Source organism: Heterocephalus glaber, unplaced genomic scaffold (genome assembly GCF_053883595.1).
Source record: "Heterocephalus glaber isolate CG9 unplaced genomic scaffold, H.glaber_assembly_v1.0 deba00001531, whole genome shotgun sequence".
NCBI classification, from domain to species: domain Eukaryota; kingdom Metazoa; phylum Chordata; class Mammalia; order Rodentia; family Bathyergidae; genus Heterocephalus; species Heterocephalus glaber.
This window is the reverse complement of record NW_028258329.1, coordinates 22,674,239-22,735,186: the sequence shown is the minus strand read 5'-3', so window position 1 is coordinate 22,735,186 and position 60,948 is coordinate 22,674,239. Positions and strand designations below refer to the sequence as shown.

General features: G+C 47.1%; 2 protein-coding genes, 1 long non-coding RNA gene and 1 pseudogene across 6 annotated transcripts; 1 reads left to right on the top strand and 3 right to left on the bottom strand.

Annotated features, from left to right (window-relative positions):
- Positions 1 to 1,033: 1,033 nt before the first annotated feature.
- Mesd (mesoderm development LRP chaperone) lies at positions 1,034 to 9,166 on the bottom strand. 2 transcript variants are annotated; one of them, XM_087188461.1, is made up of 3 exons: positions 8,998 to 9,166; positions 4,231 to 4,463; positions 1,034 to 3,152 (listed from the first exon to the last, which is right to left on the bottom strand). In XM_087188461.1, the coding sequence occupies exons 1-3, from the start codon at positions 9,130 to 9,132 to the stop codon at positions 2,894 to 2,896; spliced, it is 627 nt and encodes a 208-aa protein (XP_087044587.1). In that variant the 5' UTR covers positions 9,133 to 9,166; the 3' UTR covers positions 1,034 to 2,893. The 2 variants fall into 2 exon arrangements, with proteins under 2 accessions (XP_087044587.1, XP_004852943.1); XM_004852886.4 differs by having other exon boundaries at positions 8,811 to 9,088.
- Positions 9,167 to 9,595: 429 nt separating this feature from the next.
- LOC101699005 (uncharacterized) lies at positions 9,596 to 17,084 on the bottom strand. 3 transcript variants are annotated; one of them, XR_015441784.1, is made up of 3 exons: positions 16,883 to 17,022; positions 16,196 to 16,332; positions 9,596 to 9,777 (listed from the first exon to the last, which is right to left on the bottom strand). It is a non-coding gene; the product is annotated as an uncharacterized LOC101699005 (long non-coding RNA). The 3 variants fall into 3 exon arrangements; XR_015441785.1 differs by lacking the exon at positions 9,596 to 9,777 and adding an exon at positions 10,174 to 10,879 and having other exon boundaries at positions 16,883 to 17,084; XR_015441786.1 differs by lacking the exon at positions 9,596 to 9,777 and adding an exon at positions 14,814 to 14,987.
- Positions 17,085 to 17,190: 106 nt separating this feature from the next.
- LOC147824906 (uncharacterized) lies at positions 17,191 to 18,053 on the bottom strand (annotated as a pseudogene).
- Positions 18,054 to 18,073: 20 nt separating this feature from the next.
- Positions 18,074 to 19,718, top strand: Tlnrd1 (talin rod domain containing 1). Its single transcript, XM_004852885.3, has one exon. It carries the CDS (start codon positions 18,074 to 18,076, stop codon positions 19,139 to 19,141), a length of 1,068 nt encoding a protein of 355 aa, XP_004852942.1. The 3' UTR covers positions 19,142 to 19,718.
- The last annotated feature ends 41,230 nt before the right edge of the window (positions 19,719 to 60,948 follow it).

Genomic DNA, 60,948 nt, shown 5'->3' with positions numbered 1-60,948 from the left:
AGAAATCAAAAGTGTAAATAAGGACTAAAATGTACAAGAGATACTGGGAAATGGGAAGAAAATGTTCAAATGAGAAGGGGAACAAGGAAGGGGAGAGAGGGAAAGGAAGCGATGAAAAAAGAAAATGGAAACAAAGCTTTTGTAAGTAAGGAGGGGAAGGGTTGAACGGAGGGGAGGGAAGTGGGGAACAACAAAACCAAGATATATCCTGTACAACTACAAATTCTCTAAGATGAATGTTATTATATGTATCTAAAATGTACCAATAAAAAATAAGTTAGAAACAAAAATAGAAAGTGCATTTTTTCAAAACAATGGAAAAAAACAGAAAAAGCTGAATCTGCAATAAGGCATATTGCAGTAAGGCATATCATGTTTTATGATTAAAAAAAAAAGACTTTTCCTAGCAAAATTACTGTTAAGAGAGAATTCCTACAATGTGATAGAAAATGCAGTCTTTTCTCAGAGGAAAGACAAGCATGGCCTCAGATCTCTCCAATTGAGCGAGGTTTGAAGTTCTAGGGAAAAAGCAAACCCAGATGACACCCCCAACACTGTCACTGGAGCACAAAGGCTGACACCATGGCTACAGAATACTATGTGCCACATCAGTGTGGAATAAACACTACTAAACAACTGGGTGACAGGAGTTCACAAACTCCTTCATCTTGACTAGTCCTGAACACATGCTACATAGGTTAATTAAAAAAGAAAAAGGCTTAACGTCATTAAAGAAACCACCAGAAATACTAAAAATAAAAGCAGAACTCAAAAGCCACAGGATTATCCAAGGGTGGTGGCCCATGCCTGTAATCCCAGTTTGCAAGGTTGAGGCAGGAGGATCCCAAATTCAAGGATAGCCTGGGCAACTTACTGAGAGCCTATCTCAAAATAAAAATGTCATAAAGGGGCTTGGGGTGTAGCTCAGTGCTCTCTGGATTCACTCCCTTCAACACACAAAAAAACACAGTAGAGGGCCTTAGGAGGAATGTGGAAAGATGTACATATCTAATGAAGTTGTCATGTTTCAAAATTGATTACATCATCCAAATTTATTCGATCACTAAACATTAAAAGCATGAGGACCAATTCATCAGAAACCTGATTTTCCTTCTCCTCTTGAGTCTGCAGAGCGTTTCAGGCTTGGAAGACAGGGTATCTCTTCCCCCGGGGTGTCAGCAGAAGGGTGAGACAGGAAACACTGATTCTGGATTCTGCCCCAATACTTCTTGCCCACTCCCGCCATGGCCATCTGACCAAAGCTCCACCACAGCATGGCTGTACCTGACTGCCCCAGCAGTGCATGGCACCCAGCAGATGCTCAGACCCTGGGGACAGGAAGCAGGGTCAGAGATGTGTGCTGAAGTGGGCACCATTGCAGGGGAGTGGGGAGGCCCCATCCTTCCTGCATAATTAGAACTAACCAGCAGTTAACTCCCTCCTGGACTGTTATGGGCATAGAACCCAGCAAATTACTCTAAAAACTGAAGAACAGGGCTTGTTTCAGACCCTGGTGGATACCAGGGTGCGGCACTGCACCCGCTTCTGCTGCTGTCTGTGATAGCTCCACCCTCAAACAGCAAGGTGGCTGCAGCTGCTCCAGCCTCTCATCCTCCCAGGCTCAAAATGCACCAGAAATAAGAAACACTTGCTCCCGAGGGGACTCACGCACAACTCCCAGGCTGGGCTGACTGGGCCTGATGCCCAGGCCTGGGTCACACAGACCTCAGCCTGTAGCCCACTGTGCTCCCAGCTGAGATGGAGAGAGGAGCGAAGGTGTGGCTCCGAGTCTAGGAAGGCAGAAGAGCAAGGCCAAAGCACACCACTGTGAGCTGGCAAATATGTTTCTTTTTTTTGAAACAAATTATGAACAGTGGCTCCACTGGGACAAGGGACAAGGTACTGGTGGCAGGGACAGTTTCCACTTTGTACCACCCTTTAACAGTGACATTTTCTAACCACGTACATGTACATTTGTTATTTTTAATGCCTTAAAACCATAATTAAAGTTTTTTTTTCAAAGAATTTAAACTCCTAAAAAGGATGGGTATCTGCATATAAATGTCCTCTTTTTCGGAGTCAGCTCCCATGTACGAATGGCAAAACTTCAGACATGAATGGCAACACATCAAGTTAGTATCATACAAAAACATCACAAGTTTAGGCACTTTATCAAAGGAAATGTCTAGAACACTGTAAATGAGGTTGTCCTGTCTTCTGCCACACCTGCTTGGGGCTCTGCTGGTCCCCACTCACATACTTTACAGCAGTCTCACTCCATCCTCCATAAAGAAGCCACATGACCTGACAGACAGCAAGAGTTCCCTCCAGCTGAGGACAGGAACTTCAGTTAGTGACATCCCGAGTAAACACTGAGTGGCACTGCTTCCACTCCCACACTTCCTGCAGGGATGGGTTCATACACCCAGCTTCCTGGTGACTGACACATCAAATACCAGGGCCCATTTTACTTTCACTGTGATACAAATGATGGTTGTGGCTCAACAGTCTGACTTGACGAAGCCAAGACTTTTAAAAGCTTGTTGGAACAAAACCTGCTATCTTTTTGGTCGACAGGAAATTAGAAGCAGACATAGCACGGCACCAGAGCAGAGCAGCGAGGCGAGGCAGCAGTCCTGGCAGTCAATAACCCACCAGGTCTAATGGGAAAGTGACACAGTCAGGTTCCTTGGTCGGTGATTCTGGAGTGAACATGAATCTGTCAGTGTCTGCTATTAATCTGGAAACCTCTGCCTCCATCCCTGAAGGCTTCACAACGGTATGTGGTTGACCATTTGGAGAACAAGAATGTCACCAGGTGTGCAGCACCCACCCTACCTGGGAGTCCAGCAAGGGGCTCCCTTGTCCCTCTGCTCCCTGGGGAGCAGCACTGTCACAGGTCTTCTCGCTGACTCCCAGCTCGGTTGTCTTCCTTTGAGGCTGGTGATTTTGAATTCCCTTCTCTCTTCTTTTTGCCCTTCTCTTGCTTTGTTTTATTTTTCTCTTTGCTTCCTCCTCCTTTGCCAGGGTACACCTGTCCCTCCAGAGTGACATCAGCACACCTGTCCTGGCTGACCAAAAAGTCCTTGATTTCCCAAGCGTAGCTCCCATCCCGAAGCATGAAGATGGCCCGGTCTGATCCCACAATGAACCTGGACAGAGATGCAACCAGACAGTTAGCACAAACTAATAAGGTGCTAATGGGTCAGGGTGTCTTGGTGCTACTTAATCTGAAAAAGTTCACTGCAAATTCCACATGAATACAGAAGAAAAACATGCATTTTTCAGGGCCTAATTGCCATGGAGATTTAAAGTTTAAAAATATTGGCTTGCTGAACTATTAGACACCTGCTGGAATCAAAGCAGACAGACACTGCTCTGTGGTGCAAGTGGAGACTTCTGCTCAGGGAACATTGAGACAAGCTCCATGAGTGCTGCAGGGCAGCTGGGGGTGGCGTGGGAGGGGCTGCCTGCTTGTTTTATATTCTGAAGCATCCAGTTATTTATTAGACAAAAAGATTCTACTGCTAAAAGCTAAAAACATTGGCTCAGGAAAGCTCGTGGTAAGAAGCCCTCAAGGCCCAAGAGGACACTGGGCAACTTGACAGAAGTCCCAACTGTAGAAGTTCCTGGCAGGCACCCCGGCCTGGTGACACTCAGCAGGTCCAGGAGTGGGAGAACAGAAAGAGGCCTGGGTGGCCCACTGGCACAGCCAACAAGCATGATCTTGCCACTTCCGGGGAATACCACCCTGCTTCTACCTTTCACACTGACCAGTCATTACCAAGACAGGTTCGTTCCAAGTGTCTGTGTAAAGTAACAAAAGCTTTCTGATTATCTCAGTTCCTCAGTTACGATATGTGAGATCCTAAATTTCATAACTGGTTGAGGGGGAAAGCAGATGCTTTCCAATGGAACTTCAGGACCAGCTAAGCTGTGTAAAAGGTCCCTGCATGTTAAATTAGTCATCTGTTAGTGACGACCTGCAAGTTCCATGTGTAAACACAGTCACACTCAGAGGCAGTCCCCACCGAGCAGAAATGTCCATGGCAACAAAGTGTCAACCTGCCTCGCATCTGTCCCCCACTCAAGTTAAGCTACACAGCTTTTCAGTCAGATGAATTAAAATGAAAGCTATAAGGATAAGTAAAACTTGAAGGTCAAATGATAAATTAGATAAGGACACCACAGTGCAGACTCGGAAAGCCCTCAGAGGCCACAGGCCTTTACCTCTGCACATCATAGTTGGCATTGAACAGGCTGCCCTGCCACAGGCTTGTGATTTCCTCTGTCTCCTTCTCCGTGGGGCTCCCAGATACAGTGACAAACATCATGAGTGTCTTCCCTTTCTTTGTCATCTTCAGGATGCTCTCAGGTTTGCCCGGATCTATCTTGGAGAAGTCAACAGGTGCTGAAGGTCTCTTGTGCTCTGGAAGATCTCCTTCTTCTATGTCATCATCTTTCTGGCAAGATGGGGAAAAGCATCAAACCGTTCATCAGAACCTTGCTTTTCAACCAGCACAGGCAAACACACCGGCACACACAGAGGTGTTCAGCCTACAGCCCCAGAGCTTTCCTCCTGACTTGTGAGCAAAGCCTGTTTCAGGCAGTACCTACTGCCCATCATCAGCCCAGATACCACTCCTGAGAGCCCATGTGAGGGTTTCCACAACTTTTTACTCTCAAAGAATCTACCCAATGTGATTATAAAAATGGCTACACTCCAGTACGGTTATACAAGAATGACCCAGCACCGAGAAACAAATTCTGATACATACAATAAATCCCAACAATACTGAGTGACTGAAGCTGGCCACTACATAAGATGCACCATACAATCCATGCAAAGTTCAAGGAGAGCCACAGTACAGGGAGGACAGGAAGGAGAACAATGGGTGCTGCTGGCAGGGGACCACGAGGAGGAAACACAGGAGCTTCCCAGGCTGATGGGATGCTCTGCATTCCATCAGTGTGTAGATCACACACATGTATACACTCACCATATACCTAAAATCTGCATTTCACTGTGCACAAATTATTAACTGTAGTTAGCATGTTTGTTTTTTGCAGTGCCATGTGCTAGCAATTCTCACACCACCTTCTGTCAATTGTAGGCTGGACCAGAGGTGTAGACACACTGGGGACAATGAAAGCCAGGTTCCTCAGTTTTGGAAAAGAAGCCACAAATATGGAAGGAGAAAGAATGTACGTGGTTTAGGATGAACTAGAGGCACCAAAAAAATTCAGTGTTCTTAACAGACTGACAGGTAGACAGATGAGTGCAAGGATAAAAATATTTCAAAGTGGGGTTCCTTGGAGGAATGGTTAATTACAGCAAAGAAAATAGAAGAGGAGCCTAGAATATCTTCCTGTATCAGACAGCAAAGAAGGGCTCAATGAATCATGGAATATGTCAAAATGGCAGACACCAACCTGAGGCAGTGCTCATGAGCAAATCAGAAATAAGATGAACATCATAATAAGTAACAGTAATGACTTCTAACTCCCCCAATAAAGGAAGATCCAGCGAATTTATGCTGATGCAAACAAATGAACTGCTCACAGTGGAATGTAAACTAATAACCAGAACAAAAATCAGCAGACAGATTAAAAAAATATTTAAAAGAATGAGGCTCCAGCCAGGTACAACACTGCATGCCTGTAATCCCAGCACTCTAGGAGGCCAGGGCAAGTTTGAGCCCCATCTGGGCAACTTAGCAAGACTGTCTCAAAATTTTAAAAAGGGACTGGAGATACAGCTTAGTGCAAAGGCCTTGGTTTCAAGTTCAATCTCCAGTACAACAAGGAAAAAGAACCAGGTTCCTTGAAAAGGGAAACTGCAATAACAAGAAGATAAGAGGTCCTGACTGACCCATGCTACATGGATGAACCCTGATAACATTACGCTGAGAGGTAGAGCCACACACAGAAGTCCACACATTCCATGATTCTATTTGTTGGAAACGTCCAAATGGGACAAAAGCTTTGGGACAGAAATGAGATTAGTGGTCGCCTAGGGATGGCTGGGGGCTAGGAGAAAATGCGAGAGGAGTAGCTGAGGGTTTCTTTTTCAAAAGATGCAATGTTCAAAAGTGACCGTAGTGATGGTTGCTTAACTGAATAATCTAAAAACCACTGAGATGGCTGGGTTGTGAAGTGTGTATGTCATGGGAGTTATTTCTCAAGAAAGCTGTTACCAAAAAGCCAACCTAAAAGAAACATGAAGCCTCTTTTTGCTCTCCATTCTTGATTGTGATCATGGTATCTCCCCTGCCAGGTAAGTATGCTCTCCATTCTTTTGACATCTCTCTGGGGAGGTCAGTCTGTTGACACCAACCATAACACAGTGGGTTGCTGTTATTTTAATAAAATGTGAGAAGGAAAGAAGTCTAATGCCAAGCTTGAAGGCAATCCACACTGACATCAGACCTGGGATCCTGTCTCAGCTCTTCAAGCTAGCTGTGTGACCACAGGTGACATTCCTTACTCCTCCTGACCTGCTTCTGGATCTACAAAAGGAAAAGCAGAACCAGCAGACCTGAGCCCAAGCAATCACACAAAGCCTGCCAACTTTGTCCTCAACTCTACATCCTCTCAAGCTGATCTGCTTATTTGCCCTGAAACACAGGTCATGCTGTCAGAGGGGCCTGGATTTAGCTCCCTGCTCCAGCTCTTAAACTGTATGGCCTTGGGCAAGTGAAAGTAACTCTCCACACCTACATGAGGAAGGTGAGGAGTGACAACAGTGTCACCTCTCCAGGGCATATTCTGAAGCTGCTTAAGGGCACAACTATGAAGACAAAGACAATGCAGTAATTTGGGGGAATCAGTAGGAAAACTGAATCAAAGGAAAAACTGAACAGCAAAAAAAATCCATCTATTTTATTTCAGCTTTAAAAATTATGCCTGCATGTAGAAAGTCACTCAAAAAATTGTATGTTATGTTTTGAGATAAGGTTACAGATGATTAAATATAAACACTCCTGTATTTTAATATGTGGGTAAGATGACTTCATACTGATCAATGAGATGCGCTCTTCTAATTTCTTGTCCTTTTCTTAATTTTTGCAGCTGAGGTGGGCACTAGTAACATTTCCATTTTGTAGAAGAGGAAACTAAAGATCAGAGAGGTTCTTTACCAGTGTAGATCCACAAATTTAAGTGGAATGAGCACAGTCCAACTCCAGAGCCCAGGCTTAATCCTTGAACTATTTTGCCTGGTTCCCACATTTCATCATCAGCTCATGCTGCTGTTAGAAGTCCCATTCTGGCCAGGGATTTAGTTCAGTGGTTCTGCCGCCTGCCTCGCAAGCATAAGGACCCAAGTTTGATCCCCAGTACCAAAAAAAAAAAAAGAAGTCCCATTCTCCCACACTTACCTTAACCAGTCTTAAATGGCACTGCCCCACATTTTCCCTGGCCTACCTAAAATGCCACTTCCTCCCTGCAATCCTCAGAGTTTCCCACAAAGCTGCATTTTCATGGAGTTCAGCTATTTTTAGTGTGTATTAACGTTATTTTTGTTATCTACTGCCCCTGATGGTTCCTTTCTTCATCTCTACAACACCCTCTTCATCTAGCTCAGTCCAAGTACTTCCAGGGCAGGATTTCTCACTTTGGCAGAGTCCAAAAAAGGCAGGGAGTCTGAAAGGGAGACAAGAATGGGAAAGAGCCCTCTTCAACAGTGGTATGCTGGGCCGGGGATTTAGCTCAGTGGTTCCACTGCCTGCCTGGAGTTCGATCCCCGGTACCAAAAAAACCAATTGTATGCTTGCACTCAAAGGTACTCCAATCATTCCAGTAGCTATAGATAAACAGGAAAACACACATGTGCTTTCTTCGTCAAATGCATCAGGAGGTATTCAACTCGTGCCTAAAGTCTTTGCCTCCTTCCTATAACCAACACTCTCAGAGATAATCTCGCCATAACAAAAATCAGCTTTAGAAGGATCCTCAGAAGTCATTCAGATAAGGAAACCAAGGCTGAGAAGGGAGCCATGACCTGCCAAGGCTACACTAAGGAGAATCCAAGTTTCTGGGTCCACTCGGCCAGCTGTGCATATCAGCTAGGACATACTACTAGGAAGGAAAAGAGGCAGCGATGCAGTTTCTGTCAGCGAACTTTACCTTAAATAAGTCTATTCACACCCCGCAATTGTACACTCCGGTGTATCTAAGTAACAAACCAGAAAACTTACTCTCACCACAAGTCATTGCCCCTCTCAACAAAACTTTTGAGTTTCATGACAAAGAGCCACCAGAGTTTGCTACCCCCAACAAGATAAATCTACACTAAACGACAAAATTCTCAGCAGAATTCTCACAGCAAAATGAGAAGTCAGAAATCCTGATTTCTAGGACAGGGTAACTATCAAAGCTAAAGTAAATCTCTTGAAAGATAATCACTCCCACAACCCACTCATCCACCACCCGGCCCCCTCCGGAACACAGAGGGTTGGAGGAGGAAAGGGCTCTTCGGCAGTGCAGTGGAAAAGGGCTCTTTCCCCATGTAGGCCTCACCGACCACAGGCAAATATACAGAGGCGACCAGAAAGCCGAAGGGAAAGCAGGACTGAAGAGCGTGGGCGATCTATGACTGAGGGCCAGAAGAACGAAAGGAAAGAGGACAGGAGAATGAGAGGGCCGGGCGGGGATTGCAGGGCTCGGGGAGTCGGGGGAAGCCCCGAAGGCTGGTGGTGCTCGAGTGTGTGTGGGTTAACAGCGCTCGGCAAAGGGGGTCAAGGGTCAGGGGTCCCAAGGCAGAGGGTAAGGAGGTCAAAGAGCTGGAAGAGCGCGCGCAAGCAGCGGACCTCCCACTGTTCCAGGAGACGGGCCATGTCCGCATCGTTGTAGTCGCGAATGTCCTTCTTCTTCTTCCGTGGAGGTGGAGTAGCCTCGCTGGTCGTTCCGGCCGGGCCCTCTGCGCAACCTCCAGGTGGCGGCAGCAGCAGCAGAAGGTCAAAGGCCCAAAGCAGGAGCAAGGAGAAACGCACCCACCTGGAGGCCGCCATCTTCGCTTCGCTGAGCCGCGCCGCGCAGGATGAGCGCAGGATGACGGACTTGTGCTGGCTTCCGGCCTCGTCCCCGGCTTCCGGCCCGTGACGGGCTTCCCGGGCCCGTCCCGGGCCTCATGACCCCGCCCACCCAACTCTCAGGTCCGCCCCTCGCTCTGAGCCGCCCCCGCTTCCGGCCCCGCCCCCGCCCTGCCCGCTTCAGCTTCCGGCCCCGCCTCCGACAGGCTCTGCTTGGGCCCCGCCCCCTTGCTCTCCTATCGGTCCCCCCCCCCGTTCTCCTTCCTCCATCCCCCTCCGGAAGCCCCGCCCCACCCCGCCCTCCGGCACTGGTTGTCCAATCGGTACCAGCCCCGTCCCCGTTCCTCCACCCCCACCCTCCCGAATCCTACCCAGCCTGGGCCCCGCCCAGCTGGGGCCCGGCTCGCGGGCTCCTCCCTGGGCCTGCCCGGGCGCTCTACCCGCGCTGGGTCGCCCCAGAGTGAGCTCTCCGTTTTCCATTGGAGGCTAGCTTTTTCTCTAACTCACCAGCTGTGTCCACAAGTCCCCGCTGGGCCTCAGGAGCTGTCAAGCAAGCCTCGGTTTTTCGCCGGTGAAGTGAACTGGCGCTGGACGTCATTCTGGCAGCCGCCTCGGCTGTGACAAAGCCCTTTTGGGGTGCTGCTTCCCCTGGGCCTCCTGCAGCTTCTTCTGAGAACAGCCATTTAGAAGTCAGCGGCGGGACAGCAACTTGTCCCAGAACGTCACAAACAGGTCCCTCGGTGTCCTGCGCGTAACAGATGGAGCAGTGCACCTAGCTGTCAGTGCTGCTGTCACCCCCGAACTCCGACAGGCTCTCGTTTTTAAAAAACAATTTCCATTGTTTGAAATAGCTTCAGTCGGTCTCCTGATTTCAGCCTAATACTGGGGCTCTAACTAGTCGTTTTCAAGGCTGAATCGTGCTACTTTTTATCTCTTTAAAAAATGTTGCCAGAGATGCTTTAAAATTCCACGAGTTTTAAATGGTGGATACGTAAGAAGAAATGAACACTCAGTGATACTGTCAAACACTCAGTTAAAGTACAGAACCCAGGACTCTGCGGCACACTGACCACAGCTACGTTTGTCACACATTGCACACATTTTTTCCCATACCCTTGCAAGTAACATTGTATCTCAAAAAGCGGTTTTGTTGCATTTATTGCATTTTAAGTGTATATCGCAGCTGCTCTATGAATCGTTAAGCGTACTGGGCACCTCGGGGTTTTCCAAAATTCTTCAACTTTGATTCTTTGTATGTTTACATAATATTCTTCAATATTGTTACACCAGCGGCTTACTGGCTTATCTCCCTATTGCCGTGCACTCACTACCTATTTCTACTGTTACAGCTAGAGAAGAGCAACAGTAAACCTTTCTTCATGCTTTGTATGGAGGTGATTAACAGGCTTCATATAATAGAACACTAACTTTTTAAAGTTCAAAAAGATAGTGTCTTTGTTGTGACCAATATTTCTTTCCCAGAAGCAGGTAGAAAACAGTATCTAGGGTTGATGGTCACAAGTTCCAGGATGGCTACTGGAGCTCCAGCCATCTACATGACATTCAACCAGAGGAAGAAGGAAATCAAGCCAAGCAGAACATACTCTTCAGTGGGGTCAACTTTTTTTTTTTTCTGGTACCAGGGACCTAACTCAGGATTTTGATTTTGCGAGGCAAATGCGGCACCATTGAGCTAAATCCCCGGCAGGGGTCAACTTCTTTTAAGCATTCTTCTTCAAAGCTGCACATGACATTCTGATCTCATTGGCTGGAACCTGGCTTTCCAAGAGAAACTGGGAAATAAGTCGGATAGCTGTATGCACTGTTAGCCCAGTACAATCGGGATTCTGTTACCAAGGGAAAAGGATAAAAGTTTCAGTTGCATAAAGGTTGATGCAGTTTGTCTCCTACTGCAATGGTGATATTCTACATATTCCTGCCTGCGTATATGTAAACATTATGCTGTTTCCTATTGACACTGAGCAGAAACAACTTCTAAGGAAAAGAAGATTTTTCTTTTTCTTTCTGAAATCATAGGGGAAATGTCATGAGCTCCCTCCCAAGGGCACATTGCTCCACCCAGTGGCTTGGAGCTCTGTCCTGGTGCAGTCATGCTAAAAAACATGTGCAGCTGTGTGGATCATGTGCTGTTGGGAGGGGTCACCCTGGTAACTTATTCTGCCAGCTGCCAAGCTAAGGTGCAAAAGCACTGGAATTCTTGGCCCATGGGCTCTAGTTATAGAAAAAAAAGTCATTTTGTGTCTTACAGAAGCTGTTGGGATTGGGTAAAATGTTCCAGGATTACTGACTTTCATCTAAGGAGGAAACTCTTTTGGCTTAGAATCCACTGATGTGAAAACATCTGGATACACTGCCTTCTCAACACTTTGAGATTTTAAATACATTTCAGTGTTTTGGAACGTGATTTGGTTCAACTCTTGAGGAATTTATTTATTAACAACCTACTTTAAACCAAGAACCAAGGGAGGCACTGATGCAAACATGAATATAACAATTGTGCTCCTTGCTCTTGGACGTTTGAGAGTAGCAGGGGAAGTAAACAATATGCAGTAAATGTAATGCAGTTCACAGGAGGTCAGGGCCTGGAGGGATGATGTGATAATGATGATATCTGTATTTTAAGAGGAAATCCTGGTTTGGGAATTGCATAATTCACCCAAGGCCACATAGCCAGTACAGTAGTCGCAGGACAAATATCCGCACCCTGGTGTAGGGGACAGTGAGTTCTTCTTTGGTGGCTCCCCCTCACCAAGGCTCATCTGGGCTAACTAGTGAAGTACTCTACACAGTGTCACAGGGAGCCCCATGGAAATGGACTGAAAAGTCTGGAGCCAGGGGTATGCAGATGGGCCAGAGAGAGAACCAGGTCCAAGACCATGCCATCCAGTGCTGGACAGGAGGAAGAGGCTTGAAGGAAACTATGTGGCCACAGCCAAAGAATGCATGGGGTTAATTCTGTCCCCACCTCCATGGAGAAGAAAACTGTTTCTCAGATCTAATTAATATCCTAATCTGGGCCATCCTAGCTTGTGTCCTCAAGAGGGTGAAGGAAGAGTTTCTAGCACTTTGAAATCAGGCAGGAGTGACATTCAACATGCAGAAAACCTAGGATGGCATAATTACCAATACTTAGGGTGGTAAGGCTCTTGTGCCTTTGATGGCTGAACAGTGGGAAGGCACAAGGGAGGGCTTGGGGGTGGACTGAGGATGGGGGAGGTGATGTAATTGTGACCATGACCACCCACAGGCTGGGCCTACACTATTTCATGACTGTCCATACCCTTCTGACTATGGCTGAGTAAAAATTGTGGACATCTAGATTCTGGTTCAATAAAGAGACTTGTTTTTATCTGCAGAGAGGTTTAATGAATGAATTCTATAACCACTTATTGATGACCATGCAATACCTTAGATGTGAGCACCAGTAGATCAAGTTCCTGTCCTTTCTTATTTTTTGAGACAAGGTCTCGCTATGTAGTTCAGCGTGGCCTCAAACTCATGATCCTCCTGCTGCAGTTTCCTGAGTACTGGGTTTAGAGGCATGAACCACCACACCTGGCTCAAGTCCCTCCCCTCAAGAGATAACAAGTTGAGGGGACAGAGTTACACCATCCATTACAAACTCAAGAGGCCAGTAGTGACACTGAAGCTGTGTGTGCTGCACCAATTGACACAAGGGGTCAGAAATGCCCAAGGGGACCAGAGGCTCCAAGGGAAGTGACAATAAATCCTTCTACTCTGGTTATTGCCCAGGTGGTACACTGGGAGAGATCCAAAAGTGGTCAGGCATGATTTGTGTTCAGAGTCTAGGGTGCCTGAATCCTAGTACTCATTTCTCTTCTCCAAGGCTCTGAAAAATGGAAACTATCCAGAGATCACTGGCCACTAGAGAAAGAGGACACAGAATTTATTAATCTATGCATGCAACCTTCACTTCCACATAAGGTGTGCTGGCAAGTGACAGAAGAACACTCCAGATCTCCCAGGTCTTGGGACCTGAGTTCTCAGGTGTTTCTGATGAGGAAACACATAAGCCTCCCTCTCATCCCATCTCCAGCTGGCCAAGGAGGCAGCAGCTGGCTGTGGGAGTGGGGAGGTGAAGTAGTGGGTGAGGTCCTGCCTCATGCATGCTCTTAATGGATGGGAACAAAATATGCCAGGAAACAGGACACACCAGCTAAGGACAGTGACTGGTCCCATGTGAACCAAGGACTTTCAGTCATACTTGTGTGGCTAAAATAGGAGGGGTAGAATTATATTCTACAGATACTGAAAGGACAGCAATAAAGGGTGATGTTTGCATATTTGCAAGAAATTCTGGAGATGGAAATGGCCCATGGAGAGCACAAACACAACAGAGGGCCACTGGCCTTAAGAAGAGGTGTGGTGAGGAACAAACTGACCACCAGGTGGCAGTGTGTGCCCAGCACAGCCTGGTTGTTGGTGCACAAAGTCTGAGTGCAGGGTGAAAGCTGAGTATCAGAACACAGAGGACATATAATGGAGTATTATTCAGAAAGGAAATCCTGACACATACTAGGATATGGGTGAATCTTGAAGACATTATGCTAAGTGAAATGAGCTAGTCACAAAAAGACAAATATGATTGCACTTGAATGAGGTTTTTAGAATCAGATTCATGGAGACAGAAAGTAGAATGATGGGTGCTAGGGGAAAAGAGGGTAATTGTTCTCATATACCTGCTTGAAGTTCATTTGGTGGATATCCCTCTGGAACAGGTGAGAGGGTTAGGGGGCTTCCAATCCTGCCACTCCCAAACTCTGGCAGCAATGCCCTTCTTGGCTAAACCCTCAGCCAGTTCCCTCTTTGCATCTGGCTCTTTTGCTTCTTTATCAGATGTCTACTTAATGTGGGCCTCCATCCAGCACTGAGGATGAGTCAGGAGCCAGGTCACTCCCTGTGCAGCCCCAGCCACTTCTGTCTGTTCTGCTTACCTCCCCCAGTTAGCACTCAGTCCCCTGTTCCAGGTTTGTTCTCATGATGTCCATGGAAGTGAAGAATATTGAGTCCATTCATGATAACTAACTGAAACTTCCATCATCTTCACAACTATTTTCCTCTTTAGGATACATGGTTTTTATCCGGAGATACTCAAGACTTTGGAAACAGCCTCTTCACATCCAACCCTGATGAACTAGCCTCAGTATTCATTGAATAATTTTCAACCAACTCTATTATGTTGGCAGCTGCAACAAATATGTCACAGGCTGAGTAATTTGTAAGCAACAGAAAATTATTTCTTGAAGTTCTAGAGCAGTGATGGTGATCCTTTTAGAGCTTTCAATGATACAAACAGCCCAGTATAGCACGCATGCCATTGGTTTGCCACCACCATTCTAGAGGGTAGGAAGTCCCAGATCAAGGTGCTTACTGGGTCAGGATCTGGCAAGGGCCCATTCTTCATACAAAGTGCTTTGTTGCTGCATCCTCATGCGGCAGAAGGGCGAAAGGAAAAGGGTGCACAACTCCCTCACACCTCTTTCATGGGTGCATAATCCCATTTACGCAGGCTCCACACTTAAATCTTCAGCACTGCGCCCCCCCCCCGCCCATGCGAAGGCCCCACCACTTAACACCATCACATGGGTGATTCTGAAAATATGAACGGGGAGGTTAATACCATAGCACATACTTTGCATGGTATTTTTGTTTCTTTTAATTTTAAAGAGAGAGGGGGTGATAAGGTGGCGTTTTCTATAGAAAGCTGTTAACCCAGTGACTCTAGGAAAAGACATGATAAATAAGGCCTCTCCTATTCTCAAATTATACTAAATTATGCTGCAACAACACAATGCTCAAAGCTCAGTGGCTTCACACAACAAAAATTCACTTTGTGTTCACAACACATCCAGTACAGCTCTGAGGGGTCCGCTCCAGGCAGCTGCTCGGCTTGTGGCAACTCATCCTAGTCTCCTTGCAGATACAGCAAGGCCAGAAAAAGAGTGGAGAACATCAAGTCGGCTTCCATTGCCTCAGCCTGGAGGGGCAGGCATACCCTCCACTGACCTTTCAGTGGTCAGGATGAATCACAAGACTAATGGCCACAGGAGTATTTGCAATCCACACTATCCCTGCTGTAGTTTTTTTGCCCTCACTGTGCAAAGGGTAGAATTTGGACTACTTGTTTGTGAATCTCTTGCTCTTCTTGGATGCAAATCTCATGGGGAGAGGCCTCCTATTACCTATTATGTAACTCTGGGGCTCAGTGCAGTTGGCAGATGCCCAGTGTTTGTGGAGTGAATGGACAATGGCAGGAAGAGAAGGAGAACCTCGAGGCAGGTGGAGGTAGCACTTGGAAGGATCAGTTCTGTTGGAGCTACCCTGTCTAAAAATTAAGCAAGGAGGGTTTGGAAAACACTGCCTACAATTGCAAAAGCTGAAGGAAACCCTGTAGACTAGAGGAGGGCAGTCTGCGTGCAACACAGCTCCTGGCTAATGCTGGACACTCCCAGCAACAGTCACAAAACAACCTGTAGAGTAGGATGAAAGGGAGACAGAACTTCAGGGGCACCAAATGGCTTTGGGGGAAAAGATCTGATCGTAGAGCAGTTCCACACATGAACTAGGGGGCCGGGGATTTAGCTCAGTGGTTCCGGCACCTGCCTCGCAAGCGCAAGGTCCCGAGTTCGATCCCAGGTACCAAAAAAACCCGAAAATCAAAACGCACATGAACTAAGCAGAGGGAGAAAGGGCTGACCTCTTCCTTGCAGGAATTTAGAGCTAAGGTCTGAGGTGCTGTTCTTGGGTTACCATGGAGAGAGTCTGACTTGCCCAACTGTTTTTCTGTTGTAGAACAACAAAAGGGATTAACTCTACAGAATTGCAACTTGTCTAGAATGTCATCCATTTTATCCACTTCACTTTGCAAAGTAAACTAGTTCAGGTAGATTCTGGGGGATCTCTAGGGAGAGTAGAGTGAGAATCCATCCAGGTTGGAGTTTACTCCCCTCAGGTAACCAGGTCTCAATCCTGGTTAGCTTGTTATCAGCATGTCTCAAACTGGGCTTAGATGATAAAACTGAAGGTCACCCTAGCCATAAGTAACACGTTTGGCTGAGAAAAGTGGGCCTGGGGTCTCAGAAGTGTGACTGGGCCTATTTCAGGAGACCTGGGGCAGGCACCTGTGCAGAGGAAGCTCCTAGCCAGCCACTTCATGCAGTTCTTGGTCTGAGGGAGCCAGAGGCTGAGGCGGGATGGGCTTCTGCTGTCTCCTGACCTTCCGAAGTCCCTCAAGGAATCTGACCGTCTGTCTTGATAGCTGTAAAAAGGAGGCAATAATGTTTACCTCCAAAGGGAATCTTCTTTTCCAAAAATGGCCACTATTATTCCACTATACAGATAAAGTTATGAGGAGGCAACCTGCCGGTTAAGGCTGCTGCTCAAGGGACAAGGGCACACTATGGGACTCTGCTGTCAATGGACACCTGGAGAGAACTAGCACAAGGTCACAGGACTCATAAAGGCTGCAGAAAGACTGGCCCCAGGAAGTGTGGTTCAAAGCCCGCGCTGACGGCCTAAGGCTCCTTCAGTTAAAGGGAGGAAGCTAAGCATCTGCTCCTAAACTCCCCACCACTTCCCACAGCCGATCCCGTGCTGTTTCACTCATTCCTCACCCCTCAGAGCTCATCAGGACCCAGGAAGGCAGAGATCCAGTGCCACAAAGGGCGTGGGAGCTCGGAAGGCCAACCAAGTCCCACAGAGCCAGGCCAGGCTCCAGCGGGCCGCCAGGACCCGGTGTGGAGTGGCCACCGCCCTCCACCCTGGGACGCGGGTCACCTCAGAGCAGCTCGGGGCGGAGGAGAGCTTACGTAAGGCCAGCGGGCGGCTGCGCCAGGGTCCCCGAGGGCGCGCGGAGCCCCAGCTCCTCCACCGGGCACCACGGGAGGCCCGGAACCGGGCTGCGCAGCGTGTGTGGGGGGGGCAGCGGCGTCCTCCGGGCCACTCGCTTCCCGGGGGAGGAGCAGAGCCTCGCGCAAGCATCCGGGAGCGGCGAGGGGGCGGAGGAAGGGCGAGAAGAGGAAGCGGGATTTAAACGAAAGGCGGTGACGCCACACAAAAGATTTCTATAGGCTCCGGGGTGCGGCGCGCGGAGCGGAGGAGCGGCGGCGCCTGGCCGCGCTCGGGGACAGCGGGCGGAGGCGGGCGCGCTCCCCGGCCTCGTCCCGCCCTTCCTTCCAGCTCTCTCGCGCGCTCGGAAGTTGGTGGCGGGCGACGAACATGGCAGGAGCCGGGACCCGGGCCGACGTCCTCATCGCTGCGGGGACCTGCTGAGCGGGGACGCCGGGGACGCGCGCGGGGCGCCGATGCGCGGGGCGCGGGGCCGCGGGGGAGCTCAGCCGGTCTTCGGGATGGACGCGCGCGCGTGGGGAGGGCGTGCCGCGGCGCCGGGCCGCGCTCTGTGAGCCCAGAGCCCGCCGAGGGCTCCGCGGACCACACCCTCCGCCCGCAGCAGCCGCCGCGCCGTTCCCCACCCCGGCCGGGCGGCTGGACATGTGCCCGGAGCGGCCGCCGACGCAGGACGGTGCCGCCCGCCAGAGTCGCGGCGTCTGAAGCCCACGTGCGCCGCAGAGCCCGGGGCGGCCCGGAGCGCGCAGCCCGCGCGTCTTCCCGAGGAAAGGATTTCGGTTTCAAAGAGAGGAAGGAAGGAAGGACAACTCCCAGCGTCCCCGTCCCGCTTTCCCCACCCCGCGCCGGGCCGGGCCGGGCCATGCCCAGGAAGGCAGCGGTGGCCGGGCCGAAGGGACTTTCCGGGCGGAGCAGCGGCGAGGCGCGAGGACTGTGAGTGCACCCCGCCCGGTTCATGCTCTCTGCGAGCCCCTCGGGAGGCCGGACGCCGCAGCCCCTCGCCGCACCCCCGAGAGCCGCCCCGCGCCCGCGGCCCGCCGCGGTGGATGGCATGATGCCGCGCGCACAGCGCCGAGGCGCGGGCCAGCCGAGACGCGGGCGCGGCGGCGGCGGAAGCGGGGTCCCCAGCGGCATGCCAGTGCCCCCCGGGCGCGATGGCTAGCGGCAGCGCCGGGAGGCCCACCGGCGAAGCCGCGTCTCCGGCTCCCGCGGGCGCCGTCGGCGGGCGGAAGAGGCTGGTGTCCGTCTGTGACCACTGCAAAAGCAAGATGCAGCTGGTAGCGGACCTGCTGCTGCTGTCCAGTGAGGCGCGGCCAGTGCTCTTCGAGGGTCCCGCCTGCGCAGGCGCCGAGTCCTTCGAACAGTGCCGGGACACCATCATCGCACGCACCAAGGGGCTCTCCATCCTCACCCACGACGTCCAGAGCCAGCTCAACATGGGCCGCTTTGGAGAGGCGGGGGACAGCCTGGCGGAGCTGGGCGACCTCGTGGTGTCGCTAACCGAGTGTTCTGCGCACGCAGCCTACTTGGCGGCGGTGGCTACGCCGGGAGCGCAACCTGCGCAGCTGGGCCTGGTGGACCGCTACCGTGTGACCCGCTGCCGGCACGAGGTGGAGCAGGGCTGCGCCGTGCTGCGGGCCACCCCGCTGGCCGACATGACCCCGCAGCTGCTGCTGGAGGTGTCTCAGGGCCTGTCGCGCAACCTCAAGTTCCTGACGGATGCGTGTGCCCTGGCCAGTGACAAGTCGCGGGACCGCTTCTCGCGCGAGCAGTTCAAGCTGGGTGTCAAGTGCATGAGCACGTGCGCCTCGGCGCTGCTGGCCTGCGTGAGAGAGGTGAAGGCTGCGCCCAGCGAGCTGGCGCGAAGCCGCTGCGCCCTCTTCAGTGGGCCGCTGGTGCAGGCTGTGGGCGCGCTGGTGGGCTTCGCCACCGAGCCACAGTTCCTGGGCCGAGCAGCCGCCGTTAGCGCCGAGGGCAAGGCGGTGCAGACCGCCATCCTGGGTGGCGCCATGAGCGTGGTGTCGGCCTGCGTGCTGCTGACCCAGTGCCTCAGGGATCTGGCGCAGCACCCCGACGGGGGCGCCAAGACGTCGGACCACAGGGAGAGGCTGAGGAGCTCGGCCTGCGCCGTGTCTGAAGGCTGCACCCTGCTATCTCAGGCTTTAAGGGAGAGGTCTTCGCCCAGGACTTTACCGCCAGTGAATTCCAATTCTGTGAATTAGCACCCCCACCAACCCCTTATTCCCCGCCCCCGCCCCCCCCTCCCCCGGCCAAGGGAAGACACTTATTCTCTGCCCTTCTCCATTTATACCAAAGAAATTACAGGTGAACCCTGCCCTGCGCCCGGATGTTCAGTGCTCAAGAGGAATCCTCGGAAAGGCGGGCCAGAGGCTGCCTGGCCCTTGCCACACCGAGTGGGAGCAGAGGAGAGTGGGCAATGGTTTCGGTATTACCCCTCGCCCCAGCCCAGCCCATCAACTATATTGATTATTAATTGGGCAGGAAGGAGCTCATGGGTTCATTTTTTTTTTTTTAATTAAAAGAAAGGTTACCTCAGTTTTCACTCCTTAGACATGGATGTAGCTACCTTTTTGTATGTCTTTTTTTTTTAATTAGTATACTTGGTGTGGAAAGAGTATGACTTGACCATGTGATTTGCAAATCGGGGGAAAGCTACTGTGAGCGTGTGTTTTATTTTTAATTTACACTATAGAGTGATTTTTCCCCCCCAATGTCAAGTTTTTACCTTGCATGTACTGGAGTATTTATTTCATCTATTAAAATGTTCTGTTTCTCAGATGACTCTTTGCAGTTATTGTAAGCCTTCCCAGTAACTGTTGTTTTGCATACTGCCTGTCACTCTGGAGAGGGACAGAGGAAAAGGCCACTCCAGAGTGGGAGCTGCGACCCCAGTTCCCAACCCTCACCACTTTTCTAAGAATTATCCCTTTGCGGAGCCTAGGAATCCAGAAGAGATGAATGTGTGTACCATTCTGTTTTTTTAAAGGCAGGTGACCCAGATCGGTTGGATGGACATTTAGTGTAGGTTTTGTCTTGGTGTGAGTTTCACTGGGAAGAAATTTAGCTGCCTTTGTCTCACTCATCTTCCTACCATAATGAACCCTGCATCAGGCCACTAAAGTCTGATTTGTATTCTGCCTGTCGTTTGCAGATTAAAGCACTTCCTAATCCTGAGTGGGACGCGGGCCTTCCCCCAGCTCAGGCTCTGCCTGCAGGCCTTGAAGGGCTGTGCATCAGTGAGATATGGAGCAGCCTGTATGAAGACAGGTTATTCATAGGAGATCCCCAGGACTCCAGGAAAAAAGTAGAGAGGGTCCTAAACTGCTCAGTAGAGGAAGGCATGTTCTGGAAAGTGTTAACTTTCTGAGTCTCTCAGTTGCAGGCAGAATGCTTACTATTGTGACCTTGATCTAAGATATGCTGTGGTTAATTTTATGTTGAAAGAATGCTTTGTTGATTGAAATTTGGAGTTAGGTTAAGATAGTTTGCCACTCTGCAGACTTTTAAAGGATTTGAGGGGGTAGTAATAGTGGAGTATATAGTTTTGCTGCACCTAGTTAAATGTTGAACATTTAACTTACTAAAAGAATAACAAATTTATTTGGAGTTCTTGAAGCCTGGGAGGGCCACATGGATAAAAACTCATTCATGCTTGAAATTTGTCAAGTTTACATTTTTCTTGGGATTTATTGTGCTTAAACCTTTGCCACTCCCACAGATCTGAAAAGAATTTTTCACTCTAATACATTAGAGAGAGGAAAGCTATATTGACTGTTCTACTCACTTGAATGGCTGTGTTTATTGCAAGGATATGAAAGTCAATGTGTAAAATGTCTTTTACCTATTTTAGGTAAGACTAGGACTATTTCAGTGCTCTGAATTTAAAGTTTGAAAAGGCTTAAAATTGTAGGGTACATAATTCTTTTAAAATGGTCAAGGGAGCAGTTTTTCTCTTGGGTCCTGGTAGATTAAGCTTTTTGTTTTGTTTTGTATTTTGAGACAGGGTCTTGCTATGTAGCCCAGGCTGGCCTTGAATTCACAGCAGTCTTCCTGCCTCAGCCTCCTGAGTGGAGGGAGGTTTAAGTGCAAGGACAACAGGTTAGATTGAACTTTTAAAGTAAAAGATGAAAAATGACTTTGAGAATGTTTGCCTTGCCTCCTTCACTAATGTAGTTTGGATCAGGTTCAGGAAGATTTTGATGGTGAGGAAGTGGGATTTATGTGCCAATGACAATCCTACATGCATCTAGAAATTCTTAATTGGGTTTATATAAATAGGGATAGAATCTATAATCATACGGTTCATTGAGCCTGTGCAGATCACAGAGAGTAACTCAGAGGAGCAGACCCAAAAGAAGGGCCAGAAGTTTGTAAATTTGGTATATGATTAGGAACAAAAGAATTGCCAGTTTTTTTCCTGGACTCGTTCCTTGCAGCAGTAGTTTTGGGGGCAGTTCAAGCCAAAAAGAAATTACTTGCCCTATCAACTTGGATGAAGTTAACCAGCTAGTCAGCAGATTAATCTTGAATCTTCTCTTTCCCTTAGCCAAATGATAACTGCTCTCATTGTTTCAGTACAGGAAAGATCTGGGTATGTAATATTAAAAACAACCTCTATCTTCTCAAATTAATAAAATTTCAAACTTTCACAACAGTAATATTTAACCCTAACTCCCATCCCATCCTCCCATCTATGAGATAAAGTTCAAGATTCTTTTCCTCAGCAGGTGTCTGTAATGAATTCTGCTTCTATTTTTTCCTAGCTGGTTTCAAGAAGCCAGAAGGAACATGCACACATTACTTCCGTGTCTGCATTGCCTGGCTAGGCAAGGGACTTGGACATAGGTCTTTGGCACTTAAACTTTCTTCCAGTATACCAGGTTGCTAAACTTGTTTTTTAAATACTGCCTGATTTTTTAAAAGGAGTATCTCTGACCTAATTCATAATAGGGTCTAATAAGGTCAGCAGAGATTCTGGTTCCAGGAAAATCAGGCTGGCCTTATTTCTCTCAGAATTAAACGACAGGAGAGATAATTTAAGATATCACTCTGGGTTCTTCTGACTTAATGTTTCATACACAGGCTACACGCATACCATTCTGACCAGGGGTGTTAAGTACCATGTTCCTCAGAGCAGCCAGGAAAAAATCACTTTGTTTCAGTACTTAACAAAACCTATTATTTATGACAGTCTACTTGAGAAAATGGGACAGTCCAGGCTTTCAAACATAAGATTTAACTCCCCAAAAAGCACAACCCTGTCTTTCTTAGGCTTTTGTAAGTTTGGCCTTAATTATTCACTTTGGGTTGATATGGGAAATGCAGTAATTGTGCATGTGTTTTTTCTGCCCCAACCTCTATCGTCTTTATAATTCTGGAGGCATCATCTCATTGGTTATTTTATACTTTCTTTTTGAGCTGGCACAGGGATCTAAAATATTTGGCAGTTTGAAACAGCTAATTTTAACAGAAACACCTGTTTTTCCGAATGAGTGTGACTATGGCAACATGCAGATCGGGCAAAAAAGGTTTGAAAAAAATGACTGCCTGAGCCTGTTCTGAACAACTAAGAGGGAAGGGAGAAGAATGTAAGAGGACTCGGGGAAGAACCCATAGACTGTAGCATGTACGTCAGGGTCTGCTCCCTGTGCTGACCTCTGCCGTCCAGCCACTGGGAGGGACCTTGAAGAGCCATCGCTGGGCTTCAGTAGGGACACAGATACTCATGTTCCCTCCAGGAAAATTCTAATTTTCTTTCTTTGTTGACATATGTGTGAAAGGAATTGGTTCATTTTTCCCAAGTAAAGTTGCACTTTAGGATTGTTCGGATGGGTAAGTTGTCTGCTCCCCCCACAGTGGTACAAAGCTCAAAATTAACTGTGCAGATACTTTGAGAAAAAAGTGTGATACTAGCATCTATGATTGGGGTCGGTTTAATCGTTAAACCCCTGAATGTTACAGAGGTTATACAGCCTGATACCTGTGTGGTTTTTTTTTTTTTAAATGCATGTGTGTACAAGATGCCTGCAGCAAGTATACATAAGCAAATAGTTAAAATTGTTCCCAGAAATGGAAGTTATAATGCTCATTCATTTGGCAAATATTTATTGGGAGTCAACTCTATGTGGTAGGCACTGGGGTACATCTGTGAGTGAGACGCAGTCCCACTCCTTGGGAAGGTTGCAGTCTGGATTCAGTACTGCTTGAAGTTGGGTCCATGGACCCACAACATCGGTCTGCGTTTATTCAGTCAGAAACACTGGGGCCTGAGCCACCTGTGTTTTCCCCAACCCTCCCAGGAGAACCATGTTGGAGAACCACTGGCCTGTGGACTCCGGTGGCTTCTTTTCATCCCTCCCAACTTTGTATCTGGAGCACAGTATTTCTCTATCAGGAGGTAATGGCATTTCTTCATGTTCCTTGTTTGCTCAGCTTGTGAGAACTTTTCTTTATATAGAAGACACAGTTGGTCTTCTGTTAACCTAGAGTCTTTGAGAATCCAGATTTTCCTTGTAGGGAGTGTGTGTGCATATGTGTACCTCAAGTACAGACTTCCCCCCATCCTTTGGAGGTAAACTGAAATCATACAGTTGTAAACTATTGACATAGCTTTGTGTTGTCTATTGAGGACTCTTGTCCTGGAAAGCTGGAAATCACCGACAAGGTAATTCAAAACCAAACCATTAGTTTTTTGTGCAAGAAAGAGCATTTTGCTCTTGAATTTGTAAAGTCTTATGTTCACAGCCAAATGGTGTGCAGATTTATTTCAAAGCTCACTTTTAGGGCTTTATGATATACCCAGGAAAGTGCCCTTTAATGTTGACCATGCACCAGGAGTTAGAATGGCTGTTTAGAACCACAGCTGGCACTAACATCCTCCATCAATTGGTAGATACACAAATCTCGGCCCTAGCTCCAGACCTACCCAGATAGTTTCTGTGCTTTGGCAAGATTTCCAGGTGATTTCTGTCACATCAACACTCAAGCAGCATTGTCTTAGGAAATGAATGTGGTGGCTATCACCTAATCATGGTTTTATGGCTTACTGTGGGAACTTGAGCATTTTTTGTGTTTACTTAGCTCTTTGTATATTATGTAATTTGATCCTCAGAACAATCTCCTGAGGCAGGCAGGTATTACTCACTGGGGCTGTCATCTAAATGTTTGTGCCTGTTTTCCGGTTGTAAAAATTAAGCCAAATATTTATAAGGAATTCTCATGAAGTAGAAGGACTTGCAATGAGAATAGTTCTATCTGGTTCATAAAGTCATGTCATTGAACATGACGCTAAAATCAGTTCCCTTTAGTAATATTGCCTTTACAGCAAGGAAGTAGTTTGATGTGTAAGTCTATTCAAATGCTTAATAAATATAACCAGATTCTGTTGTAGCAGACACAGAGAGAGGACTTTGTTAATCCTGCATCAGAAAGGGTCATACATATGTGATGCATGCAACTTTCCTAAGCATGTTCCCCTGGAAGGCTGCTGCTAGAACAATAGTGCATCAGCTGAGTGTTGACAGCTTCAGATTTTGCTCACACTTGCCTAGATTTAGATGTTATTTAAGATCCTACCAATCAAGCAAAAAACTCATTAATCACTTACCTTGGTTATATTGTCAGTCAATGTTTTAGGAGAGCTGGCTTGGTAATAAATCTCCAGAACCTGAAGATGTTATGGTAGGGACCCAGGTCAGTTTAGTGCTTATTGATACCCTTACAGTGTGTAGTTTTTCCTCTCTGATGACCACCAGCTTCCTGTTCTAAAAGTAACAAGTCATACCAGCACCTTCCTTCAGGTAGAATTTTTCATATACAGATTTTCCTAAAAAGTTTCCATGGCAGTTACATTTTACTTAAACCTTCCTTCTCTTATAAGTTCCATGCAAAACTTACTTGTGATCCTAATTTAAGTTTCACTTGGAATTGAATTTTAAAGGCATGGGCTTAGAAATGCTATGGAGAGGCCAGGGATTTAGCTCAGCAGCCCTGTGCCTGCCTGGCAAATGGAAGGTCCTGAGTTCAATCCCCAGTACCGGGGGGGGGGGGGATGCAAAATGCTATAGAAAGTTATCTCTAGGACTAACGAAAACAGAACATCTGATATTTCAGGCATTGTGATCATGAGTTCATACTACTTAATAGTGGTTTCCATGATTCCATTTCTTTTAATGGAATCTGCTGTGGACATTACATAGGTGCAGCTTGTGACTAAAGAGAGTCTCATGAAGAGAGCTTTATACCTGATTTGGCTGAGCCATAATGACTGATAGTTTAGGAGAAAATAGTTTTTCTATTTGGAAGAATAGTTGCCAACATAACTAAAGCAAAAATATCAACTAAATAGATTTTAAAGATGTATCCTTATGGTGGCTCAAGGATTCTAATTCCCTTTGTCTCTTTCTGGAGCTGAACCAAAGCTTTGTGCCTCCTGAAATTTCTGGAAGCCCTGGAAGTTCTTGACTTCATCATGAGCTATCTGATAGATTTACACAAATAACAGATGAGTGGGTAACCTCATTGTCACATAAGGTCAAGTTGTTGCTAAGAGCACTATATCACTCATGAGTTAGGTCTAGAATAATGCCAGGTTTAGCCAGTTTAATGGTAAAAGTTTCTGATTTAGCAAACATTTTAGTAGATGTCTGTGACAGTTTTAAATATGCTCTTTGTATTCTCTTATACATTAGCTAGCTATGTGTTGCTACATCAAAATACCAGAGGAGGCTAATTTTGTAAAGAGAAAAGGTTTAGTTTGCTTACAATTCTGAGGGGTCAAAGCATCGTGCCTGCATTGAATAACTTCTGGCAAAGGCTGTCCCAGCTGTGGTTACAAAATGACCATTGCCAAATAGAAGTCAAAGAAAGACAGAGTTGGACAGACAGACATAGACAGAGACAGAGAGAAACAGAAAGGGAGAGGGAGAGGGAGGGGGCGAGAGAGAGAGAGAGAAAGAGAGAGAGACAGAGAGAGAGAGACAGAGACAGAGACAGAGAGAGAGAGAGAGAGAGGTCCATCCCATAAGTCTGTCTGATAGCCTGGCATTCTTAGCCACATAGCTACAGTGAATGAAAGAAGTTCTAGGATGGAGTCCCTCTGATCTTTTTGGTCAGATGCATTCAACTTGGTTATTGTTTTTTGGGGTTTTTTAGATTTTTTCCATTAAGTTTATTGGTACATTTTAGGTATAAAATACAGTTACATTCATCATTGGGCTCTTGTACCATCTTGGTTATTGTTTAACCTGACCGATGATAGCTCCTGTGGGTTTTCTCCTGAACTTCACTTAAATTAAGCTTTTGGTCTTAACCCCTTCTGGGCCATTTGCAGAGAGGTCTAGGTACCCATGGCTCCCTTGTAAAGGACTCAGGCAAAGCTGATTCTGTGGACAGCGGGATTTTCATCTTCTGCAATGTCCTGTGTCCTAAAGGATGCTTGAGGAAGGCTGGCCTCTGGCTGATCTAGTAACCTCCCCTTGGAGTTCTAAAATGCAAATGTCTTTGTTACTCGCCCACTTACAACACTTCCCTGGCCCTGTCTTGACCTTTGGATAAAAGCCTTGCTCCTCAGTGAGGCATCTCTAACTAATTTGTTCTCTCCTAGCTTCCATCCAGGCCACACCCATCACACTGAGCCCCACCCAGCTGGCACTCAGAGTTCCTCTCATTGTCCTGCCTTCCTTCTGCCTCTGAGATGTGGTACAAGGTGCCTTTTCTTGGGCCACCCACCCTGCCCCCTGCTTCTCCTCCTCAGCTCTCTCCCCATCCTCAGGCCCAGAGGCCACCTCTCCTGCCAGTCTCTGTAGTACCCTCTGCTTGTTATGTTAGTACTGACCAAGTTACTGTAATTCTTCTTACTTACCTATGTTCCCAGTACAGATCATCACATGGTAGCATCATTTTATTCGCCAGAAACAACACAGAAGGCCCTTGAAAAGAACTTCTGCATAGACAAGTGTAGTGTTTACGTGTCATATCAGTCTTTCAGAGATGAGAGCCTGGAGAGTGAACTGTTTCATAAACCTTTCTCTTTGCCTGGGTACCTGGTAGTCAGTGACCAAGTTCTTTCCATTCTCATAGTAGCACCCTCAGCAGCTGCACTGCCAGCCTCATAATCTCAGCCCTTATGGATTCTGTTCTGGACGATGAGAGCTCCCGCAACCCTGGATCTACTGCCCAGCTGGGGTCACTTTTGTCATCTTCTGTCTTCCCTCCAGCCCTGTCTCTCATACAGCAAATCCAGACACTAAACTGCAACTTCTAGCTGGCAGAATCTTAGCACTGCCATTGAGTACTGATGACATGCCTCTGGATTGGCCCTTGTTAGGGGGCTCTGACTGGTGGAACTCTCCTTCCTATCTCTGTGCTTTGCTTTTGTTGGTATCTTGCACAAAATGCCTTTCCCACCGCCTGAGCAACTGGTGACCTCTGTAGCCAGATCATGTCTAGAGACCAAAAACTAGGACTGTCCATCTGTGCTGCCTGACAGGGCTGCCTTGGAATGCCTGGTTGCTGATGCTCCAGGGATTTGGGTGAATTCCATGGTTACAGGGAGAGGCCCTGGGTGAACTGAGTGCTGCCTTTAGCAGTTCATCTAGGTTCCTTGGAGCCCCAGCTATGTCTGGGCTCTGGGCTTAGGACAGGTTCTAGCCTGCTGATGACTCTTGTTCCTCTCTCGGGGTGATACTGGGTCCAGCAGCATTGGGAAATGGGGTGGAACCCTGGGAAGGGAGCCTTTCCCACACATGGATGGAGAACCCTACTACTCCCCAGGGAGCCCTTGAAGCTATCATAAGAATTGACTGAGAGAGTGAGTCCTGGCTTCCAGCCCTATAATTGTTATAATAAAAGATTGCTCCTGGCTTTCCATAATCAGGTTTTGGTTATAATAATGTACTTAAGGCGGGCTCTGGGTGAGCGGTGCCTACTTCTTCTGACACAGGCCAGGCCTCCGTGAATGGATGAGATGGCTGAAGCCTCAGGAAAGAAAAGAGGGTGTTGTGTTAAAGCCCAGAGATGCAGAGACACTAAAAGCCTTGGGGGCCTCAAAGTCATCAGCAGTGACATTTGGGGCTTTTGGCTGAATTTCCAATTTGCACCCACTATTTAAATAGTTTCATTAATTTTTTAACGTTCAATTGTTGACACCATCTGAAATATAAGATTATAGCTATGCCACCAAATTAAAGAAATGCTTGAAACAAAGCTATTATATATATGTAACTTTTTCTGCCATACTTTTCCCTCTCCAGGCAGCCCTCTCCAGCCACTAGTGCTGTAGTTCTGGTTTCAGATGCAGATGGAGATGGGCCAGATGGAGAGAGTGGCCACAGTCAGAGGCTGCTGAAGTGAGCTGCTTGAGTCCCTCTCTGATGTACTGACAATGACATACTGGCTGTGGTTGGGGAGAGGTGCTAGACACTGCTGGAAACCTCAGTATTATCTCAGTGGTGTGGGGCCCTCATGTGATGAGTACCAAATGACCTAGCTTCCCTCAGATGGGTTTCCAGCTTTGAAAGGGATTTGGGGTGGATTAAGGAAGAAGAATAATGACTTCGGTGGCCCTGCTTGGAGAACATGCCAAAACAGGGACCAGAGACACAATCTGGGGTCCTGTTCACCCAGCAGAAAAGATCCTAGCTCAGGGTGTGAAAGGATGACAGTGAGAGGGAGAAGTCTGTGCTTCCTCTCTTTGGATTTCCCTGCCTCCTCACCAAACAAAGCCCATGCATTTCTGATCCTGGGATGCCAGCATCTCAATCCCTGCAGATCAGCTTCTAGCAGCTGAAGGCAGGCTCACCAGCCCTCACAGAGGCAAGCCCACTTTCTGCCACCAGGTCCATTTATACATTCAAGGTCCTCATTCTTGCCAGCATGGGCATACTGGAGCCACTTCAACTGCCAGCTCCTGGAACCCACTCTGGGCTGTGCATTAGGGATACATAAGTATGACCCATCCCCTATGTTCAAGAACAATTGATGCCCATTGAAGAGAACTTGCTAGTCAGTAGTGATGAGCCAACCCCCAAATCCTGCAAGGCTCAGAGGAATGAATCTGAGCTGGTGTTTTTTGGGGTAAAACTTCTTGGGACAGAAACCTCGACTCAGTGCTCTTTGAGTCACTCAGCTGTTATTTCTCTGTCCTTCATCTGCACCATCTTGTCTGTGAACATCAGGTTCAAGCCTGGCCTCCTCCTTTCCCAGAGGGAGGATATCATACTTGGCTCCCAGATCATCCATCTAACTCATTAGTAAAGCTGTCAAAAAAGTCATTGAGATTGTCCTTGATGACTTGCTCCCTAGGAGAGAAGTTCTCTGCCCAGATTGTGCTGGGCAGGGGAGGGGGTGTCACCTGGGCACGACTTCTATCTCTATAAGGGGCCTTACTCAGGAACATTGTCAACCACAGGCTCTGGCCTGGCATTTTTCTTGACACCAAATATTGGGGAATGTGTGAATTCTGATGCCATGAAATAGCAAAGTCTTGAAGCCTACATGGAACTAGGACTTCGGAAGAAGTAGAATATGTTAACTTGCAACAATTTGGAGCTAAAGATTACAGCAGTGCTTAGAAGTTTCAACATGTGGCACAACTTGGAAGCCTTTAGACATTGCATAACATCCTGGAGAATAGGGAGCTGGCCTACATTGTCACCTAGGCCAATGGTTCCAAGATGCTGGCTGAGGACCCAAGCTGATCTGTGATGAAGATTCCACATCTGAGCAAAGTGGAAAAAAGGACTGTGAAATATAAAGTTACTTGCATTACCAATATTCTTCCTCCATATTAGTTGTTAAAAAGTCATCTCAGGGGCCAGGGATTTATCTCAGTTGTTCTGCTCCTGCCTCGCAAGTACAAGGTCCCAAGTTCGATCCCTGGTACAGAAAAAAAATAGTCATCTCCTGAAAATAATGGTGGTAGTTGCAATTTTTACAATTATTCTTGCATTACAAAATTAAGTATTTTTATTGTTTATATCTAGATGTCCTCCCAAAACCTTGTGTCCTCTTAGGTGGGGCTTTGGAGATAACTGAATTATGGATACATGATCCTTGATTTGTCCACTAATGGGTTTATAGCTGGGCATGATAATGGGAGGTAAAGCCTGGTGAAAAGAGGTGGGTCACAGTGGGCTTGGCCTGGAAGGATACATATTCTTCCTTCTCCCTTGATTCCATCCTGCTTCCTGCCTACCCTGCCATGGACTGTTCCTCCTCTGCCATGCTCCTCTGCCATGCCTTGCTGTGAAGCCAGCTGACTATGAACTGAAACCTCACAAACTGTGAGATAAAATAAACCTTCCCTCCTTTAACTTGTGTATGTCAGGTATTTTGTCTCAGCAATGAGAAAGTAACTAAGATGATTATCAACCTGTTTTTAGTACTTCCAACCTTGAAAAAGATATGTTACTGAACTCAGAAGCCTTAAAATCTGAGAACCACTGACTTTGACTGTCTGTGAACATATTTTGAGACCTAGGGGTTTGTCCCTGAATGCATATTTGAGTTTATGCATTCTTTTGAAGTATGTGTAAAAATAGTTTCAATGGTGAATTCAAGCAAAGAAGCATTTCTGAATGCTGAGACTTCCCTTGTTACAAAAAAACCACTGCTTAATTTTGGTTTAGTAAATTTATCTTCAATTTAACCAGCATGAGGAAATATTATTATATATTTAGGTTAGAGCAAGTCAGTCATTCTCAAAGTTATCTCTGTGTCAAGATGATCAGGAATACTTGTTAAAGACAAGTTGCTGGACCTCATTCCCAGAGTTTGTGAGTCAGTAGCTTTGGGATAGAGATTGAAAGTTTCAACTTTTCACAAGTTCCAAGGTGATCTTGCTGGTTTGGACCATACATTGAGAACCACGGGAGATGGCCACTGACTATCAGCCCTGGCTGCTCACTGGGTTCCCTTGGGGAGTTAAAAATGCTGATGCCACTAGGTATGATGGTACATGACTATATTTCCTGTTTGGGAGGCTGAAGCAGGAGGATTGCAAGTTTGGGGTCAGCCTAGACAATTTAGTGAGACCCTGTCTCAAAAAATGCAAAGGGCTGGGTTGTAGCTCAGTGGTAACATGTTGGCCTAACATGTGTGAGGGCCTGGGTTCAATCCCCAGTATCATAATTTTTTTCCAATTAGAACCATTAAATTAATTAAAATATAACTCTAATACTATGCATGGGTGTACTTCAGCAGGATTGGTCATTTCCTCACCATTTGTCATTTTGGTCTGTTACTTTGCCCAAAGCTTATTATTACAAGTAGTTCTTTTTCTTTAATTTAAAAAAATGTTATTAGTACATGTTTGCAGTACATAATGATTACATTCACCATGGGGAATTAGTATGTGTACAAAACACATCTTGATTCTTTTCAACTTCCTTTTTCCTTTTCCTTCTTCCCCCTTCCCTCTGTCTGTTGGTTCCCTTCCCGTTTGCAGAAGATCTATCTCCCTGTTTCTTATTACAAGTGCTGTAATTCTTGTATGGGCTCTTTATGAAGTCTAGAACTTTGATCAGGTTATATAAATAAATGAACAACTTTTTTAGAGCTACTTGGTACTCTACAGAATCTGTCTTTACACTGTGTAACATGTTTGCTGTGTTCTCAAGGCATTGATGGGGAAATGATTGATTTTTGTTATTGCCTTAAAGTAGCTTAGAGTCTAGGTGGGGAATAAGAGAAACACAAACAGCTCTTATCTCTAGTGGTATAGGGGGAATAGATATTAACTCCCAAACCTACTAGATATCCGAAGTACAAGTTCCTGTTCTCTAAAAGCAAAGAATGAATTCTAGGAACAGTGCAGGTTAAGAGTTGGAAAAATTTATTGAAAGACAGCATCTGTCTAAGGGAGACAGAATGGCGACCATAAAATGGGTTGCCCACCGACCTTGCTTCTTAAAAGATTTTATGGGACACAGCCACGAGTGAGGCAGGTTCAAGGTGAGACAAAACTAGAGTCAATTAGTAAGATTACAAGTACAGTTGCTTAGGTGATATTGGTCCAATGAGAAATCACAAGGTGGACACGTGGTGGGACAAAACTATGATCAACCAATAAAATTACAAGTACAGTCATTTAGGTAATATTGATTAAAAGAGAATCCAATGGGGAGGCAAGTCACATAGCAAGTGTACATGGAAGGAACAAGGATTTTTGGTAAGAGATAGGTCAGGGATCTTTCCTGGAAGGGATGGATTAAGATATCTTGGTGGGCCCCCCCCCAGATGATTGATACCTATTTAGAATATCAATCACTGCTATTCATCCCTAAGGAAAGTAGATGGGTGTAGTAGTTTCTCTTCTTTTTATAGTACTGGCGTCAGTGAATGTGTCTTGATTGTCCTCCAGGTTGGCTCCTCCATTGTCCTTCATGTTGGTTCCTCCAGGGCCAGCCCTGTATAATTGCCTACAAGATAGCTAATTAGCTTACCTGTCTACAATACTTGCAATCCTCTTGCCTTAGTATACCATAATGGTGGGATTATGGGTGAGAGCCAGCTTGTCTAGCTGTTTCTCATCATCAAACAAGGTCACTGGACTAGGTCATTTTTAGCAGTGCCATTCACGCCCCTAAATAGCTGCAGGGTATGAGTGAGCTTGAATATGTGTTTTCCTTTCTTAGGTATCTAATCATGTCTAGCAATCTGAAACAGTTTCTTTGGGGACTTGCTGGGAGGCACTGGGGTGACCCAGGGTCCATTTCGTCCCTGGGGTTCTAGGACCACACTTTTGTCCCAACCAAGTTAATGATGAAGAAGCCAGCCCAGGCTTACAGGCAGGAGTTGCTGAAAATGAGCTCTCAGCAGGAGGAGCTTGTTAATGAGGAGCAAGTTATTTGGCACTGGGAGTAAATATCCATGCTGACAGTGTAACTGTCACCAGCTCTGTGTGAGGCTCCTCCAGACCCATTACATCTGTTGTCATTTCAAACTTCCAGAACTCGGGAGAGATGTGTTTGTATTCCCATTTTACAGATGGGGAACTGGAGCACAAAAGAGGAAACAGGAGGTACTTATGGGTGTGGCCCTGGGGAAAAGTGAGTCATGGCTAAAAAACACAAAGGAAAACAAGATAAGCTAATTCTTGCTTTTTTGAGTCTGTAGGCCAATGTTAAACTCTAAGAAGGGCATTTCTGGAAAAGGAGAATTATGATAGGAAGAACTTTAATTTTGGGAGCTGTGTTTTTAAATTTTCTCCAGCTCCTCCCCACCTCACAACTCCAGTGCAGTTTTTCTTCTGCCAAAAGAACACCCACACTTGTATCTTCTCCCTCTTGCAGGTTTGCATCTTCCCAGGGATGAGCCAGATAAAGGCTCCAACTCACAAAGCAGTTGAGAAAAGCTGCAGCTGGAGCCTCAAGAACATCTTCCCCATGGAATGTGTACTAGAACTGCTGCTGCTGATCCTCAGGCAGCCCCGAATCTTTGTCCCCACATGTGGCTGGGCTGTAATGTAGGGCCTCCTTCCCATGTTGGCGGCAGCAAAGGACAATGGGTGAGCAGGCGGCTGGGTCGCAGAGAGGATTCCTATCACTTGAGCATTCTCTGTCCTGGTTTCTTCTAAGAAAAATTAATACTTATATGACCCCGTGTCTCAGGCCTGTGTCCAGATGCTGTTGTTAGCTCACTGAATTCTCCTAGAACTCTAGACTCACCAGCCCCATGTTCCCAGTGAGATACCAGAGGTTGAGGGAGATTGGCTTTCCCAAGGTCATAGCTGGAAAGTGATGGGAATGCGGCTTAAACCTGGGCAGTATAGTTCCAGAATACAGGCTCTGAGGAAGCTCAGTGGAAGCCCCATCTGGCTAAGGCTGACGCTTTAAGTGGTTTGTGCTCCTGAGTAAACTGCAGCCTCCAAATCCCAACCCAAATCCCCGAGTCCCTTACAGCACAGCTCAGAGTCTTCATCTTCCCAGACAGGCTTCTATTTTAGAAGAGGATGCTGGGTACCCAATAGGTTGGTAGAATTTCAGGTAGTGAGATAGTGTGAAGGAAGAGAGGTTAGGATTAGAACCACCCTACGTGGGATTCTGCCTCCTTGGGCCAACTCTCCTACCCTGGTCTTGCTTTTCATGGTGTCTTCACCTTTGCCTTTTTACACTTCTATATAGTTATTGTTTGCAAGGGTGCAGGGAAGTACAAACCCTGAGGCTGGTTTTGCCAGGTGCATGAGTTCCCAGAACAGATAGAATAACAGCAATTTATTACGCTCTTGCTAAGTGCTATGCACTTCACCTTCGTTCTGTTCTCATTTTATGCAACAACCTTATGAAATATGCAGCCTTATTACCATTTTACAGATTAAAGTCTAAGAAGCTTTAGGCTCCTTGTCCAAGATCCTGTAGTGAATGTAAGACCGCTGTCCTTACCAAACGCTCCGAGGGGCTGACTATAGTGAAGCACACCCAGGGATCCCAGTGGTGCCTCCAGAATGTAAGGCCAAGGGCCTTACCAGATGCTCCAAGGAGCTGACTGTAGTGGAGCACACCCAGGGATCCCAGTGGTGCCTCCAGAATGTAAGACCAAGGGCCTTACCAAATGCTCCAAGGAGCTGACTGCAGCGAAGAACACCCGGGAAGGAACACACCGGACAAGTTGGAAAGTGAAACAGACCTTAGTCTGGCCAGGAGGCAGTCCCAAAGCAAAGTAGCTTAGAGAGGCATCAGTCCAGAGTCCGAGGCTCCTTTTATAGGGGCTTGCAGGGAAGTTAACAGGCGAAATTTACAGAAGAGGGAACAAAGGTTAGTGGTCTTACATTTGTATGTTAATTAGCCTGACATGTACTGATAGTCAGCAGATGCTTTGTGGATTGTTCTATAGATAGTGGTGTCAGGAACAAAGAGTTGGATAATTATGGCTGATACGGATCTTATCTGATCTTATCTAGTGTCCTGGAACTAAGAAGCATCTTTATCTATTTACTCACATTCAATCACAGTTGGGGCTAGGGGAGTTTTATGATTACAGAGTTATGCAGTCCTACAGTGAATAAAAGGAGCCAGAATTTGGACCCAGCACTGTTTTTATTCCAGTGTTTGCGTTCCTAAACCCTGTCTCATTGGCCCTTTTCTGGCTTGTCCATGACTACTACAGTTGCTTTCTGAGAAGATCCACCATGTAGGGTCAGAAGTGCAGCTTAGACTGCATTGTTTGCATGCAAATTACTGCCTGCTTCTGTTAATTTGCTTCCCTTTGGGCTGAGGTTGCAGTCCAGGCAGAAACTGGCTCCAGAGGCAGCCACCCTGCCAGCATTGCCTCATTCCTTCTGGACTCCTCCTGCAGCCTGACTGGAGGGAGGGCCCCATTGCGCCCAGCCCAGGCTAGCAGGCCAAGACCTGCCTGGGCAGTGACTCTAGCATTGGTTTTCTAAGAAGTGGGGTTTGCTTAGAGTGGCTTTACCCAAGACTAAGGAAAACTCTGGCAATCATGTTTCAGCTGACCTTAAAGCCCCTGTGATCTTAGGCCCTGTCATTTAGTGAAGTGCACAGATTACTCAGCTTCTCCATTGTGCAGCTGCAGGAAATACTCACACCATGTCATCTCTGGTCATCCCGGGCAGTTTCTTCCTGCTGAGTATGTTTTTTGTGTATCTTGAAGTTCAAGATCTCATGGGGGCATCCAGAGGAGGTTAAGTGGTGCCTTGCAGGTGTGTGAGCCAGGCCTGGGTGGAAGCATTCACAACACCATCTCGCTCTAGCTCCTTTCAAGGAGCGCAGAGCCTAGTCAACCCTGAACGACCTGGGCAGGTACAGGTGGCCAGAGGCCAGGGGAGAATGGGGCTGGATGAGGCTAACCAAGAGGCTGGACAGGAAGGTTACCCAGTTGGAGCTGTCCCTTCCCGGGGCAGGTAAATGGGAGGAAGGGCCCCAGATTTCTCTTCTGTTCAGAATGCAGGCAGCAAACCCAGGAAGGACGGTGGCAACAAGGAAAGGGGCTCAGTAGGGAGCACAGAATAGACAGAGCTGACCTGAGTTTTTAAAGGGAGACCCAAGTGCCAGGCAGGGGAGTTATTTCTTTTTATTATTGTTGTTGTTATTATTATTATTGATGAAGTGGAGTTTGAAGCCAGAACCTCATGCTTGTTAGGCAACTGGTCTATCAGTGATCGACATCCCCAGCCCTTTTGTTTTATTTCGAGACAGGAAGCTCACTATGTTGCCCAGGCTGCCTTGGAACTTTTGATCCTCCTACCTCAGTCTCCCAAGTGGCTTGGATTACAGGTGTGCACTACTACGCCCAGTCAGGAGTTGGGTACTGTCATGGACTTGATGGCGATGGGGGAGATGGGTTTGAAACTTGGGAAGGTGGATCACAACGGAATGAGAGATCTGGCGAAAGTGCTTTGGAAGGGGCTGTGTGGTAGAGGCAGGAGAAAGGAGCACTGAGGGGCAGGGATTTCATCGTAACAGGTCTGAAGTGATGCCTGGGGCTGGGGAAGAGAAACAGGATGGAAGGAGACACTCAGGAGACACCTAGTGCCCAGCAGAGCTGCTGGAGGAGCAGGCAGGAGGAAGAGTGGGTGCCTCCGAGGTGCCACTTTGAAAATGGGGAGGTTGTCTTTCCTTTGTTAACATGGTTATATGTGGAAAGGGCACAGGGTGGAGCACACAAGCTCGTGTAACCAGAGCTCAGGTCCTGAACGAAGTACAGCCAAATGATGGACCCCTCCCAGTCAGCCTCCTCCTTTCTCATTCCTTCAAAGGTTCCATCACTTTGACTTCCAATCTGCCGCTTGCATTCGTCTTCCATCCAGCACATTGTGCTATCTGTCCACGCTGTTGCATGTCCCACAGTCCACCCACCCTCGACGTCACACAGTCCTCTGCCCTGGCACATGTGCATGGTGGCTAATTTCATGTCTCCCTCCTATAGTGGTTGTCTGAGTTGTTCCTAGCTTGCACTATTAGGAACAGAGCTGCTAGAGCATCTTTATCCACTGTGAGCATTTGTCTTTTAAGTGTCTGATGTCTACTCAGAGCAGATGTTAGGTCACAGAGCACCTTCAGTTGATGTAGAAGCTGCCAAACATGTGATCCTGTGGGTGAATAAGTCCGCAGATGGGGTTAGAGCTGTGGCTCTTGATAGGTTAGAGATGCATTGAAATTCAGTGTCAGGGAGGAACCTTGTAGAAATATCTTACTTGCACTTGAGACCGAGCTCAAAGTCACTTTCCTCCTGGAGCTGTCTGTGTACTGGGGCTGTCAGAGTGGGGACCACACCCCGTCCCAGCACAGAACTGCCAACAGTCATTTTAGGTTTCTTTGACTCAGCTAGGAATATCCCTAGGCCAAGTTTCTTTATCCTCCTCCCACCCACCCCCCTTTCGGGAATATGTGCAAAATTTAAAAGAAATTTTTTTTTCTAAAAAGTTGCACTTCCCCTTGGGCTTGTGACATGTGATCTGTTGTATGAATCTATTTCTCATGGTTCCATCTCTCGCAGAAATTCACATAATCGCTGTGATATTAACATTTTGGAAAGCCTGCTGTGGGGGAGGGTGTGGGGCGATCAGGCGGTTCCTGCTGCAGGAGGTGTCACCCGAGGGTGCCCCACAGACGCTGGGCTGGGGCAAGGATCGACACAGAACCAGTTCTGAGGAGCAGGGACCGGTGCACAAGGTCTTCTTCCTCCAGAGAAGCATCTGCCTGCAGACCATAAAAGGAGCTTTCAGCTTCCTTTGAATCTTTTAAAAAAAAAGAAAGAAAAAGAAAAGAAAAAAGTTGTGTCTGTACAACTAAATACTTATGTAGCCCAGATGTTACTCTGAGGCCTCTTTACCCCACAAGAGCTATGTAAAATCAGCTCAAACCTCTACTAACGCCAAGGTCTATGGAAATCAAAACTCTCCTCAGGATTCCTCCTAATGCTCAGGGAATCTATGCTCCAGGCTGTGTTGTTCTCTGAAGTTTCCTTACTCAGGTGGGTCTCAGGGCCCGAAGCGTATGCATCACCCAGGGGCTTGCTGAAGCATGGACTCAGTTTCTACTCTAGAGCCCATAGATGCATGCAAAATCTGCTTTTTTTTTTTTTTTTTTTTTTTTTTTTTTAAGGATCCTCAGGTGATCTGAGAAGCACTGTTATAGGGGAAGAGGAGGATTTGATTGGAGAAGCTGGGCTATAGGGGAAGAGAAGGGTCCCTAGAGTCTAACAGACCTGGGTTCAAATCCCAGCTCTGCGATTTATCAGCAGTGACCTTCAGCACATCACTTCCCCTCACTGAGCCTCCATTCCCTCCCGTGCAAAATGATAATTACACTCCTGATGTAACCGCATATGGGAGCCGACAGATTGCCAGGTGAGGTCATGCACTGAGCCAGCATACGCAGCTTTCTAAAAATGTTCTCTCCCCTTCCTGGGCTCATCTAGCCTCAGAAGCAATGGGATGCATGCCTCCTCCCACGCCACAAGTCTTCCTGTGGAGATATCTGGAAACAGTGCCCTCAGGGTCTCCCTCCTGTGAGATCTCAGCAGGACATGCACTGAATTGTTCTGGAGATGGTGACGATGGACATGTGGAACTGCTCGCACACTCTATTTCCCCAGTGAAGCTCAGCACTCACTGTTGAGTTGCTTGCCTGGGTGTATAACTTTGGAAGAAAAAGCTTTTCCTCCCTCCTCTGTGAATGCATCCATTCCAGTACTGGCATCTTAAAATTGCGGCACATAGATATGCCTCTATTTCCATTGTTATATTAAAATAATATAAGACTGGTGCTGTAGGTCGGAGGCAGACCCCTTGCCTAGCATGCATGAGGCCCTGAGTTCATGCACCATGAGTAAATATATAAATGAACAAAATACAATATGACACTATGACATCATAGTGTAATTAGTACAGCATGGTGGTATACTGGCATATTAGTATAACAGTGGTGGTGTCCAAGCAGGGAGAGACATGGCATTGAAGGGTGACTTAGGTCACTTGCTTCCAGATAACAGGGACCTGGCTTGAGCCAGTCTGTACCGAATGGAGCTGTCTCACTATTTCTTGCAAGGGGCTCTGTCTAAACTCAAAGGTGAAGCTGGGCCTCAGGAGCTGTCAAGTCTTGGAACCTGGAACGCTTAGGGGTTTGGTCACCATTTTCCCTGCTGCTTCCTTTTGTTCTGTTGACTTTGTCTACACACCTGAAGAAAGTAGCCAGTCCCCAGTGAAGAGGTGTACAGAAGTCTGTAAATGTTGGGGTTTCTGCCTCTTAAAAGGAAGAGGGACCATGGTACAGAGACAAGACCACCAGTGCAGGGAAAGGAGACCAGGGAGTTGGCAGTAAGAAATGTGGAAGTTGGGAAATGACAAAACCAGATTCTGCAGCCTCTTCCTCCTCATCTGGGTCAGGAGGATGGATTGATCCTGACACCTCCAGTGGGAATCTGTGCTTTTGGAAAAGAGCATGTGAGGGGTTGAGGATGCAAGTAGACTCGGAAAAACATTCCAATATTTGTTCTTTTACTAAAATCGGACACTAAATGCATAGACTATTAATAATAGTTAGTGCACGTCATAGTAGCAATGCTAAGGATTATGTAAGCAGTTCTCATCTGGCATTCCTTACTGGGTACAAGCTTTGCAGAACTTCCTCCTCCATTTTAGCAAGACGGTTGTGAGTTCATCATGTTCTGCTGCCCACAGTGTGTACATGATGTCCTGTTCACACAGCCCCTACGCCGTCTTTAGGCCCCTCTGCTTTCTGATGTGGGGTTGCCAGGGGCTGTTGCTTGTTCTCACTGGGCTCCAAAGTCCTTTCCTAGCCCCATGCAGGGCTTCTCAGTCATACTGCGCAGTGAATTCCCTGGGGATAGGTTAGGATGCAGGTTTCTGACGCTGAGTCTGGGGAGGGGCTGGAGTCAGTGTGGACAGCTGGTGTCAGCCCTGCTTTGCACAGGATGCAGGCCTGACGTGGCCTCCCCTCCTCTTGCCCGGTCTGCATCTCTGTCCTTCTGCAGAAGCCTTCACTTCTTTCCATCTGCTTCTCTCCTCTCTCCACCCCCACACTCTCCTCTTCTAATTATCTCCCACAGGGCTGCCTTGCTCGAATCAGATTTTTCTCAGGTTGCTCAGATGTCAGGAAGACAGGCAGACCAGCTCGAGTTTCTCACCCATATGGGTCAGATGTGGAGAAGAGAAAGCTGGAGTCTCTGGGCAGGGAGCACAGATGTGGGAAAAGGAGGGTCCTGGAGAGATGGTGTGATGCTGGCCCAGATGTTCACACTGCTTACAGCCTGAGGGGGTCTGAAGGACGAATCTGGTGGGGCTGTGACTCAGCTGAGGTGTGACCTTCAGATCTGCTCTTCTTCTTCCTGCTATGCACCCCCCCCCCGCCCCCATCCATGGAGCCTGGTGGCCAGTTCTGGCTGGAGAGGAAAGGACATGTGTCACTCCCTGATGAGCGAAGTACCTGCCACGTGTCCCACAGTCCAGTCAGGAGGATGAGCCATTCCAGGCTGTTGGCTGGTTGATCAAGGATTAAACTATCAGTCGTCACTGTTGCTTTGAGCCATGGTGGTGTTTGTTAATGCGGCACAAATAGGCTCATCCTGACTAATTCACTGTGCAGTGGGAAAGGACTAAAGAGGTGCTGTGGCAATGGGTGGGACTCTGCAGAAGGCCTGGCTGGCAGGGTCAGATCTACATAAAGGGCAGGAGAAATAAAGTTTGGGCAGAGCAGAGGCATGGGCAGTGCTGAGCTCATGAGAAAGGCTCTGCATGGGCCAAGAGGAAGCAGAGAAGAAAGGCACATGGCTTGGGGGAAAATGCCCAAAGTCACCAGGGGACAAAGAAGAAGCAAAACTGCTCCACTCCTACTTTGCTTCCATTTTCCTCATCTAAAAAGGACAAAACAAATGGCCCACAGTGGAAACTAAGGTCCAAGACACTGGACAGTGAGCTCGGGGTTAGGAAGACAGGGTCTGACTTTTTTTGTGTGTGTGTTTTGTTTTATTTTAAGACAGAGTCTCACTGTGTAGTTCAAGCTGGCCTTGAACTCACCATGTGGCCCAGGTTGGCCTCAAAATGCCAGCAACCCTCCTGCCTCAGCCTCCTGAGTCCTGGAATTACAAAGATGCACCACCACTGGCTAGGGTCCTTCTTCTTTAATTGTGTTCCAGTCCTGGGCGCACATGAGTCAGATGCCAAGGTCCTGAAAGGAAGAGCAGATGTGAAGGCGGAAGCAGAGTTAGTTTCTTCTAGAAACCCAGGTTAAGGGGAAAGGAGGGTCCAAGCTAGAGATCAGACATGGTCAGTGGAGCTGGAAACTATTTTTAAAAAGGGAGGAGGAAAGAGGAGCCCAGAAACCTGTGTAAGAGGGAATTAATTTTAATTTCTGGCACAATTTGGGAAGATTTTTCTTCTAGAAATGAATCTATTAAATTGATGACATATGAACAAATGGGAAATAAAACAGGTATGTACTTAGAAATTATAACAGCTTTTTTGTTTGTGGTTTTGTGTTTTGAGACAAGTCTTGCTATGTAGTTCAGGCTGGCTTTGAACTCACCATGTATCCCAGGCTAGCCTTGAGCTGCAGGTGACCCTCCTGCCTCAGCCTCCCAAATTCTGGGATTCCAGGTGTGCACCACCAGGCCTGGCCTAATAGTTTATTTTTATGGAGGGTTTAGCAAGTGCCAATCAACGCACTGTGTGGGTTATTTCAGTCATCGCTTGTCGTCTATGAGGAGGGAACCATAGTCATCCAGTTTTACAGCCGAGGCTATGGATTACAGGAATAAGATCCACAAATGCTCTGATTCCAAAGATAACACTCTTCATCACTGTATCAGTCCATTTTCTGTTGCTATAACAAAATACCTGAGGCTGAGTAACTACGCAGAAAAAAGGTTTGTTGTGCTCACTGTTGTGGAGGTTTGAGGGAATAGTGCAGGCATGAGCTAGGCTTGAGTGAAAACTTCTTGGAGGATGGCATCAAAAAGGCGGGTGTGTGTGCAACCTCTGTGAGACAGGAAGCCTGAGTTCGGGACCTCCTACTAGGCTGCACCTCTTACGGGCCCAGTTACCATCATCATCATGAGAAGCAAGTTTCCAATGCAAGACTCACTAGGGAAGGCACTCAAGCCATATTCAACTCACAGTGACCGTGGTATCAAGGGCTCCTTACCTGGGCAGGAGATGGCTAGACAGAGGGTGGGTGTCACCTAAAGTCTCTCCATATGGAGCCACACTCAGGGCTCCCCCAGTGCCGCCCTTTACCGGCTGGATCAGACTGGCCTGGAGTCAACGTCCATACCAGGAGGCAAAGCAGGACTTCCAGGGCAGAGGCTTGGGAGGCGGGACAGAGGTCCTCGAGTGAGCAGGACATTCACTGACACGGAAACAGGCTGATCCCTCGGCTGGAGGCTGCCTACACCCCTCTCGCTGATTGTTCTCTTTTCCTTCTCTGTAGCGTGTCTCCACCATTCGGGCAAAACCATGGGCTTTGCTGCCCACAGGACAGAGAGGACAGGGGCACAATGGAGCTTGTGTGGCAGAGCAGGAAGGCGGGAAATCACTGAGGCAAGCTGAGTGCAGAAAGCCTGAGGTGCTCCCAGGAGAGAAAGGTGCGTGGCAGGTCAGCATCAGTGCCAGGTCTCATGGAGGAGGTGGGGACAACATGGGAGGAAAAGGCAGGTTTGAGTCCCAGCCCATGGGCAGCCCCTTAAGGCCCTGCCTCAGTTCCCCGACGCCAATACTACGTGAATGGCTGGTCATATTTACATTCCAAGAGCTCTTAGTGCAGCTGTAAGCTTTAATAACTCAGAAGTATAAATACACTTAGAAAACAGTTTAACATGTAATTATTTGAAATAAATAAATACAGAATAAAGTGTAATTATGTCAATTTTACCTATACCTGTAGAAGTTATGAATTTGAAATTTTTAAAATGATTGGGTTGTCTTAGAGATGATAAGCATCCATTGCAGTAAAAATTTAAAATTGTTCAAACTAGGTATGACTAACTCTGGGAGGCTGAGGCAGGAGGATAGGAAATTTGAGACTCAGCAACTTAGTGAGACTCTGTGTCAAAATAGAAAATAGAAAAGGGCTGGGTTGTAACTCAGTGCAAAGGTTCTCCCTGGATTCAATCCCCAGTAATTGGGGAAAAAAGCTAAATAAAATAAATAAGAAATATATTGTTCAAAATCTACAATACCAGAATGGTCAAAAGAAATTTGAATAGCTAAAAATCCAAGTGATTTTCTTTGTAAGTTTGCAGCATTTGTTTGTACTTCTGCAATGCTCACAACTTAAATTTGCACAAGGACTTCGGGGAGACTCTTAGACGTGGGTTCTCATCACCTTGGTGAAGTTCCAGCACTGGGACCCTGTGTGGGCAGCGGTCATTCTGGGAGAGATGAGTTGCTTAACCATGACCCACGTGGACTCAGAAGTGTATCATTCTGTAATTACTCACGAATATTTGGGCTTTCTGTCTTTTTGGCTTCTTTTCCTTTTTTGTCTATCTTAGGAATTTGGAGTTGTCTTGTAACTTATAGGGACTCTGAGAGCCAGGTATGCTTATTTTTAGTGGAAAGACAGTGTTGAGCATGTGGACTTTTCAGCTTTCTAGTGAAAGCTTTCCAAACTCCAAAGCATAGTATGAACCCCTGTACCCAAGCTGAGTCATGAACACCGTTTTTCCCTGTTTTTGCTAACGTGTTTCAAAGCAGATCCTAAATATGAGATAAGTGAAGTGTTCTTGGGCTTACAAAGACAGTTTCAATAAAGGAAATAGAATAAAATTGCATTAGGGTAACTGGCAGAGAAAGAAGAGAGCGGGAGAGAGAGACAGAAGGAGGAAGGGAGGGAGAGAGAGACGGAAATACAACATCCGTAATGAGATTTCTATATTTATCTCCTGCCCCATTTCCACAGTTTTCTCTGCTGGCCGCCTATTTCATCCTTTGCTTTGACATATCGGCCACCTGGGCAGGCAGAGGCGGCCCCACACATAGCTTCTTAGCAGTGAGGCAAAAGGGGGCTTATGCCTTCTCCACCTCCCTCCCTGTCCTTCAGGGGCCCAGTCCCCTCCTCCCTTTACTGCAATGGAGGGACTGGACTCTCAGTCCTGGAACACAGCCATTTCCCTCTGTCAGCAAGGTTTGGGAATAGGGCAGGTAGAGGAAAGCTCTAGGGAAGAGGGTTCTGTTTTTCCTTGGGATACAGCACCCCTGAACAACACTTCCTCAAACCTCAGTCCTGTACATGCCGGGAGTTCTGAGTAATGAAACTAGGACTTCCACCAATACAGGTCCCGAAATCAGTTTTGTGTGTAATATTTATCATAAATATTAGCCTATTGAAAAGTCTGAGCTGATTTGCAATACAAATAACCCTCTTTAACTTTGTCTTGGTTTCACTGTGGGACTTTTTCCTGACTTCCTATTGATATCTCAGGGGATACTTGTACTTTGTGAAAGATGAGGTTGGGGGTGCTGTCCTGAAATGATTCCTTCCGATCTGCAGCTGCAGCAGAGACAATATCTCTTGCAGCCTGCTGACAGCATGTTCTACCTGGAGACCCAGGAGCAAGGAGAGACCAGAAGCCAGAGCTGACACTGAGGAAAGAGCTGCAGGGCCATTGGCAGGAGTGCACATAGCACGGATCCTGGGGGCCAGGGTGGGGCTGTTAGTGTGGCTGAGTCCTCAGCGGAAGCATGAGGAGACTGGAGAAGTTCCTTCAGAGGCTGGAGGTGGAGCCCAGGGCACCCTTGCTCTGCTGGCTTAGGCCTGGGTGATCTCGGCCAGGTGACTTCAGACCTTCACCTAGAGGCCACCGACAAAAGTTGCCAGTCATGCTGGGAAAGAGAACACATTGGCCCAGGAGTTAGAAGAGCAAAGAAGCAATATCTATGAATATGTGCCTGTATGACGTGTATCTTTAAGGAGTTTTTGTATTTTCAAAATGATTTAAAAGTAAATTAAAAGCAAAATAAAAACTTAAAAAGACAGTTAAATGTGAATGATTCTTTGCTCACTTTTCATATTTTGAAACTGCTAGGGAAGCATCTATCTTTTTTTTCCTTTTGGTGCTTTTGAGACAAGGTCTCATTACATAGCTCAGACTGGCTTTGAACTCACTATGTAGCACAGGCTGGCTTCAAACTTCCAGTGATCATTCTGCCTCAGCCTCCGGAGTGCTGGGATTACACAATGCACCACCACACCCAGCAGCATCTGCCATTAAGCTACACCCCAGTCCTCTATTTTTTAGTTTGAGGCAGGCTTTTGCTATGTTTCTCAGGCTGGGCTCCAACTTTCCATCTTCCTGCCTCAGCTTCCATAGTAGCTGGATTACAGGTGTGCACCACCACATCCAGCTGCCTTCCTCATTCTTGAAATCCTAATTTTAATTTTCTCAAAATTTGAGAGCACTGATTTATTGTCTACTTGACATTTAGTTATGCGGAGGCCAGCTTGACTTATATTCCTCTCCATATAATTTATTTTCTTTTGAAAGCCCAGAAGCCTATAGGGGAAAAAAATTTTAAAACCTTTTAAGCTTTTTATTTTGAAATAATTACAGATTCACAGGAAGATTCTTCAGAACTACATACAGTACTGTGACCCTTGCCTAGCTTCCTACAGTGAGGACAGCTTATATACTGTAGTGCAGTGTCAAAAGCAGAGTAGTGACATTGTCACAGTACAGTAAGCAAGACAACAGGCCTTCCTTAATTTCCCCTGGTTTTTACGTACATTCCTGTGCATGTGTGAGTGTGTGTGCTCATGCATATTTCCCTACGATTTTAGATTAGATTTTAGCACCTATTTCACAAATCCTAAGCTTCCTTTGCAGCCTGTAGCTCAGGTCTCAGTCTTTCTCACTGGTAAGATCCCAATGATTTCACCATCCTCCACGCTCTCTCCTCCATCATATACTTTCCAGGCAGACTAAATCCCAAACAAAACTCCCTCCTGATCTTCCTGCCTTGACACTTTCAAGGATGTCCCTGCTGCTCAATGCTGGTGTCCCAGCTGGTGGCTGATGTGGCTCTGCTCCCCAGCCCTGGCCAGTTGCTGCCAGTTTTTTCCACCTTCTTCCTGGGTCTGAGGCTTTGCATCTCTTGTGCCTCCAGCCTGCAGTGACCTCATCTTTGTGCATCTGAAAATTCATGGTGCACTATCAAGATGCATTCCAGCACCACTTCCTTCAGGGAGGATTCCTCTTCTTCACTCCCAAGGTTTGCTTTCTTTGCCTGAATACAGCACTTGGATAGCTATCGTGCTTGCTGTGTGTCAGGAATGTATTCGGCAATAAGAGACCAGGCTATATATAACAAGGGGAAGGCATTGCAAAGTGGATGCAAAACTAGGCAGTGTCCACCAGGGAGACTCACACAACCATATCACCAGGACCATGGGGACTTTATGCATTGTCTCTCATCTATAGTCTCTGGCTTGTTACCCCTCCGTCACAAGCTGCTGCTGATCACCTTGCCTGCATTCCAGACAGGCCCAAAGAAGCCGTATTGGTGTCTGTCCCTCTTTGTGTCACAGCAGAGATTTTCCAGGACACCTGTCAGTGGACTTTCATTCACATTTCCTGACCTCAGCTGTGTTACACAGAATTTCTAGTGAGGAGCAAGGGGAGAGAAGCAAGTAACGGGAAGGTATGGGAGAGGACATTTGGAGTAAGGTGTGGAATGAGCCCACTAACTGTATCTGCTAGAAACTGTGTTCTCAGCTGCACAAGAACCATTTCCCTGCAGAGGAAGGTCCTGTTCATTTCTGTCAGAATCCCTAGGTCTAAGAGAATAGTTGGCTCTTCGTACATCCTCTCACACATGCAGTATACTAAAGAATAAGAGAAAGGTTAAGGGTTCCCATGTTCTCTTCCATTTGAGCCCATAGAGAAGGTTGTTTCCCATCCAAATATCTGCTGTGGTACAAGGGCCCTCAGCATGGAGAGGTAGAATTCTGGGCTACATGACAGAGGAAGAGCAGCAGTTGGGCCTAAAGCCTCGGTCCATCAGCTGCTCCGCCTGTAGATTATGGCTTCTCACGGATGGTAGGGATGGGAGAGTGAATGGTGCCAAAGCCAGCAGCATTACTGAGCAGTGAATGAGGCCTATACACTTGGAAAAAGAAAAAAGAAGGGTGAAATCAGAGAGGGGGAAGGCCTAGCAAGGGGTGTGCCTCCAAACATTCACCCAGAGATGATTTTCATGTGCATGATATGAATATTACTAATTTGTGAGTTACTGGCAAATTTCTCTTTGGCCCTGTAATCCCCTTTGGATACCTAAACCTTTCAGTGAGAGAAGTCTTCTATACACAGCCTTCTGAGGGGGCGGCCAGTGGGCAATGTCTAAGGGAAAAGTAGGGTTTCTGAGGTAGTGCTCCTGATGCCAGGATAGAGCTGGAAGAACCAGAAGCACACAGGACAGTGGGCAGCTTGGAACCAGACACAGGAGTAGAGGACACCCTGGTACCCACATACACTGGAGCAGGAGTGGGCAAACCCTGATATCCACTGTGTCATCACTGAGACACAATAGCCACATCCACATATTAATGAGGAGTTCACTTTCCTCACAGATACAGTTCATGTTGACTGCTCTGAGGCCAGCTCCAAAGCAGAAACTGCATGACACAGAGGCATGAAAACTGCTCAGATCATGATGGTTGGAAAAGAAAAAGGGTCAGGTGGGAAGGAGCTAGACCTTTCCAGGCCGTGACCCCAGTGACCCACCTCTTCTGACTGGTCCTTCCCTTCCAACAGCACATTTAGCTCTAAACTCACTCATGAATTAATCCACTGATAACAGTGCCTTATGACCCAATCACTTTCAAAAGCTCCACTTCTGAGGGAATGAGGTTTCACATTCTCCATCTAAACCATAACATTCTGCCCATCTCCCCCCAAAATCCTTTGTATCTCTTTCTCTAAAATGTATTCACTCTGGCATCCTAAATCTCAGTCTTCCACAAAGAACATGAATAAAATGTAGATAAATTTTCTACCAGAGCAAAGCACACATGGTCTGGAATCCAAATGTCAGTGAAATCCTTGTTCCCAAGTGAAATCTCCTGAGCCTGGTCTTTACTTTCTCCATTTTTACCAGCATTCTAGTCCTCTGAACTCAGATCAGAATCTCCCATTAAAATCAGATTATAGCATTCTATGTCTTTTCTAGCCAGCATCTTCCTGAGAACAAGTTCCAAAGGCTTCTGAATCATAGTCAGGTAGTGGTGTCACGGGAACAACCCCACTCCTGGTACCAAAATCTGTTTTAGTCACTATCCTTATTGCTGGGACAAAATATCTGACACCCACAACTTAAAGGAGAAGTTTATTTTGCTTCATGTTTATAGTCCATGGTCAGCTTGCTTCAGGCAGAAATGGCCTGGTGGAAAGGCCTGGGCAGGGGAAAGCTTCTCCCATCATGGTGGCCAGGAAGCAGAGAGAGAAGGGAGGAGGGGGAATGTACAAGTTTCCAAGTTACATTCCCAGTGACCCACCTCTTCTGACCAGGCCTAACCTCCCAATAGCACATTTAGTTATGAACTCAAAGGTGGATGGTTCCACTGATGAACACAGTGCCTCTATGATCTAATTGCCTTTCAGAAGCCCCACCGCTGAGGTTTTGGGGGATATTTTTAATCTAAACCACAATACCTGCATACATTAGAGCATTGAGTCTCTGGAATGGAGAGAGGGATGGGAAGAGGAATGCTGGAATCCAGCTCTGGGACTCATGAACTGTGACTTTCAATAAGTTATTGTCCTTTCTAAATTCCATAGGACCTATTTCACAGGTTATTGTGAAGTTCGATTAGAAGATGCACTGGAAACAGTTATAGAATGTGGTGCTCAGTAATACTTATAGCTCTTTCAGAAATCTTGAGTTCTATTTTGGTCCCTATCCTCATTATCAACAGAAGAAATTGAGCCAAGACATGAAAGATTGGTACAAAGTTTGGGGTGTATCGCCATGGTTCACTGGACATCTCTCCTCTTGCCTTATCACATTTGTCAGACTTTGTTCTTATTGCCCTTACCACCTGGGCCTGTGGTTCTGGGGTCAGGGGTGCTTCTGCCATTTAGTGAACCTGGCACCTAGCACACTTCCCTGGCACAGAGCTCAGCAAATGTTTGTGGAACTCTAGTGCTGCACAGGTAACCTCTCCACGTGCTGTTGCTCACACGACCTCCCTTACTATCATGACCTCTTCCCAACCTGCAGCCTCCCTTTTGGCTGTGTGGAGTATCCTGGAAGTCCTTGGACTGGCAGGACTTCCAATGGACAACCACCCTTTCCCTTCCTGTCCATTCTTGGGCAAGCCAGAAATTCTCTATTCACAACAGGAAACCAATAGCTTTGTGCTATCAGAAGACATTTCCTTCACAGCACAAAAACCGTCTGAGTAATAATTTCAAACCGGGCTTCACCCACATCCTGTAGACAGAAGCAAATTTGCCTATCCTTGTCCTGCAGGGCGTGGACTCTTCAGCCTTCAGTGATGTCATGCCTTGTGCAGGGGGAAGATGTGCCTATCTGTCCCTTGGCCATCTCAGATCAGCATCCTGTGTGGTGGACTCACTTGGAATGGCTTCTTAGCATGTGTGGAGAACAGAGACACCGTGACTAATTGCATACTTGTCTGAATGTATTTCATAGGCAGCTTTGAGAATTAAAAACCTTTGGTATAAAAAAGTTACAGCTTGCTCTGAAAGTTAAGACCCAATTTGACAACTGGGAACTAGCAGATGTTGAGGGCTATAGGCAGAATGTGGGACTCATTTCCTGTAGCTGACCTATGACCAATTTTTAGGGCCAGGAATTTACCTCAGTGGAGAGGCAACTGCCTCACAAGCACAAGGTTCTGAGTTTGATCCCCAGTATCAGCAAAAAAAAATTACTGATTTTTTCTGTGGGAGGAAAGGATCATGAAATTGTCTTGCCTGGCCATTTGGTCCATTCCACTGTCTTTGGACAGAGCTTAGAGCACCCATGACACATAACACTATGTACTCTGAGACTCTCAAAATAAAAATAATCTAGTCCTCCACAGTAATTACTTAGATCTTTTAATGATAAGTCTGAAAGTGATTGCAGCCATTCTTGTTACAACTACAACTAGGCACCCTGAGGCCTCACAGTGCAAAGACTTTCTCAAAAGCAGGTTGTGGTAGAGCCAGATTAGAAGCCTTTGGCTTCTCAAAAGAATTTAGACCAAGCTGTTTCTCAGGCCCAGAGTAGTAGGAAGGGAAGGACCTTGGAATGGCCCTGGGTTCCTTCTGATCAGAAAGTCAATCAGGTGAACAGGACTCATTAATGAGGGGCCATTGACCAGTGCTCACTCACTCACTTGCTGGAAAGTGAGCCCAGTCACTCACCTGTGGAACTCAGGTTGGAGGGACCAAGCGGGAGCATCAGGCGGCCTATTTATTTGTGGCATCACCAGCATTTGGTTTATATCGTAAGGATATAGAATGGATAGAGATCGGTTGACTTAAAGATGCACTGAAAGCCAAGCCTAAGAGTCCATAAGTTCCCTCAAGCAAGAGAGGGATGTTCTAGACCTTGTGGGACAAGCATGGTCATGACACAGCAGCCACACAGGCTGGCCAGGACCCTCCCCAGTGTTTGCCAGGGAGAGGCCATGTGATAGTTGGATATAGCATGAGTGTCGGCCAGCTTTCTACTGCAGTAACAAATACCTGGGATAGCCAACTTATGAGGAGAAGAGGATTATTAACTCCCAGCTCAGAGTCCTCCACCATCAGGCAGCCTCTCTGCTCTGGCCTATGGCAAGGCAGCTCATCCGGATGGGAGTGTGTGGCAGCGCAAATCTGCTGACCTCATGACCCAGAAGTAAAAGACAGTGGAAGGGCAGGGTCTCCTAAACCCTTGAGGGGCGTGTCCCCCGGTGACCTGAAGCCCCCCCCCTCACCAGGCCCCACCTTTTAAAGTTTCCACCACTTGCTAAGATAAAGCTTGGTGCCATGGGCTGGGAACCATACCTCTTTGGGGGACATGAAAGGGCCACACTACAGCAGCCAGTACATGCTACTCCTGTGGTTTCCAACCCATGGAGTGGCTTCCCCACTTTCTAGTGCTGTTGCCCTTTACCTAAATAAAGCCCTCCAGGTGCTTTTTTAGATAGACACTCTATGTGGAAGGGTCCTCATGGGAAACAGAGGGCACACTCAGCTCTGGGTAATTTGAGGAGAATCCTGATGGGTGTTGGTATGTAGGGTCTGGGTTAGGGAAGCAGCACAGTCCTAGGGTGGCTCACCTCCAAGGACAAGGGACAGAGTTGTGGCAGGCTCTGGATGGAGAGGGTCTGGTGGAGATGCTGCTCTAAGAGTGATGCCTTTCGGTCACGGGACAGTCCCTGTGGACAGCCCCCATGGAGCAACAGCAGATCACATGTCCCAGGCCACTTCCTCCCTCCCCTAGGACTCCCCATTGGTCTGACCAAGGGACAGCCATAGTGCACAGCACAGAGCCTCTGGGCACAGGAGGAGGCATCTGGCACATTTACCCAGGCTCGGTTGTCCTAGCTGACACTGGCTACTAGTGACACAATGCCGACTGTAGTGACTGGCATGCTTTCTAGGGACACTGGAGCAAAGAGAACCAGACAGGCAACACTTCTAGGCTTTTTGGCTAAGATTAAGTGCAGAACCAGACAGGCACGTTTCCTGTATCCCAGGGAAGATCTCAGACCCCACCGCCTCTGTGAAGCTGGCCCCAGGGAGCTTCCCAGATTCCCAGGGAGCCCCTGGAGACTATGGCTCAGCCAAGACGGAGCGAAGGCTGAGTAGCCTCCTGGGCACCCCCCACGCCCGCGCCTTCCCTTGCCCCTGGACACCTGAAGAGAAGGTACGGAGGGGCACAGGACAGCCTCATTGAGGCAATGGCATCTCTCATTTCTTCTCTCAGTGTGGAGCAGCTGCCTAAACTGCCCCTGGGCCTGCCCTTCCTGGGCTGGGGACCCAAATGGGAGGCAGCCCAGGCCTGCTGCCCTCAGATGCACAGTTGTCTTCTCACTAGAGTGAGGAACATGAGGAAAAAGCCCTGCATTCCAGAGAGTGAAGAGAAAGGCTGAACAGCTTATATAAAAGAGATACGTACTCATGGCAAAACTTACTCTACTAAAATGGCATAAAACTAATATAAGGCTTCTGCCACCCCATTCCCCAAGTCCTCAGAGCCATGTACCTCTCTCATTTCCCAAAGTTAAAGGCTACATGGGGCTCTTGTGAGTTCTTCTATAATTTTATATATTATTAATGAGTGTTGGGACTCCAGTGGGACCCACCGCATCTGCGGTTCTGCAGGCATAGATACCAGGAATGCTGAGCCCCTTTCTGAAGACATCCAGCCTTGCTGTGGTCTTTGGGCTTGTGCATCTGTCTCGTGGCCCTGTCTCCCGGAGCTGACCTCCTTCAAAATCTGTTCCTCAGAACTACAAAAGCAGTAGGAGTGCTCATTTTTAGAAATCTTCCTTCTTTAGGCACTATTTGTCTAAGCGCTCAGTGCACAACATGCCTGGGAAATGGGCTGTATTTTGAACACTTTGCCAGAGAAAGGGGCTATTGAGTTAAAAAGGATGCAGCTCCTGCTCTGAGTTTTGTCTGGGGGAATCCGGTGGATGCAAGGACTGTAACCCAGCATGGGAGATAAACTTCCAGGTGCATATGAACAGGGAAACATGGCGCTCCTGTGCTGGGCATCTTAACCAGCCTCTGTTGGGGAGTAAATCAAGGAAGTCTTCCTGGTGGAGGTCATTATCTGAATGTTATCTCTAAAAGGTAACTAAGAATTGGCTCCAAGAGGGAGGCAGTGGAAGGGATATCCTTGTTAAAGGAGACAGCAGGAACATAGGGCTGGAAGCAAGATGCCAACTTATCAACACAGGAAATTAGTCTGGCTGGGACATAATATATAAGAAGGAAAATAGCAAAAGTGAATAAGAGAAGTAGGTGAGGCCAGACAGCATTGAGCACTTTGGGCCATGGGGAAGTGTCTGGCCTTCTCTCTCTCGCAGGGGCTATTTAAGGATTTTTCTGCAAGTTCTTGTCATGGTCAAGACAAGGTGGCAAGGCTCTGTCACAGGGGCAAGCTGACCTCCACCTCAGTCCCGGTGACTAACATGATGGAAGTTTGCTTCTTGCTTACATTTCTGTGCTCCTCAAGCCACTCAAGGATCCAGGCAGTTCTCATGGTGGCATCATTTGGACACGGTGACCCCATGACCATATGAGCAATGACCACACTAGAGCTGACTCACATCCCCAGCTAGTGCACCCCCTCTTGGCTGCGCGAAGGTGGGAAAGCAGGGAGGAGCCACGAGGACCCAAGGAGAACCTCTGTGTCTGCAGCCAACTGAACCAGAGGAATTCCAATCTCATGGGGGACAGAGCACACAGGACAGATTTTCATGGCTTAAATCCGGGGTGAGCAACCCAGGAAAAAGATGTGGGAGGTGGTGGTAGGAATGTAGGGAGAGAATAGGGGAATATTCAGAAGATACGATTTATAAAACTGTGCAAGGGGTTAAGCATTCAAAAATGAGGTATGGAGGGTGACCAGGTCCTGACATAGGGCAGCTGGGGTGGGGTGGTGTTTGCAGCGCTCAGGAAGGGAGTGGCTTGGTGGTGAAGAAGAGTTTGAATGCGAACGTGTGGAGCTTGGGGTACCAGGGGATGTCTGGGGGGTGGAGGTTGGCTATATAATTCCAGAGACCAGAAGAAAGATGTGAGGGAGAGACAGACAGGTGTTGAAGTCAAAGTATAAATAGCAGTAGATGTGACAGGAGGTGACCCGCACCCAGAGGAAACGTGTGTGCTGGGGACTTATTAAGTTATGTTGCTGATCTACGTGCTTTCTTGGTATTATTTAAGCTTAACCTTAAAAGGTATGCATCACATTATCCTTACCTTAGAGTCCAGGATCCAGAGGGATTAAGTAGCTTTCCCAGACTCACACAGCATGACTGGGCTGGGATTCACATCCTGACTTGTCAAACCCCCAATCTTGGCTCCTGGGCTTCTTGAAGGGAATCAGTTTGATCCTGGTCCTGGTTGGCAAATGGATTACAAGGTAGGGCTTGCCAGACTGGGACAACGACATCAGTAAAGTATCGGGGCTGGGAATCAGCAGCAGGAAGGGCTTCCGGGGCTGATGGGGACACAGCACCCTTGCCCGGAGACCCTGAGCAGGACCCTGACCTCCTCCAGCCACAGCTCCGGTCATCATGTCAGGAAGCAACACCCCACATCTTCAGCATGCCTGCGCGTGGCGTATGAAGTGCTGGGCACAAACAGAACTGGGCCGGATGCCTGGCCAGGTGTCCAGTAATCTAGAGAGGGAAGCATACATTTCTGCCTCTTGTCACAGTTTGAACCTGCATCCCAGCATGCTGTGCTCCTTTGACACTGTCACCTGTCAGGTCAGCCAGTCCTCGTGAGTCAAGGAGTCAGCCAGCTGCAACCTCAAGAGCTGGCCCCAGGGTCCCCCAAGGGGTGATCAGAGGTGGTGTGGGTCTGGAACCAGGAGATGTGGCTTCCACACAGAACTTCAGCCTTCACTAGTTACGTTGTTTGGCACTCGGAGGGCAGGCAGACAAGGAAAGAGAGCGGCACTCCAAAAATTGAAAGGAAAGGCAGGTTTTTCGCTACCTGGCTCAGTGGAAGTCACCTTTCAAAGTCTGAGCCCCAATTCTAAGTTTGTTTTCATTTTTATATTGCTCTTTAGGCAGGGTGGAGAAGCAAGCAGAATTTTACAGAAGCAGAACTTAGCACAGGGGTAGGGAGGTGCAGGCAGATGTTGTTTTTACCATTTATCTTTAAGACATAGGGAAGTACAGGCAGGTGTTTCGGCAATTCATCTTTCAGGCACAGTGACCTTCATGGGTTTAGCAGGAAGGGAGAGCCTTAGACTGTCGGCCTTGAGACCATCAGTCTCTGTCAAGCTTTGAGATTGTTAGTCTTTGCTTTGTCTTTTTTTTTTTTTTTCATTTCAATGTCACCTTGAGGAAACGAAAGAATTCCTCCAGTTCCTTTTCCTTCACTTGGGCACAGCAGCATTTACCTGAGAGCATCATGGTGAGTTGTGGATAAGATGATATGACAACCAGCAGGCATGGTGGCACACACCTGTAATCCCAGTACTCAAGAGTCTGAGGCAGGAGAATAGCCACAAGTTCAAAGCCAGCCTGGGCTACATAGTGAGTTTAAGTCGAGCCTAAATTACACAGCGAGACACTGTCTCAAAAATAAACAGACAAACATGATGAGCAAGCAGGACATGAGTTGCTGTGTGTCACCTCCACACAAGGGCCTCAGGATGGCTACTTCTGACCTTTTCCTCCAGCTGAGTCCTCCACTCAGCACACCGCCTACTTATGGCTGCACCTCCAGGTGCTTGCAGGATTGAACTGTACATTCACCAAGCACCTTTTAAAGCTCTGTGATGGTTGCTGCTAGACTTTCTCAGAGCTGTGTGGCCAGGCAGTGGACAGCCCAGCCGAAGCCCCTGCTGTGACTTCCACTACTACCCTCCAGGCCTCAGTGACCTCAGCTTCTGAAACTACAATTGCTTCCTTCTTTGCTGGGGAGAATGTGTTCTTCTGGCCCAGAAGCCCCCGCCCCCTTCCTGGCTCGGTTCTGTATTTGTGCTCCCTCCTCTCTGTCTTCCTCCCCCTTTCCCTCCTGTGGTCACAGGACATAGGCCAGGCCTTTCCTGGCACGCCTGCTGACACCTGCTGCACTTGCCTAAGGCTGAAGCACAACCCTATGCCCACGAAGTCCTAGCACCCCAGGGGACCAGCTGGGGTCCACTGGTCAAATGACTCTCAGGCTGAGACCACATCACCTTTTCTGGCTGGGGGACAGTTGGTGGAGGAGTTCTCTGGGAACAAGAACAAGACCAGGACATTCAGGAAGGGATGAGCTGCCCATGTTGGGCATGGCAACCACAGGATCAGATCTGGGACACAGGGAGATGCTGGGCTCTGTGTTTAGGCTGCCACTGTAGATGCTGAAGTACTAGAGCCATGTTTTAATTTTGCTCTCTTCATTCCCAGTGTCATGTTTTGCAATTAAATTTCCCCAGGAAGTCTTGTGTCTGTCCACTTCCTATTTCCACTTAGGTTCAGTGCTTCTCATGTAGTCATTCCGAAGATCAGAGGCATTTTCTAGGTGGTGTCTTTTTTTTTTTTGGTACCAGGGATTGAACTCAGGTCCTTGTGTTTGCACAGCAGGCGGCGAAACCACTGAGCTAAATCCCTGGCCCTCTAGGTGGCGTCTTGATCTCTAATTTCTCCCTGATTTGATCCATTTGCACTCCACACCAGGTTACTCATGGTAAAGCAGTTACTTGTTTGTTGTTTTTTTTTTTTTTTCTAATTTATACTTTTATTTTTATTAGTGCATGTTTGGAGTACATAGTGATTACAGTCATTGTGGGGAGTCGGCACATGTACACAATCCACCTTAATTCTTTTTCTTTCCCCTTCTCCTCCATTCCCTCCTCCTCCCTCCACTTCTTGGTCTCAAAAGATCCTGTTTCAAAAGCCACCTGTGGCCCCAAAGGCTCCATACATCTCCATACTCCTTAGGTGGATGTTTGAGACCTTTGCAAACTGCCCCTGACCCCGTGTCTGCTGGCCTTTCCTCTCTTTCCACCTGCACAGCCCTGTCCTTATCCAGGCACAGGATGTCTCTGTTCAGGGTGCCTTCGGATGCCTGGGTCTGCCTTCCAATGTGGCTCCTGTGGCAACGGCAGCCTCTCCCCAGCACTAGCCTTCAGGGAATAGCTGTGTGGATAGGTCCTCATGTCAAGTGCCCCTACCTGTGACAGGGACTGTTCTCCTAGCACCTCTGGGGGCCTCAAGGGCCTCTGTGCACTGGGACAATCCCAGAGGCGCCTCTGGCAACTCAACCACAGAGCGAAGTGGAGCAAGCTCTGGACTAAGACCAAGAGAGTAACTAGAATTTGAGTCTGAGGTCTCCTGGTCCAGCTGTGTTTTCTAGAGCCCACAGAAGGGAAAGTCTGTCTTATTTTTTCAAAGTCTGTTTATTTTTTCACTGATAGAATTGAGCCTATTTGAGAATTTCCTGGCCCATATTCACTTTGGTGTTGGGGACATTGGGATTCTTCCGCTAAAGTTAGGGTTCAGAGACAGCCAGCCTTTGTCTAGAGATGGCTGCTCTGCCTATGGACGGCTGATGTCAGCGCTACTCCCCACAAGTCTGTCTACCATCTGCCAGGGTCTTCTGCTGTCTGTGTGCAGGTGAATCCTTATATAAAGCACCCCCTAAATGAGCCATCAAAGGAAAATCCTTCCTGGCAATACATTGTGCAGATGCAGCTTTTAGCTACGAGCACAGGGTCTATTTTCTGGGGCATTTCTCAGCAATAATCTTACAACGGACACCAACTCTACAAACACTCATACAAAAACCCTTGATTTTGGACTTCAAGCCTCCAAACTGTGAGGAATAAATTTATGTTGTTTATGCAGTATGATCAAAAGATACGAAATTTTAAAAATTTTATTATAATGAAAGACACGTTGTCATTAATCCCCACGTTGCCATTAACTCCCCTCACCTAGAACATTCATCTCATTGTTCTTGCCAATGTGTGTAGCAGCTCTGGAAGTCCTCTTTCCTGAGTGTCTTCAGTGGCCCTATTGTGGCTGCCTTGATGTCTTGAATCGATTCAAAATGTTTAGCTTTCATGGCTATTTTTTTTTTTTTTTTGGTACCAGGGATCGAACTTGGGTCCTTGCACTTGTGCAGCAGGCGACAAAACCACTGAGCTAAATCTCCGGCCCTTTCATGGTTATTTTTACTTTGGGGAGGAGCTGAAGTCACACAGTGCCAGATCTGGTGAATAAGGTGGGTGAGGACTCATAATACTGTTTTTACGAGCCCACCTTTCTGTTGGATGGCACTTGGCATCCACATTCGCTGTATTTTTGTCTGCACCTTATAAAGACACTCAGAAAAGAGCACTGCCGGCCTGGGGATTTAGCTCAGTGGTTTTGCCGCCTGCTGCGCAAGTGAAAGGACCCCAGTTCCATCCCCGGTACCCCCCCAAAAAATAGAGCACTTCCAGAACTGTTTCAGAAAGAGGCAAGAATGATTGGCATTTTGAGGGAGATGAATGGCGATGTGTGTTTTACTGTAATAAAATTTTAAAATGGAACATTCACTATATATTTTGATCATGCTACTTATGAGTCACCCAGATTATAGTATTTTGCTTTGGCAGCCTAAACAGATGAAGACAGTTTTAAATGTTTAAAAAAATACAGACTTTGGAGAGGGGATAACTTTAAGGTGACTTTATTATTTTTTTGGTACCAGGGATCGAACTCAGGACCTTGAGCTTTTGAGGCAGGTGGTGGCACCACTGAGCTAAATCTCCAGTCCTTTAAGGTGGACTTTTAAACAACCAAGAATCCCACCCCGTTGCCTTTCCCTGGAATCCAGTTTCTAGAGAATGGCATTCCAGATGAGTATTTTCCTTTTTAACATGGTAGTACAGTTTGATGACTAGTACTAAGTAGTCTTCAAATATGTCATTTTAAAAAATGCTGTCCAAAGCCAGCATTCAGGAGGCTGAGGCAAGAGGACTGCTGTGAATTTGGGGCCAGCCTGGGCTCCGCAGAGAGTTCAAGGCCATCCTGAACTGCATAGTGAGACACTGTTTCAAGAAAAAATGCTGTCCAAATTATTAAACAGAATTTCTATTACACCTAGGATCCACTTAAATATTCTTTTCTGGCGGTCGACTATCAAGATGGAGCTATAACATTGGTTACAAAAATTGACTTTCCAGACAAAGCAGCTGATGCGCTGTATGTTGTTGCATTTGCTTGGTAATTCTCTGGGCCACTTGAGCAGAGAGGCAGTCACAATGGAGGGTTTGTCCCATGCCTGGGCCCTGACATATGTGGGGTTGGCCAGTGGACTACAGAGGAGGCATCTGCCCACTGGCTTCTTCTCTGTGGAAACGAAGAGAAAGGAGCACCCTTGTTAGGCACACATGCTAATTATTGGTTGTCAGTAAATAAAGGCAGGAGGGTTAATGTCTGGATGATGAATGATTTAAGATCATGTCAGGATGGGATTACTCTGGGCAAAGACTAAATCAGAAACAATAGGAGCAATGAAAGTGTTGTTGCTTTAAGGTTGCTCAAGACCTTTCCTAGTTGTTACTTTTTATTACAGTAAAGTATAAAGTAAAAAATGACTTTATATGTGCTCTCACACACAAACACACAGAAGAATCAAAGGTAAATATCTTCAAGCTGATGGAATGGTGTGTGCAAAAGGCCAGGGGGGCTGACCCCTGGAGGGAGGGGAGGGAGACTGGAGTCTGGACTTTGGACACAGCAGGAAAGGGAGGTAGACCAGGCCACAGCAGCACCCACAGACCATGCTGGCTCTGGTAAGAAGTTAGGGTTTTACCCTAGAGCACTGGAAACACCAAAGATACAATAAGCTCTGTGTGTGTGTGTGTGTGTGTGTGTGTGTGTGTGTGTGATCATCAGCTTTGCATTTTGGAGACATGCTTCTGCCTGCAGAATGAGGAAGGGACTTGGGAGAAGTGGGAGGACAAGAGAGTACAGCTGAAGAATCATTGAGAGGCTACTGAAAAATCCAGCCCTGAAGTGCTGCAGGTGTCTGGATCAGGAGTGCAGGATGAGGTATTGAACTGCTCCTGCTCCTGGACCGCTCCATTGTTTATTTTTATTGCTGTGTTTCCTGCTACAGCCAACAGGTGGCAGTGAGCATTCTTGCACAAATATCCCGGTGATCTGCAGTCACCATGACTGTTGGGTGAACCTCTAGTGGTGGCACACCTGTGTGTCCCACAGATGAATGAAGTGTGGCAGCTGCTGCTCCAGGGCCACTCCAGAGCGATGCACCAATGTGTGTACCGATAGGGGAGAGTGCTGTCCTCTCTGACCCTTGCTAGCCTTTGCCTTTTTGCCAATCTAAAGGACAAAACATGGTCCCTTTTAAGTTTTCATTTTGTAAAAACAATAAATGAAGTTGAATGCTTTTGTAGGCTACATTGCTCACTTGTATAGGTTTTTTCTGTAAAACTGTTTACATTCTTCCCATTTTGAAAGTAGATCGATGAGTTTTTATTTTTATTTTTTTTAATTTTTATTTTTTTGGTACCAGGGATTGAACTGGGTCTTTGCACTTCTGAGGCAGGCTGCAGGTGGCGGAACCACTGAGCTAAATCCCCAGCCCAATCAATGAGTTTTTAAAAAATTAATTTGTATACTCTTTTTTTTCAGTACTGGAGAATGAACCCAGGTCCTTCGCACTGAAGTACATCTCCAGGCCTTTTGGTTTTCTTTTTTCTTTTGAGATGGTGTCTTTCTAAGTTGCTCATGCTGCATTTGAACTTGTAATCCTCCTGCCTCAGCCTCCCTGAGTGCTAGGATTACAGGTATATGCCATCATGCACAGCTTGCTTTGTGTACATTCTTTGTAAATTAAACAATTCTTTTTCACATGTTCTCCAAAAATTACGTTGTTTGTTACATATATTTTGCTTTTATTTGTAAGGCTTTTGTTATATAAAAGTATATTAAAGCATGTTCATATGATAAAATTAATCAGTTTTCTTTTCCTTTATAAGTCTGAGATTATAGGTGTTCTTCATGTTAAGAATAAAATGAATGGTTTATTTTTTTAATTTTTTAATTTTTGGTACCGGGGATCGAACTCAGGTCCTTGTGCTTGCACAGCAGGCAGTGAAACCACTGAGCTAAATCCCCGGCCCCTGAATTCTTTATTTTAAAAGTCTTGTGATTTGTGTTTTGTTTTAAGCTTTGACCCCTCAAATATTTATTTAGATACAAAGAGTAGAGTAGGGGTTCAGCTTAATGTTTTCCAAAGACTCTGTGATGGCCACATCATCTATAGGTTAATTTTTACTTACCCCATTAATTAGAAATACCAACTTTATTATCAATTAAATCCTACATATGTTTAAGCTGATATATGAGCAGTTTAT

Excerpts from the sequence above, each read along its gene's own strand:
- Mesd (XM_004852886.4), bottom strand. The coding sequence starts at position 9,011 with ATGGCGGCCTCCAGGTGGGTGCGTTTCTCCTTGCTCCTGCTTTGGGCC. Across the intron at positions 4,464-8,810 it reads GTCTCCTGGAACAGTGGGAG|AAAGATGATGACATAGAAGA; the intron begins GTCCGCTGCTTG and ends CCATCTTGCCAG. Across the intron at positions 3,153-4,230 it reads GCCAACTATGATGTGCAGAG|GTTCATTGTGGGATCAGACC; the intron begins GTAAAGGCCTGT and ends ATCTCTGTCCAG.
- Tlnrd1 (XM_004852885.3), top strand. The coding sequence starts at position 18,074 with ATGGCTAGCGGCAGCGCCGGGAGGCCCACCGGCGAAGCCGCGTCTCCG.